This window comes from Callorhinus ursinus, unplaced genomic scaffold (assembly GCF_003265705.2).
Source record: "Callorhinus ursinus isolate GAN/ISIS: 27379988/994484 unplaced genomic scaffold, GSC_fseal_2.0 scaffold1, whole genome shotgun sequence".
Classification (NCBI taxonomy): Eukaryota; Metazoa; Chordata; class Mammalia; order Carnivora; family Otariidae; genus Callorhinus; species Callorhinus ursinus.
This window is the reverse complement of record NW_027397063.1, coordinates 73503918-73576006: the sequence shown is the minus strand read 5'-3', so window position 1 is coordinate 73576006 and position 72089 is coordinate 73503918. Positions and strand designations below refer to the sequence as shown.

At 39.3% G+C, this 72089-nt stretch overlaps 1 protein-coding gene across 11 annotated transcripts; it reads left to right on the top strand.

Moving 5' to 3' along the window:
- The first annotated feature begins 19171 nt into the window (after nt 1-19171).
- KLHL24 (kelch like family member 24) lies at nt 19172-61277 on the top strand. 11 transcript variants are annotated; one of them, XM_025877839.2, is made up of 10 exons: nt 19172-19294; nt 19784-19869; nt 23897-24027; nt 25575-25637; nt 32613-33589; nt 44660-44844; nt 45806-45924; nt 49285-49473; nt 51000-51188; nt 56254-61277. In XM_025877839.2, the coding sequence occupies exons 5-10, from the start codon at nt 32670-32672 to the stop codon at nt 56452-56454; spliced, it is 1803 nt and encodes a 600-aa protein (XP_025733624.1). In that variant the 5' UTR covers nt 19172-19294; nt 19784-19869; nt 23897-24027; nt 25575-25637; nt 32613-32669; the 3' UTR covers nt 56455-61277. The 11 variants fall into 11 exon arrangements, with proteins under 11 accessions (XP_025733624.1, XP_073752672.1, XP_025733618.1 ...); XM_025877853.2 differs by having other exon boundaries at nt 19176-19469; nt 23897-24023; XM_025877821.2 differs by having other exon boundaries at nt 19176-19469.
- Nucleotides 61278-72089: the final 10812 nt, after the last annotated feature.

Sequence of the window (72089 nt, the reverse complement as noted above, 5' to 3'; positions counted from 1 at the left end):
TCTCCTTCTGCGCATCCCCCCTGCTCATGAGCGTGCTCTTTCTCTCTCAAATAAATAAGATCTTAAAAGAAAGAAAGAGAAATACTTTCTAAGGGTGCCTGGCTGGCTCAGTTGGTAGAGCATGTGAGTCTTGATCTTGGGGTCGTGAGTTTGAGTGTTGGGTGTAGAAATAACTTAAAAAAATAAAGCACTAAAAAAAGACTTTCTAAAGGTAATAAAACCAAAGCTGAGACCTAAAGGATGAGTAGGAGTTAGCCAGAAGGATAGGAAGAGTAATAAAATGTTTTAAGCCAGCACTTCTCAGAATGTGTTTCCAGACCAGCAGCGGCATCAACTGAGAACTTGTTAGAAACACTAAGTTCCCAGACATACAGAATCAGAAATTCTAGGTACCGGGTCCACCAACATTTGTCTTAACAAATCCTCCAGGCGATTCTGGTACCTGGTAAAGTTTGAGAGTCACTGTTCTAGGCCAAGGAACAAAATGTACAAAGGCCTGGAAAATATGTGTCCTTCTTGTCACACAAGTCAAACGCCAGTTATAAGAATGTGATTCCAGTGCCTCATCTGAGATGGTAAGTCCAGGCCCAACCTAGTCCCTTCATAACAGAAAAAAGAATGGGGAAGGACTACTGTTTGTTAAATACATCATGTATACCAGGTCCTACACTTCACATTGTTTCTTTTGTCTAATTCTCACTACATCCCTATTATTGTGCCCATTTCACAGATATGGAACCTGAGGTTCAGACACATCAAAGAACTTCTGTCCAACATCACTCAGCTAGTTAAGTGCCAGAACTGGGACTTGACTCCAGAACCCGAAGAATTTTCTACAGCCCACTACTTCCAGGGAAAAGAATTTAATTTTAAGAGATTAGGACAAGATCTTGCCCTATCTTGTTTGGGCTCTTGCCCAAACAGTACCAGCTAGGGTGGAGGAGGGAAATTCCAGTCTCTTCTTATGTTCCCATCTCTCAGACTCCCTACTCCACAGAAAGGAGATGACCAATAGGCAAGAGCAAGGAAGCCAAGGGGGGCCTGGCTGGCTCAATTGGAGGAGCATGCGACTTTTGATCTTGGAGTCATGAGCTCAGGATCAAGAGTCTCACACTCCACTGACTGAGCCAGCCAGGTGTCCCTCACACACAGTATTTTTGTGACCACAAGAATAATCATGATATATTATTAAGGAAAAAAAGTGGTATAAAAATTTATATATACAGTGTGATTCCAATCATGTTAACATGCTTAATAAAAATACTAGAAAGAGGGGCACCTGGGTGGCTTAGTCAATTAAGCATCCAACTCTTGATTTTTGGCTCAGGTAATGATCTCAGTGTCCTGAGATGGAGCCCCCATGTTGGGCTCCGCACTCAGCAGGGAGTCTGCTTGAGATTCTCTCTCCTTCTCCCTCCCCCTCACTCTCCCATGTATGCACACTCTCTCCCTCTCTCTCAAATCTTTAAAAAGAAAGATTAGAAAGAAATGTACCAAAATGTTAAAATAGCTTCTCCCTCATCTAATATGACAATCTTGTTATAATAATCATGTCCACTCCACAGATGCAGAGGCAGAGTGATTGCCTCTGAAGAATGGACTTGTGGTTGGCTTATTCCAGTTCTTTACCACTTCTTTCTATATTTTCTCTAATTCCACCCCTTGTACCTATCCCAAGAGGTAGGAGGCTGGGTCTGAAGGAAAAATCCAAAGATGGTCCCTGAGGTTCAAATGAATCCCCTCTGCCCAATGACACAGCCTGTCATCTGTCATGAACCTCTAAGGAAGTGAATGGAGGTGGGCATTTGGCTTCCCTGAGACGTCTAGTCCCTAGAAGGTCTAGAAAGACCATCTTGTGGGTGCAGTTGTCCATAAAGTTTAGTCTAATTTCATTTTTAAAACTTAAAAACCTGAGCCATCCCTGATTAACTAAAATTAACTCAATTTCATTTTTTAAAAACCCCATCTAAGGCTATAGGGCTGTGACAACCTCTCCGGGAAATTTGAAAAATTCCTGATGCCATCTCTGTCCCCCCAGCCTCCATTTCTGCCTTACCCACTCCCCTGGTTCAGAATCTCTTTGTAAACCAGAGAACCTGACTTCCCTCTGATTGTTTACTGATCTGGTACCTCTTCAGGCCCCAAGCTTGCCCGGATCCTGTTTGAGCCTGTTGGTGACCCAGCCCTTGGCTTCCACTATGCTCCCGACTCCCTGCTCCCTGCCCCTGCTGGCCACCAACCGAGCCAGCACCCTTGCAGCAGCTCTTCGTCATGTCTTCAGCACACTTTTATAGACACAACATTTGTTAGCGAAGGTAGCGATCCAGAGAAGTCAGATTTTATTTCTGGTGGTGACATCAGCAGCGTTAGAGTAGCTCCTGGCTATAGTTAACAACAGAAACTAGCTCAGACAATTCGACTGCTCTCTATTTTTGCTATTTCTCTTTGTCTGTACTTGCTGCTGCCTCTCTTTTTCCACCAAGCTTTGCTGTTACCATTAAATTTGTCTCATATAGAAGTTCTCTGGAAAAAAAAAGTTCTCTAATTCTGAACGGAGTCAGATCCATCAAACAGACCTGAAACACTTCAGCTGCCAATGGTTCTTTTAATAAAATTTCGGTGCTCATGAAATAAGCAGAGGGAAATGTCTCCAGCAGCACTGTCCAGATCCCTGTTCTGCAGTGCTTTAAAATTCTACCTCTCTCGGCTACAACGTCAGCCTAACCTTACACTACTGGGCAAATTTCATTCCTGGGCAATTTGAGGCACCTGGACCAATAATTCAGCCCCCTGTATCCTAGTGTGGTGGCCGGTTCTATTCTGAATCTGCTAAAAGAATGGGAATGGCTTGTAACTAAGCCCCTGTCTTGAAACCTCAGGTGACCTTGATCTCCTGTCTGGGTCTCCAAGGCAAAGCCAGCCTGGCATCCCAGGAACATGAAGGCAGTTCTTCTGTAGGAGAGCCTGTCCTCCTCAGCTATCTCAGGTGCAGTGATGGGTGCTGTTATGAAATGTTGTGAGCAGAGGTGAAAGGACGCAACCTGGCCTCTTGGCTCAGCTCTGGCCCAAGGCCAAAAGGATGGACTTTGGGTACTCACCAAGAGGTGTCAGCCAGACTGCAGCAAGAAGGAAACCTTAGAAGTTGATCCCAAGCCACCAGCTGCTGGTACTCTGCCCTTTTCCTGTCAGACTCTGAGATGGCTCCTAAATTAGGTTGGGGTTAGTCTACAAAGGACATCTAAGACGACACTTGGGAGGGATGGGATCAATCAAAGCCAGACTTTCTTTCCCTGTGTTATAGTCTGGGTTTCCCAGAAAAAAAGAACCAGTGGGACATGATAGGTAGATAGATAGATGATAGAGAGATAGATCATAAAGAATCAACTCACACAATTATGGAAGCTGAGAAGCCCCAATATTTGCACTTGGCAAGTTGGAGACCCAGGAGAGCCAATGGTATAGTTCCAGTCTGAGTCTGACCCAATGGCAGGAGAAGACCAATATTCCAGCTCAAAGACAATCAGACCGAAAGGGAATTTTCTCTTACTTCATCTTTTGTTCTATTTAGGCCTTCAACCGATTGGATGAAGCCCACCCCCACTGGAGGGGGCACTCTGCTTTACTCAGTATACAGACTGAAGTGTTAATCTCATTCGGTAACACCCTCACAGACACTTCCAGAAATAATGTTTGACCAAATATCTGAGCACCCCATGGCCCAATCCAATTGACACTTTAACAATCAGACCTTCACTGGGCCTCAGTTTCCTCAATTTTACAATGAGGAGATTGGTTATGGTGATGTTCAATCTTATTTCTGGTTCTGTGAACTTACCAGAAGACCTAGCCCATTCCGTAATCAGACAGGATAATAATATTACCTAAAGGTATGCATTGTAAAAAGCAAATTATATAATATGTATGAAAATGTAAAATGGGGCGCCTGGGTGGCTCAGTCGTTGGGCATCTGCCTTCGGCTCAGGTCATGATCCCAGGGTCCTGGGATCAAGCCCTGCATTGGGCTCTCTGCTCTGCAGGAAGCCTGCTTCTCCCTCTCCCACTCCCCTTGCTTGTGTTCCCTCTCTCGCTGTGTGTCTCTCTGTCAAATAAATAAAATCTTAAAAAAAAAAAGAAAGTGTAAAGTAGTGACATTATTATTAGTTATTGAGATTATTGAAGTGCTCTATAAGTTTATAAAATTATTGTTGGTACTAATTATCATAATTATCATGCCCTCTCCCTGGCTGTTAACCACTATACCCTACAGTTAGTGCCACTCTTCCAGTCGGTTACATCTTACAGCCCTACTGTCACCCTCTGCTGTCACAGTATCTCAGCCACCATTATCTTAGTCATTGTCAACTTTAGTACACTGTCTGAAAATGCAGGGGAACAGTGGCCCAAAGGTGAGAGTCCCGTGAGAACCCAATAAGGCAGGTGATGGGGATATGGTCTTAGATTGGCTGGTTTACATATGAAAGATACTCTCCTAGGGGAGTTGTTTGCTATCTATAGGGATCTGTAGGAATTTGCTAACCATGGAGTGGACAGCACCTTCTAGTAGGCAAGGCCCCACAAAGCTCAAAATAGAAAGACTAAATATACACCTCAATATTTAATACATACCCTAGGAGGTATTGATTTTTACTATCATAGTTAATCCCACTGAAACTGAGTTCACAGTTAAGAGAAATCGTTTCTCTCTCTATCCTTCATTTGTTCAGTCAACAGGTATCTAGTAAGTACTTACTATGTACTAGATATTATGTTAAGTCCTGGGTACAAAGGAGAAAAACAGTCCTTTTCTTTAAGTGGAGTAACATAATGAAAATGTTAAAATGCTTGTGATAAATGTTATGATAAAAGGAAGTCTAATGTTCCATAATAGGAGAGGCACCAAACACAGCCTGAAAAGGACGAGATTCCTCAATGCCATCTCCCCTCCCCCCACACTATAAAGTTGGGGGGCTCAATCTCAGAGCCTGTGGGAAAAGAACTGAATACATTCCCCTTGCCTTCTCTCAAGAGCTCCTCCAATAAGGTCCTTTTGAATAAAATTTTTCAGGAAAATTATTTTCGCTTTCCATTTCTGAGCACTAAGCATAGGGAAATCATGCAGTAGAAGCAAAAAATCTATATGCAGAAAGATGTCCATCGCAGAGTTACCAAAATTGGAGGAAAAAGAAAACCTAGATGCAATAAAAGTATCCAAAACTAGTGGAGTAGTTGAACAAAATGTAGCACATCTAGCAATGCACATTATGAAGCACGATAACTGTAATGATTCAGAAGGAGCACAGACTCTGGAGTCAGATTTTCTAAGCTTTATTCTTTGGGCAAAGTACTTACTGTTCCTGAGTCTCAGGGGCACCTGGGTGGCTAAATCAGTTAAGCATCTGATTCATGATTTAGGCTCAGGTCATGATCTCAGGGTGGTTAGATGGGGCTCCGCGCTCAACAGGGCGTCTGCTTGAGATTCTCTGTTCCTCTCCCTTTATCCCTCCCCCCACCTAAAATAAATAAATATTTTTTTAAAAAGGTAGTTAGTGTACCTGAGTCTCAGTTTTCCCATTTAAAAAAAATGCAGTTAGCTAATTGGGGTGCCTGGGTGATTCAGTCAGTTGAGCATCTGGCTCCTGATTTCCACTCAGGTCATGATCTCAGGGTCATGGGATTGAGCCCCATGTTGGGACCCGTTCTCAGTGGGGAGTCTGCTTGAGATTCTTTCCCTCTCCCTCTGCCCTTCCCCCCTGCTCATGGGTTCTCTCTCTCTCTAAAATCTAAATTTAAAAAATGGGGTTAGCTAATAATAGTTGTTATCTCACAGTGCCATTGTGGAGGTTAAATAAGCTACTCCAGGTAAAGCACTTAAGGAACACCTGGAGTAGTGCTCAGAAAATGTTGCCGTTACTGTTATCATTATTAATGTGAAGTTAATTGGGTGCACTTAATAAAGGGGCGCCTGGGTGGCTCAGCCGTTAAGAATCTGCCTTCGGCTCAGGTCATGATCCCAGAGTCCTGGGATCGAGCCCCGCATCAAGCTTCTTGCTCGGCGGGAAGCCTGCTTCTCCCTCTCCCACTCCCCTTGCTTGTGTTCCTGCTCCCGCTGACTCTGTCAAATAAATAAAAAATAAATAAAAATAAATAATAAAGCATCGAAAATGTTCCCAGTACAGTTTTAAGTGAAAAAATATATATAAAATAGTACGTAGGGGCGCCTGGGTGGCTCAGTCTTTAAGCGTCTGCCTCTGGCTCAGGTCATGATCCTAGGCTCCTGGGATCGAGCCCCGCATCGGGCTCCCTGCTCAGCGGGAAGCCTGCTTCTCCCTCTCCCACTCCGCTTGCTTGTGTTCCTGCTCTTGCTCTCTCTCTCTCTGTCAAATAAAGAAATAAAATCTTAAAAAAAAATAGTACATAAATTCTGAGCCTATGAAAAATACATATGAAATAGTTCTATTGATAGCATGACATTATGAATTGTATTTTAATGAAAGATTTATTTTAATCTTATTGCAAATTTTTCTCTTACTAGAAAAGGAAAGGGAGAAATATAAAAATAAAATTTAAGGGGAGCCTGGGTGGCTCAGTCGTTAAGCTTCCGCTTTCGGCTCAGGTCATGGTCCCAGGGTGCTGGGATCAAGCCCCACTTCGGGCTCCCTGCTCGGTGGGAGGCCTGCTTCTCCCTCTCCCACTCCCCCTGCTTGTTTTCCTCCTCTCGCTGTATCTCTGTCAAATAAATAGCGACTGCCTTCGGCTCAGGTCATGATCCTGGAGTTCCGGGATCGAGTCCCGCATCGGGCTCCCTGCTCGGCGGGGAGTCTGCTTGTCCCTCTGACCCTCTTCCCTCTCGTGCTCTCTATCTCTCATTCTCTCTCTCTCAAGTAAATAAATAAAAATCTTTTTAAAGAATCTTTTTTTTAACGAGCTTGTTTCCTTTGTTTTTTAAAGATTTTATTTATTTATTTGAGAGAGAGAGAATGAGAGATAGAGAGCACGAGAGGGAAGAGGGTCAGAGGGACAAGCAGACTCCCCGCCGAGCAGGGAGCCCGATGCGGGACTCGATCCCGGAACTCCAGGATCATGACCTGAGCCGAAGGCAGTCCCTTAACCAACTGAGCCACCCAGGTGCCCTAAAAAAAGCTTTTATAAATAAATAAATACATACATACATACATACATACATACATACATACATACATAATAAAATTTAAAATGTGACGATGGGGCGCCTAGGTGGCTCAGTCAGTTAAGCATCTGACTCTTGATTTCCAATACGGTCATAATCTCAGGCTTTTCAGATCAAGCCCTGTGGGGTGCTTAGCACCCAGCACACAGTTTGCTTCAAATTCTCTCTCCCTCTCCCTCTCTCCCTCTACCCCAACCCCCCACTTCCCTGTGTGCACATGCAAAAGCACTCTCTCTCTAATAAATAAATACATACATACATAAAATATTTTTTAAAATTCTCTAAAAAAGTCAAAAATAAATTTTCCCTGGGTTTCATGTCTGCAGAGTTGATGAGCCTCTATGACCTTCAGTTTGGGGAGAGACATCTTTCTTTTAGCGTATAAAACTCCAATTGATCTCAATATTTAGTAATAACATACAGATGAAAGCTAATTCCAAGATATAGGTCAGCATGATTGGGACTGCCAAGAAGTAGATTGAAACAGATCAGAAAGAAGAAAATAGCCACATATTAAATGTTAATATATGAGTTTCTTTTGTGTAATATTAATTCAAACATGGAAAAAAATGTATAAATAGCTACAGATATATTAATATAAACATAAAGAAGTAAATGATTGGAAATATATTGCTAAGAGTAGGTATCTTTGGGCTGGAAGATCACAGATAATACCCAATTTCTTCTTTGTCCTTTCTAAAGTTGCCTACTTGGCATGTAATACTTTTAAGTTGGGGGAAAGGGAACTTTAAAAACTATTCATTTCTTCTTTTTATAGCAAGACACTCTTAATGAGGATGTAAGAGGGAGAATGCAAGCCACTAATATCATAAATTCCCTAATGCATGTGATTGTTTACTCTAAAAGTCCCCCAGTTGGGCGCCTGGGTGGCTCAGATGGTTAAGCATCTGCCTTCGGCTCAGGTCATGAACCCGAGGTCCTGGGATCGAGTCCCGCATCGAGCTCCCTTCTCCTTGGGAGCCTGCTTCTCCCTCTGCTTCTCTCTCTCTCTCTCTCCCTCTGTCTCTCATGAATAAATAAATAAAATCTAAAAAAAAAAAAAACTCCCCCAGTTGGGAGCTAAAACTAATAAGAGCTGGGGGCTGAATTTGGTGAGCGGGGGGGCTGTTACAACGGGTCCCACAAGAAAGGCTATGAGCGGGGCAAACTGGGATTCAGCACAGGAGCAGGGTGACTGAGAGAGAGGGCAGGTTGGCTCAGGGCTCCTCATTAGGAGTGGGGACTGTACAGGGAGGCGGTGCTCAGCCAGGAATGCATCTTGGAGAGGCTTTGTGGAGGTCACTGCTTCACGAGTGGGAGCTGTTTTAAAGCTTCAGTGGAGGAGCCAAGTTCAGTGTAATCCTCCCCAGTCTCATTAGCCTGCCAACCAGGTTTCCACCCCCAGACCTGCAACCTGATTTCTGGTCATGTGTAGCCTTTTATATCCATCCAATTTCTTCCCACAGAATTTTTTGTACTCCCAGGTATGTCCTGATGTGGGTGCTTCTTGAACTAAAAGAACTTTTCCAATGAAGTCTTTCAATAAAAAATATGCAGGCTTCCTATACTTCCAAAACTAGACCAGGCCTTTGGAAACACTTTAGCCAAATGCCCTCATGTGCTCAAGGTACTATGCTCCTTTTAGACCACTAGGACCTGAAGGGTTTAGGTGATTTATCCAGGGTGACTGAGTAAGCTATGGCAGCCACCCCCCCACCCCCACCCCCCCGCTCAGGATCCCTCTTTTTTCTCTGTTGTTTTTGTTTTTGTTTTCCCCATTACTCCATGTTGTTCCTTGTTAAACAGGAAGAATCTTCCTTTGCTAGGATATATCAACACAACATTAGCTCCTGTCATATTGGTACTTATCATTATATCTTGACAAATAATACTTGGGACTATGTCCTGACTGAATAACAGTTACCATTTATTGAGTCCTATGTGTTCCTTTTATAAGCTGTCATTTAATTCCCATAATAAAAAGGTATTATTAGAACGTATTTTCAGACAAATCATCAAAGCAGTTAAATAAACCATCCACCATCATCCTGTTAGTGGTAGCAGAGTCAGGATCTGAACCCAGTCCATCTGAATCCAAAATTACCATCTTAACACTCCATAAAAACACCCTGGTTGAGGGGGGGCCTGGGTGGCACAATCACTTAAGCACCTGACTCTTGATTTCATCTCAGGGTCATGAGAATCAATATCTCAGGGTCATGAGCTCGAGCCCTGCGTTAGGCTCTGCACTCAGCAAGAAGTCTGCTTGAAATTCTCTCTCTCTCTCCCTCTCCCTCTGGCCCTCCCTACCACTCTCTCTCTCTCTCTAAAGTAAATAAATAAATAAATAAAAACCCTGGGGGGGGTGTGTGAATGTGTGTGTGTGTGTGTGTATACATGTTATATAAATATACATATAATGAAATATTATTCAGCCTCAAAAAAGAAGGAAATCTTGCCATTTGCAACACCATGGATGAATCTGCAGGACATTATGCTAAGTGACATAAGCCAGACACAGAAAGACAAATATTGCATGATCTCACTTATATATGGAATCTAAAAAAGTTGAAGCCATAGAAGCTGAGAACAGAATGGTGATTGTCAGCGGCTGGGGGACCAAGAAAACTAGAAGATTTTGACCAAAGTACAAAGTTTTGGTTATGCAAAATGAATAAGTTCTGAGATCTAATGTACAACAATGTGACTATAGTTAGCAGTATTTTATTGTATTCCTGAAATTTGTTAAGAGGGGAGCTCGTAAGTGTTCTCACCACGTTAAAAAAAAGGAAGAAAACAGTGGGGCGCCTGGCTGGCTTAGTTTCGTAGAGCATGCGACTCTTGATCTCAGGATTGTTAAGTTCAACTCCCACATTGAGCATAAAGATTACTTAAAAATAAAATCTTTAGGGATGCCTGTGTGGCTCAGTCAGTTAAGCATCTGCTTTCTGCTCAGGTCATGATCCCAGCATCCTGGGATAGAGTCCCGCATTGGGCTCCTTGCTCGGTGGGGAACCTGCTTCTCCCTCTGCCTGCCCTCCCCCTGTTTGTGCTCTTTCTCTCTCTCTATCTCTCTCTGACAAAAAAATAAATAAAATCTTTGAAAAAAAATGGGAACTATATGATATGATAGATATGTTAATTTGCTTGATTGTGGTAATCATTTATATATATATAAATGATACATATATATATATCGACAATACTTAGCATTATGTCCTTACTCTCTCTCTCTGTGTGTATATATATATATAATTGTCAACTATATCGCAGTAGAAATTTTACAATAAATAAATAAAAATACTTTGACTATACAAAAAAAAAAATACCCTGGTGTGGCTGTCCTTTCAAGGAGCTGGTTCTTTATTAAGGTGAATTCATCGTGGGGCACCTGGGTGGCTCAGTCGTTAAGCGTCTGCCTTCAGCTCACATCATGATCCCAGGGTCCTGGGATCGAGCCCCGCATCGAGCTCCCTGCTCTGCGGGAAGCCTGCTTCTCCCTCTCCCACTCCTTCTGCTTGTGTTCCCTCTCTCTGTCTCTTCTCTGTCAAATAAATAAATAAAATCCTTAAAAAAAAGAAAAAAGGAACTCAGGGTAAAATTTTTGTGAGAACTGTAAAGGAGAAATCTTAGATATTCCCTGTGTTTTACTTTATTTTCCATTATTACGGCAGTCTTCATAAGTTTTATATTATGAAACATCTACTCTGACACTTGAATTAATAAATAAAAAGCAAGGTGCCCTCCAATTCCTTACTAGTCTTCAGGACAAAGATCATTCAGAGTTCATCCTGAAAAGCATCTAAATTTAGAGATTTGCTGCTGGAGCAAAACTTTCATGTACCAGTAATAGAACCAGGCTGGCTATCCAAAGTATGTCAGACATGTGCTTGCGATGCTGTCACAAGCAGGGTCAAGAGTGTCTGTCCCTACGCACCGGTGACCTAGGAGGCCTGCTGTTTCTAGGCCAGTCACAAAGAGATCTGAGGCTGGAAGCAAAGGAGTTTGCACAATAGTGAGTACATTTGTCAGGCAAGGGTTTTTAAAAACATTTTTGTTTAATTTTAAAAGTGTATATATGCACATAGTGTTATTGTTTTTGTCTTAATGTCAAAAGCTTACTGAAAAAGACATAGGTCTCCCTCAACCCCTGACTACTAGCCCCTTGATCTGCAACTCAGAAGCAATCACAACTGAAGCTCAATTATGTGGCCTTTGAGTGTGGATATTTTAAGAGCAGAAGAAAACTGCTTTCCGACATCCGGTAGTCAGTCTTTCTTTTTTAATCTTACAAATGCCCACTGGCAAAGACAAAAGAACGTTAGAGGACAGGACCCTGTTGAGTATTCAGAAAGCCCGCTTTGCCTTGTTTTTCAAATACAGATAACAGAGGTTATAAGTTCTATTACTCTTCCTTTGTTTCCTTCTTTACCCCTCCTATTCTGGAGCAAAGGACAAAGCATAGAGGACATAGCTAGAAATGGTGGGGGAGGGGACAATAAACACAACAGTAACAGCTGTGGTTGTTATGGAGCACCTACTATATTCCAGGCACTATAATATATTTTTTGCTTTTCTCATTGCATCTTCATAACAATTCTATGAGGTAGGTGTTTTTATCCTCATTTTTACAGACAAGAAAACTGGGAAAGGTTAAGTAATTTACTCGAGGATCTATAGCTACTAAGAAACAAAGCTAAATTTTGAAAGATTTTTTTTTTTTTTGACACACACAGAGAGAGAGACAGCGAGAGAGGGAACACGAGCAGGGGGAGTGGGAGAGGGAGAAGCAGGCTCTCCTCTGAGCAGGGAGCCCGATGCGGGGCTCGATCCTGGGTCCCTGGGATCATGACCTGAGCTGAAGGCAGAGGCTTAACGACTGAGCCACCCAGGCGCCCCAACAAAGCTAAATTTTGAACATAGACTCTTCAACTCTGAAACCGCACTGGAAACAGATTTTCGGTCTTCGTAGGGAGACAGCGGACATGACTGGCAGAGTGCTGAACTTGCCTAAGGAGTGAAAAAAGACCTAGCACAGATTAGGGTGGTCCCTGGCCTATCAGTGTATGGGAACTGCTCTGAGATCTCTTTAGAGCTTTGGGGAGGTTACACTGTTCAAAAGGAGTGCATTAGAGGATCTGATGAGCACAGCATCAAGTGAGCTTACTAAAGTGAGAATTCTCAGGCTGGAGATTAGTGTGCCAGTCTCAACAGAAACAATTTCTTAAGAAACTGGATGGGGTCTTTCAAGAACAGGAGAAGTCTTCTGCAGATATTCTTGGACAGGTCCTGACCTTTCATACCTGCTGAAGAATTCCTGGGAGGGCTGCCCATCAGGCAGAAGGGAACCACAGATGGACAAGACACTCTCCAAAACTGCAGTCATTTGGAAGGAGAGCAGTGCCAGGGACAGCAGAGAAAGATCAAGTTGAATTATATATGCCCTTAAATGTCACAGGACAGCAAGAAACTGGAGATGGAGTAAAAGTCCCCTGGGGCCAGCAGCAGGAATTCTATATGGGCTCACAAGCATCTGTGAGACAGATTGCTGAGCAGAGCTAAGAGTGGGAAAAGAGTCATTTTTTTAACTGGCCTAAGTCTGGGACCAGATGCCATGAACAAGAGGAGACACTTTTCTTTTCTTTTTTTTTTTTTAAGATTTTATTTATTTGACAGTGAGAGAGGGAACACAAGCAGGGGGAAGTGGGAGAGGGAGAAGCAGGTTTCCGGCCAAGCAGAGAGCCCGATGCGGGGCTCAATCCCAGGACCCTGGGATCATGACCTGAGCCGAAGGCAGACGCTTAACGACTGAGCCACCCAGGCGCCCCGAGAAGACACTTCTCATATGTGTTCATACCTGAGAGGGGTTTGTAGCAAGTCATGTGAAAAGGTGCTAGGGGTGCTATGGAGAATCAGGTCTACCTAGGGCAGTCAGGGCAGGAGTAACGTATGACAAAACATTTCCAGAATGTCAGATCTCTTCATGGAGAGGGGGAGAGGCAGAGAGAGAATCTTAAGCAGGCTGCACGCCCAGCATGGAGCCTGACATGGGGCTCAATCTCGTGACCCTGAGATCATGACCTGAGCCAAAATCAAGAGTCGGACGCTTAACAGACTGAACCACCCAGGTGCCCCGAGGTTTCTTCTGAGACCAAAGAAACCACCTGAATTCTCACTACTGGGGAACTAATTAAGGAAACAGAAAGGGAGGTGAAATCAGATGTCCTCGGGGCAGAAGAATGAAGAGCAGAGCAGGGTTTGGCATCACAGAGCAGGAAGGGTGCAAGTATGCTTCAGCCATCTGATGTCAGAGCCCGGGACTCATGGTGATGACCAGTCACCCTTATCTGCACGTACTGTAGCAAGTTTGGTAACAAACAGGATCCTGAAACCATCAAGGCACCGATTACTAACATCTCATTGACCTCAACCTGTGATAGTTCCAAGAAAAAAGCAAGGATTTCCACCCTACCCTACCAGCAACAGATGGGTTTGTTTCAATTGTGAGGAAAGATACCTTGTGGCAGGCAAGAAAAAGCTCATGAGGAAAAAGCTCAGGGAAGAGGAGAGGGAGCTTACCTTCCAGGTGGCAAAGTTACCTCTTTTCCCAGATCCCCAAATGGAAATTTTTCCAGCTATAACTTCTCTTGTTGAATCCTAATGCTACTATGTTTGACCTTAAGCTTTAATTGGCCCAGTCTGGGTTGGGATAGGAGTGGGACCTCACCAGGGTAACTGAAAACTTTCCCGGTAACTATACAGCGAGGGAGAGTCAGAACTCTGCATTCAAAGGGCTTCAGAGATGAATCACATCTCACCTCACCAGCAAAGAAGGGAGGGAAGGGGTGGACCTCAAGACTGGAGAGACTCGGGTGCCAAGAGCAAATAGTGTACTGTGTTTACTCTCCCCTTCACTCAACACTCTGAGGTGGTATTGTGTAATAGACTTGCTGAGATGTTAAATTGTCTGTGGAGGAAGATGAGGTGGGGGTGGGGTGGGCAGAGATCATTTGTTATTTATGCTATTTTCTGTCTTCTTTTTATATTTTTAAATTTTATTTATTTAAGTAATCTCTACACCCAACATGGGGCTTGAACTCACAACCCCGAGATCAAGTGTCGCACGCTCCTCCAACTGAGCCAGCCAGGTGCCCTGCTATTCTCTGTCTTCTGAAGAATGGAACACTCTTGTTTGAAAGATGATGAGCATGTGGGGTGCCTGGGTGGCTAAGTTGGTTAGTAGTCCGACTCTTGATTTTGGCTCAGGTCATGATCTCAGGGTTGTGGGATCAAGCCCCGAGTGGGGATCTGTGCTCAGGCAGTCTGCTTGTCCCTCTTCCCTCTGCTCCTCCCCCTACTTGCTCTCTCACTCTCTATCTCTAAAATAAATAAAATCTTTTTTAAAAATTAAAAAGAAAGATGATGAGTGTGAAAATGCAAATTGCAGAAAAAGAGATGGGTGTGTCCTGGAGGAAGGTGGCAGAGATTATGGAAAGAGAAGAAGCCCAAGTTTGTGGCTGAAGAGAGGCCCAGAGAAAGAGCGTCTGGTGGGCAAAGAGGAGTAGCTGGTACCAACAGAGAAGCTGAGATGAGGGAGCAGAAATGTTTGAAGGGATTTGTTATGTAGTTCTGCAGTGTGGAATGCCGTATGATTCTCATTGTGAAACCTTCAGTAAAATCTCCATTCATCAGTGCTTTGTAACTGGGATTTGTTGCAGGGGAAATCAAATGACCCCTGCATTCCAGGACTGGGTATGAACACAGTGTGAGTGTCACATTCTAAAAGACCTGAGAGGGGCACCTGGGTGGCTCAGTTGGTTAAGCGGCTGCCTTCAGCTCAGGTCATGATCTCAGGGTCCTGGGATCGAGCCCCTCGTGAGGCTCCCTGCTCAGCGGGGAGTCTGCTTCTCCCTCTGCCCTGCTCGTGCTCTCTCTCTCTCTCTCTAATAAATACAATCTTTAAAAAATAAATAGGGTGCCTGGGTGGCTCAGTCATTAAGTGTCTGCCAAACCCTGGGATTGAGCCCCGCATCAGGCTCCCTGCCGAGCTTCTCCCTCTCCCACTCCCCCTGCTTGTGTTTCCTCTCTTACTGTCTCTCTCTGTCAAATAAATAAATAAAATCTGAAAGAAAGAAAGAAAGAAAGAAAGAAAGAAAGAAAGAAAGAAAGAAAAAAGAAAGAAAGAACAAACCTGAGCGAGATGCCCAGCCTCACAGCAAGTCAGGGAGAGAGGAAAGAATCAGAGGAAGCCCCATAGGAGAGGTGGCACAAGAGATGAGCCTTACCCAATGACCAACATTTCTACTGCAATAGTGCAGGGGGACTAAGTGTGAGAGGCCAAGAGGGGAGGCAAAAAGGTCTGAAAGTGTTCCATTGATGATTTACTATGTCCTGACTGTTGTCTGCATGAAGAAGGGGAGTAGGCTGGAGAGGGAAAAAAAAGAATGGCTGGAAGAACTATGGATGATGGGCCACCTTCAAACGTTTAAGGCTGTCATGGATGCGTTGGAGAGCAAAACACAGCCTGGCATGGGGTATTTGCAAGAATAGAATATGGCACAATTTGTTATATCCCTGAAAGGAGAGGAAATAGGTCTGAAGACCCTCTGATCTCCCTACTCCAAGTAGCTGCCTCCTTCAAATGACTAAGCCAACCTGGATTGTAAACACTGCAGAAAATAAATCATGTTACAACTTAATCACCCTCAACTTCAGTAGATTCCCCCTGGACTCAACAGCTGTTTCTATTCCAGTCCTAGCTGAGGAAAAGGCTGCCACCCAGCCATGCTCACTGATTTGTGGGGTAGGTCTAACTCCCAGGGCCCTCCACTAATGCTGAAACTACCTATATTCTGGCTGCCTGAGGAGCTCCCACACCCACCAGGAGGCCTCTGCCTGTCTTCAGGGCTGCCTGTTCTGTGGATCCCCTCAATCTCCTCCACTCTCAGAACTGTGATTGATCACCCCATCTGCCCCAAGAGAGTCTGAGGACCTCCTCATGTAGATCCAAGTGGATCCTAGGGCATATGGTGGCAATTTTTTTTTTCACTCCCGTCCCCATAACCTCAAGAAGTAGAGATCATTCCATCAGTTAACAGATAAATATTGAACACCTACAAGGGATGCTATGATACAAAATTAATTAGACATGGTCCCTGGGGCGCCTGGCTGGCTCAGCTGGTGGAGCGTGTGACTTGGGGTTGTGAGTTCAAGCCCCACATTGGGTGTAGAGATTACTTAAAAATAAAATCTTAAAAAAGAAAAACAAAGGACATGATCCCTGACCTCAGGGATCTCAGTTGAGAGAGACATGTAAATAAACATGGACAATTAGTGTGATAACTGCTGAGAAGGAGGTAAGGAAGTGCTGCTGTGGGAAGACTGAGGGGAGATCCTTAGTCCAGAGGGCAATGAGGAGGAAAGGAGAGTTTCCCAGGATTCTTGGAAGGAAAAGCAGGAGTTAGCCAGTGATTAGGATGAAGGAATGGAGGTAGTATAAGAGGCATAGGGAATAGGTATGGAAGGGAATGGCCTGGAGAGCAAGTCCTTTGGGCAACAGTGGGTAGTTCACTGAAGCTTGGCGTTCAGGCTGCACAGGTAGACCCCAGGGTGCATCAAGAAGAATCTTGTGGGGCGCCTGGGTGGCTCAGTCGGTGAAGTGTCTGCCTTCGGCTCAGGTCATGATCCCAGGGTCCTGGGATCGAGCCCCGCATCAGGCTCCCTCTCATCCCTGTTCCTGCTCTCTGTCACTATCTCTGTCACTATCTCTGTCTTGCAAGTAAATATATAAAAAATCTTTTATTTATTTATTTATTTATTTAACAGAGGTAGAGAGACAGCACAAGTAGGCAGAGCGGCAGACGGAAGGAGAGGGAGAAGCAGGCTCCCCACGGAGTAGGGAGCCCAATGTGGGACTCAATCCCAGGACTCTGGGATCATGACCCGAGCCGAAGGCAGCCGCTTAACTGACTGAGCCACCCAGGCGCCCCAATAAATAAAAAATCTTAAAAAAATTTTTTTCTTAAAAAAAAAAGAAGGATCTTGTATGCATTCCCAGGAAGTTGAGACTTTATGAAGGCAGTGAGGACCATGGCTTCATACTCTAGGAAAAAAAAAAACAACATACAAGAAAGGAACCTGTATACTATTTGACTCAGCACTGAATAATAAATACAGTCTTAATAACATAAACATTAAATAATGATTTAACTAGAAATTATAATATTGGAAGGATGGGGGACAGGGATAACAGCTTTCTTAATAGGAAATAACCATGTTATGTGAAAAAATATATATAAATAACCAGAATCACTCAAATAATTGTGGTTTGCTTCTGGAGAATCAGGAGTGGGGAAGGATGGGAGATGAGACTGCTTTTCACCACTAGCCTTGTTTTTTTTTTTCAAGGTTTTATTTATTTGACAGACAGAAAGAGAGAGCACAAGCAGGGGAAGCGGCAGGCAGAGGGAGAGGGAGAAGCAGGCCCCGCCGCAGTGCAGGGAGCCCAACGTGGGGCTCAATCCCAGGACCCTGGGATGATGACCTGAGCTGAAGGCAGACACTTAACCGACTGAGCCACCCAGGCACGCTCACTACTAGCCTTGTAATATGTAACTTTGTAAATAAGCTTTTTAGAAAGATAATTAAAATTATATATTATGTTAATATAACTTATTAATTTAATATTAATATTTCTATATAATTATTAATTATATAATTATATAATTAATATTAATAAAATATTAATATAAATAAAAACTTTTTTTAGTATTTATATGTGAACCTCATCTTCATCACTCAATAACTGAGCGACCAGGGGACAATTCTTTATCCTTTCTGTAGCTGAGTTTCTTCATCTGTAACATGGGAGAACAACACCTATTTTGCAGGGTTATTATGAGGACTACATATGTAAAGTGCTTAGCACTAAGTTTGGAGCTTAATAAATAATATTACTATTATTCAATATTTATTAAATACTTAATATAAAAACTTAATAAATGGCAGGCACTTTTTTTTAAGTTTTATTTATTTATTTTAAGTAATCTCTACACCCAAAGTGAGGGTTCAACTCACCACCCTGACATCAAGAGTCACCTGCTTTTCCGACTGAGCCAGCCAGGCACCCCTGAGCTCTTTTGTTTATAATAAGAGATGGAAAAGAGGCCTAAAAAGCATATTTTAAAGTCCTGAACACATGCTTTCTTTATTATTTCCACCACTGGTCACTGGAACACGTTCCATTATTTAACAAGAGCATGGCTGTATTCATAAAGTATAGAAGAGAGAGAAGTTATAATTCCAATATCAGAAGCAAAAAACTAGTTAAATGTTTCAAAATCAGGAGGTATACTCATCCTTGAAAAAAACATTTGCAGAAACAAAGAAACAGAATAATGTGCTTTGAGGAATCTATCTGCCTGGGAAAACAGGGCTTTGCGATAACGTTCCACTTGGATGTACGTTTAAAATTAAAAGGTAACCTAGGATTTGATATGACTGACATGAACAGATTTGCAGAGAAAGGCGGTTTCCCTGGGCTGTCTACAGACCAGAGTTCTAGTGCCTTTCATCCCTCAGGCCCTCAAATTTCCCGATTGTGTATCAAGGGGTCAAATAAAAAGATCTCTATGTCCTCGGCCCACTCTCTAAGGTTCTGAGAATTCTTGGTAACGTGCTTTTGCCTCGGGACGTGGCAATAAACATACGACTCAGGTTTCTCACTAAGGCTCCTAACATGGGTGGATTTCCCTAACCCGTCTCTAACTAAAAGTGTTTCCGAATCAGCAACCCCTGGATTGAGTCTCCTCACACTCCGCACCGACACCCGCCCTATACTGGGAAACCCAAGTGGCCCCGGCGGGCGCCCCCGAAGTGGCAACTACATATCCCAGGGTGCCCCAGGATGGGGGGCGCTCACTCGGATTGGCCAGGGGTCGCTGACGCTCAGTGTTTTGGCCCGGACGGTCACATGTTTCCTTTGTTGTGAGCTGCCGCAAACACTGGTGGCTGGAAGGAGACGCCGGCGCTGCAGAGAGTCCTGCGCTGCCGGCCGCTAAGGGAAGGCAGGGGCTGCGGCTGCTGGCCGTTTCCAGCCTTCGCCGAGAGGTACCCGGGCATGACAGCTCTGGAACTAGCCGAGAGGCGAGGAACCGGCTAGAACTGGGGGCGGAGGGTCGACTGAGGTCGCCACCATGGGGGTGTCTGCAGGAGGGAAGCCAGCGTCGGCCGACTCGGAGCCAGACGTGGGGTCTGAGGAGAGATTGCGGCTGGGACTTGCACGGTCTCTGTCTGGGGCGCGGGGTCTCCAGGGCACCCTGGGTGGGGGGGGAAATGTCTTCAGTGCCGGCACGGTAACGGCAGTCCTGAAGGGAGGGCACCCCTGCCTCCTGGCACTACCGCCCCGGAACCGCGGCGTTGCTGGCGCGGCCCGCCGTGGGCGGGTTGGGAGGAGTATGGCCGCCGGGATTGGGGGTAGCAGGTGCGGGTCGCTCCGCTGTCCCAGGGGCAGGGGCAGCTGGCGGATGGGGCTGGGCAGATGGGCCCCGCATGTTGCCGATGGGCTTTGAACCGGGCGCTGCTCTTTTTTAATCGAAGGAAGCACTGAGAATGCGAAGGTCTCAAGTCGTGTCGTTTGGTGGGGGCAGCCGTTGGTCCTGTTGGGGAGGACTGACGGGGTCAAGGTGGGTCTCAGGGCATCGGGCCAGAGAAGCCCCATTAAAGCGGTTGCGAAATGTGCTAGGCACCGTCACCTGACCGTTACTCCCGCCCCCACCCCCCGAGAGCCTTTGTTTACCACGGATGGCGGCTGAGCCAGCGCCGGGAACCCGGCCCTAGAGCGACCGTCCCCGGGGAGTCGGGGCGGGCGGGGGCGCAGGATTTCAGCCGGCCGAGTCTCCGCCTAACCTCCCCACCTTCCTACCAGTCCAGGACGAGGTTTCTTAATTTAGTTCCTAATGTCCCCGCCCCCAAGTTCTGGACACTCAGGGCGCAAACTGTTACCACAGCTGGGATTGGGCGCCTGCGGCGGACTGCAGGCGGGACGACTGGGCAAGTTCCGAGTGTTTATTGGCGGGTGTCTAGTCGCTATGCCCAAGCGGTTGTCCCCCGCCCCCTTGAAGGTGATCTGGAGGACGCGCGGGAGCGCGCGCTCTCGCCTCTGGCGCTGCTGTGGCCCGACTGGAGCTAGAAGCGCGCGTTCCCGCGCGGAAGGACTGGAGCTCGAGGCCGAGCCGCCCTGCTGTCACTCGGTGACCGCCGCAGCTTCTGCCAGAGCCTTAGGCAGTTCTGGGACAGCAGCGGAAGGCCCTCTTTTCGAAGACCGGAAAATTAACCCCCTTTAACTAGTGTCGCTTTATTACCGAGATGGTGGAAGGAAGTCCTCTTACGAAATTGCCCTTGCTGGTTCTGTAAACAAGATTTAAGTAGCGAAATAAGGACCTTAACGCTATATTTTAGGATGCCTCACTCACCCCTGAGGCAGTGACTATTCACAATTGATTTTAGGATTAATCACTTGGTTTCAAGCAGCTTTTTCTCAAGCAGCTTTTTAAGAATTACGCCTTAGTATTTGCAGCTATAGCCTTTTAGGTCCACCAGCTGAGTTTGATTTTTATTAGGAGTGTAAAATAGATTTAAAATCTGCCTCGTGTCGACGAAGATTAAAATTAGAATTCTACTTTTTTAAAAAAGTAACGTAAGGGTATTTTCCTAAAAGTTAAGAGTCTTCTATACCCCGGTTTAGATGAATTGTTTTCCTTGTTTAGAGGACGGTGACACACATATATTAATCCCCGTGGTAATTCAAAATTTGAGTGAATTTCAAATGTGTTGTTTTAAAATTGTAAATTAAGAGGACATTAGTAAGATCTCCCAAGAAAATCATTGTAGCTGTAATGTGTTGAAGATAAAATTTGCCTAATTTCATGAGTTAATAGCGTACTTGGGCTTTATCAGATTTTCTTTTCCTGTAAATTTGTAGGAATTCACCCAAGACCTAATGCATATTTGTAGAAGGTAGATGGAGTTCCCTGCGTGAAGCACGAACTGAATATGAACAGTTCTCATTTGTTATGCATTCTTAATATATTTTTGATATTTGAGTGGAGATGACTACACCAGAAGGGCAGCTTCTGTGATCCCAAACTGTCTCATCACTTGTGCATTGAGGGCATTTAACATATTTAAATAAGTACAAACTGCAAACCTCTAACCTTTTTTTTAAAATCAACAGTCAAAAGCCTGCTTATCTAGACAGAGCCTGCAACTTAGTCTCAGAACAGGAAAAAAATATTTTGAGTTAAGGTTATAAGTTTTAAATTAAACTTCCCTAGCTTTTGTTCAAGTTGCTAAAACCTTAATGCTGTTTAAAAAAAAAAAAACTTTAACTTGTTTTTCTGCCATTAAAACCCAAAAGTCAAGCCTGTGAAAAATAAATACTGTTACATAAATGACAGCAGTTATTTTTGTATATACTTTTACCTAGAAATTTGAGATCCTTTTTCAATAAATATTTAGGTATGGACTGTATGCTGAAAAATGTAAATAAAATAGCCTTATAAGTATATCCATCTAACTACATGAAAAATACATTTTGTATGATTCTAATTGTGTGACTAAAACAAAATGTGGCCATCTGACAACTGTTGACGTTTTAAAACATTTATTCTTTCTACTAAAAACACAATAGCTAAACTTTTAATTGATGAATTTGTCACTCTGCCTAAATTCATCATCCAAGGGCTTATAATTTTTCAGCGTTTGGCACATCTTAAAGTCTACTAATTGATGTTTAAAAGTGATTAGGCCTGGGGCGCCTGGGTGGCTCAGTTGGTTAAGTGTCTGACTCTTGATTTCAACTCAGGTCTCTATCTTGGGGTTGTAAGTTCAAGCCCTGCATTAGACTCCATGCTGAGCGTGGAGCCTACTTAAAAAAAAAAGTGGTTAGGCTTTACTCTTTACTCAATAGTTTCTAAAAGTTATTTCTGTAAATAATTTGTGTCACCGCGGGCGCCTGGGTGGCTCAGATGGTTAAGCGTCTGCCTTCGGCTCAGGTCGTGATCCCAGGTTCCTGGGATCGAGTCCCGCATCGGGCTCCCTGCTCCTTGGGAGCCTGCTTCTCCCTCTGCTTCTCTCTCTCTCTCTCTCTCTCCCTCTGTCTCTCATGAATGAATAAATAAAATCTTTAAAAAAAAAATTTGTGTCACCGCTAGGTAAATAAAAATCACTGACAAAGATATTTTTATACATAGAGAAGTCATCTGAAATACTAGATCTCAAACTTGTTCGAGTGGCAGAGCAGCGGGTAGTGTCCTTGCAGATTTAATTTTATTTTAATAAAGAACATGCATTAAATACTTCAATATGTTAGCAGGGTAAAACCAAATGACCTTAAGTTTACACGTTAAGTCTAGTGAAAAGCGTGAGTAGGCTTAATAGGCAGCTTGATTGCAGGTGTGATGCTTGATAACATTTTTTTTCCTTCGTGGGTAGGGGAATATTAGTAACCAAAAGTTTTAAGGCAAGGGAGAGAAACACTGAATGGAGATATTTGATTTTTTTGTTCTATGATTTAAGTTGTTTAGTTATAGAACCATATTGTTAAGTCTGACACATTGTTTAGGCACTGCTAAATTTTTCACCATTAGACACTTTTTTTTTTCTCTTGTTAATCACAGTCAGAATGTATTGACCATTTGAATTCTAGTCAACAAGGGATAATCATTAGTTGCTATAATCCTAGGCAAAGAAATTTAAGTGTCAGTTGGTTTCTGTTGTCTGATGGTGGGTAAATATGTTCTTGGTGGTTCCATTAAGAAAATTAAAATGTTGAAAATAACATCTTGTTTATTTACTATTTCTTAAATTATTTTTCATTTAGCTATGTAAAATAAACTCTTCTTCCTCCCCTCAAAAGAAAAGAACAGAACATCTTGAAGACTGGACTTTAAATACTGCATTTGTAAAACTTGGTTCAGGAACCACTCACTGCTCCCAGAGTAAAGCTTTAAATTGAAATTTTTAAGAGTGTAAATTTATAGTTTTTAAAAAGTCATTAAATAGAATGTTTCAAATAAATTAGCTTTTGAGAAAATAAGGTGAAAATATTTAAAATGTATAAAAACTGCATGGTTTTATGTAGTACCATGTTAAGTATAATTTTCTAGTCATTTTTAAATAATGGACTTACTGTGTTGTACTTTTCTGGCTTTCCTTCTTTTGCTTTACTTTATATAGCTTTATATATCTTTAAAGATAAACCTCTTCTTGGGGTGCCTGGGTGGCTCAGTCGTTGAGCATCTGCCTTCGGCTCAGGTCATGATCCCAGGGTCCTGGGATCAAGCCCCACATCAGGCTCCATGCTCAGCGGGGAGCCCGCTTTTCCCTCTCCCGCTCCCCCTGCTTGTGTTCCCTCTCTCACTGTGTCTCTCTCTGTCAAATAAATAAATAAAATCTTAAAAAAAAAAAAAAGATAAACCTCTTCTTGGTTAGTCTTCTGGTTGTCTCTGCTATGTTTTCTGCACTCAAAGTTAAATTTGAGAAAATGGAATAGTATAGAGCATGGTATGTGGCGGGTCACTGTCACAAGTTGTAGGAATCACAATAGTGAAAATGTTGGTTTCCTTTGCTATTTGGTATTTATTAGTCTTTAAGCTTCTCCTTAATCCACACTATCTTTAAGACTGATGGTAATTTCTTTATTTTATATAGGATTCCTGCATTCTAAAGGAAAATTAAGCTTGGTTGCAGTACAGCTACATTCTAGATCAATTTTGATATTATAACTCCTTTGGACTTTGTACACTGACCTCCTCTGTCCCTTGCCCTTACCTATTAGGTTGGTAAGTATTACCTTAAAACTCAAAATGCCCTAGTGAATTGCCTTGCCCTCCTGCTCCTCAAGGTAATAGTTCTAGACCAGGTCAGTCATGAGAAAATCTATTCCAATCTTTGTTTTCGCAAAACATTAAAAATTTGAATCTATTTTAGTAGCAGTTCTGGAGTTTTTTTTTTTTTAAGTTTATCTATTTATTTATTTAAGTAAACTCTGTACCCAGTGTGGGTCTCGAACTCACAACCCAGAGATTGAGTCACATGTTATTGACTGAGCCAACCAGGCACCCCAATCCTGTAGAGTCTTGAATTGCATCTGAATCCAGTATTTGTGACCCCAGCACCAGACAGAAAAATAAACATTTCTTTAGTTGACCTGGATACCTACATTGGCTCAGGATTTTATTGTCCACTGGGAAAAAACACTTACTTAGCTAGGATTAACAATCTCCTAATTTGACCAAGTTGAAATATTCTTTACCAAGGGTACACACAAGTTAGACTTACTTCTGGGAGTAAAGAAACATTCAAAATAACTTCTATTTCACAATTGTAGCAAAATCAGGGCATAGAGATATGTGTTTGTGTACCTATATAGGAAAAAATCAGTAGTCCATATCTTGGTTTTCACAATCAACTTTTTTTATTTGCCTTAACTTGTTAAGACATTATGAGTTCTGTTTGTAGATGTTTGGGCCAGGCACCAGAATTGCTTATGTTTAATTACCATTGCCATTCCGTGCACAGTTCAAGGTTCTGGTATTTTCTCTTAAGCATTCCTCTCCTTCCCATCCACCAAAAGAAAAAAAAAAGAATTGTGCTGGATTAGTTGGTTTCCACAGGTACTAAGTTTATAAGGTTTAACAAAGCAGAAAAAATAATATATATTATATGCATATATATATGCATATGCATATATATATGCATATATATGCATTAAAATGCATATATAATAATGTATTTATATATTCTAAAATAATTATTTGAGATTATGGATAATCTAGATAACTAAGGATTAAAAACTAATTTTTTTCTTGAATTACTAAGACATTTTCTGATTTTCTCAAATTGATTCCATAGTTTTATAATACATAATGACTAAACTGTCAATTTTTGTAGTATTGCTAGACCAACTCAGAATTATTTAATGGTCCCAAACTCAGATGAGACCTCAATTACCAGACACTCTTCAAATATCCATTGCAGAATTATCACAGGATATATATTTTGTCATCTCAGTTCCACCAATTAGCTTGCTGTTGACAATAATCTTTGTTTACTCATCTTTTAGAAAACTTTACTCCAAGATAATATTGTCAAGTAAGGAAGTTGACAAATAAGGAAACTAATTTGTATGTAGAAGAGCATAAAGTTATTAATTTGCTTTAAGGAATTGTTATTCAGTAATGATTTCCTATGCAAAAGTAAACTTTTAAAACTGCAAAAGTCAGAAACTGAAGTCTAAAAACTTCTTTCAACATATTCGTAAATAACGCTAACTATGCATTAAGTGATTAGTATCTGATAATATATTGCTGTTCTCCATTTACTTTAGGTGTGGAAATTAAAACAACACAAATATTTTGACTGGGGATTTGATCAAGCAAATGCTAAAAAGGTATTATATTTATAGTATTTATAAAGTATCTAAGGGGTGCCTGGGTGGCACAGTTGGTTAAGTGTCTGACCTGTGGTTTTGGCTCAGGTCATGATCTCAGGGTCATTGAGATCGAGCCCTGTGTCAGGCTCTGCATTCAGTGCAGAGTCTGCTTGGGATTCTCTCTCCCTCTCCCTCTACCCCTCCCACTTGTGGGCTCTCTCGCTCTCTCTCAAATACATAAATCTTTAAAAAAAAAAAAAACGCAACTAAACATTGTTATTAGAGAATCTAAACCATTTTCCTTTCTTTAACCAGGGATTACTTAAGCCAATCAGAGTAATGAACAGTTCTATCCTCAAGGTCATAAAAGAAAACAATGTCATAGTCATTTTTTTTTAAGATTTTATTTATTTGACAGAGAGATACACAGTGAGAGAGGGAACACAAGCAGGGGGGAGTGGGAGAGGGAGAAGCAGGTTTCCTGCTGAGCAGGGAGCCTGATGCTGGGCTGGATACTAGGACCCCAGGATCATGACCTGAGCCGAAGGCAGACACTTAACACCTGAGCCACCCAGGTACCCCGTCATGGTCATTTCTGTTACCAAATAAAGTATCCGCTCTTTTCACTTCCTCCCTCATATCCTCAGTCCCTCTTCTACATTTTTCTCTAGCCTTAGAGATACTAAAATAAGTTATCTCTCCTCATTTTTCTGAGACATAGGCCAAAAACAATTTTAAATCTACCTAGCAATCAGGAACTAGGTCTACAACATGCATGAGTTCTGCAGTTGGAAATAAACCCTAGAGTACCTTTAACCAGAAGAATCTTTGTGTTAAGAAAAATCCTTTCAAGTGAGGGTATCGCTTCAGGAATTAAGGTCCTGAAGAAATGAGGGAGGGAAAGAAAGATACTAGCTTTTCTAGACAAATCATGCAACTGGCAGTCAGTTGCTGACATGACAATCTCATCACCCTTGCACTTGCTATCTTTATCTAGATAAAACTTTGTCATTGTATTTCTTCGGAACAAACATTTTCCCCTCTTATTTTGTCTAGAGATGCTTACTTAGTTGCTTACTTTTTCCTGAAGGGAATGATGATGCTTTGATACTTGCTAAGTTTTTAGAAGAATTCTATCTGTAATTTATGTTTTGTTTGCTTGATTGTGTATGAATTTGTTTATTATAAATCTTGAACCTATATTAGATACTGTACTCTGAGATGTTAAACTTTATATTTTTAACCATTACTAGTTAAAATACTTCATTTGTGTAAAATGGGAGAACAAAAGCTAATAAATTACATCTGGAAGCCCAAAAGATGCACTTTGAAATGCATCTCCTATTCCTAAGACCCTCCTGTGTGAATTATTTACCCTGTCATCAATAGGCAGAATTTACATTTTGTGTTGCGGAGATTGGTTAAAGGGCAAGTTCTCAGAAAGTCTAGGGAAAGTGAGGATGTACAAAAGCCAGGCCAAAGCTGCTTGGAAAGAAATAGCCCAGATCTATGAGATAGCCTATCTACATACAAAGCAGTAAACAGGTATCTTGTTGCTGTTGAATACTTTGTAATAGCAGGTGATTTTATAGCTGTTCTAATCCAGGATTTTCAGTTTTACACTGGCAAAAGCAGTGGAAGACCGCTTGTTAGTCAACATTCAAGGAACCAGCTATGAGAGTAAGAGGCAGAAAATTACATAAGACAAACCCTTAACTCCTATAAAGGTTTTATCAGCCTTATATTAATACATAACTTGCTCAATCTGCTATCTCCAAATTTATCAGATAGAGATACCAGATAACAAATACCAGACACAGTAAAATTATTGGATACAGAAAGCAGAGTATCTTTTCATTTGTTTTCTTTCTTGTCCCTTTTAGCCAAAAGGGAAATTCTTAGTTTTTGCAGTATGTTATTTTATTTTTCATTTTGTTTGTATTCTGTTGCATTGTTTTGCATTCATTTAAACACTGAGAAGGGGCACCTGGGTGGCTTAGTCAGTTGGACATGTGACTCTTGATTTTGTCTGGATTGTGATCTGAGGGTTGTGAGATTGCGCCCTACGTCTGGCTCTGTGCTCAGCGCAGTCTACTTGGGATTCTCTCTCTTCCTTGCCTTCTACCCCTCCCCTGGCTTATGAGCCCCCCCAAAATAAGTGAATAAATAAAAAATCTTTAAACACTGAGAGAACAAAAACGTAGAACAGAAAAGGCATAAAGTTGAAGATTTTTGTTGTCAGTAATGCCAGTAATCACACCACTAGTCAAAAACAATAATCTGTGAATTTTTTGGAACCTGAAATGCAGTAAGAAATTAAGTAAGCTGATTTGAAGATAAATTCTTGTTTTGAAAGCTGACTTGTGACTGATTCAACCATAATTTGAATTTAGCTTGGTAAAGCATTAAAATAAGTTATATTCCATATCATATTTGTTTATGTTTATCATAATTGAGTGGTTATCACTTGTGATATTACATGCTTTGAACTTTTTTCAGTTTCAACAACAAAAAATTGGCATTCAGGCACAGTAGTGATCTCTCATCTATGGGAGATAGGTTTCTGTGTATTAAACCATTATTGAGATAACTTCAGATTAAAAGTGTATTTGAGATATGTGCTACTGCACATGTATGGGAGCTTGCAATTTAAAAGTGATGATATGTACTATAAGTGAATTTTTAAATTTTAACCCATGTATATGTGCATGTATTTGTGGATGGCACACAAATGTGTGGGCAGCCATAATCCAAGAAGTTGAATGACCTGTAGTAAGGCAAACATGAACTCTCTAGTCAGGAAAATCTCAAAAGAGATGGGAAGAAACATCTCCCTTTTTTTTAGTTTGTGATGATACATAATAAAACTAATAGTAAAATATTTTAAACCCATGCAATTTTATTCATTTAGGTATTAAAATTAATAAAAGAACATTTTTATTCTCATGCAGATCTGTTACTTAAAACCTCCAAAACATAATTAGATTACAGTTCAAAATCTGACTTTCTTGGACCATAACATATGTGTAGACAAATATTCCCTCAAATTTAAGAAAAGCTCATTTTACTGACTAAATATCCAATAATTGACATTGCTCCTAAAACCAGTTATTCATAAGCATTCTCTTAGGTTTATTTTTACTTGTGTGTTTATTTAAATAGGCCTTCTACATGAGTTTCCACTGCTGTCTAACAGTTTCATTATATTATAAACTTTGTTATACATTTAAAAAATAAATGACATATATATTTGAATACTTAAAATTTTCTGTTTGTTTTCTTAAACTTAGAAGTGAGGGTAAAGTTTATCCCTGTCAGTCTTTCACTTACGTTGTAAATAGTTCCTGCCTATTTAGAAAAATCTGTCTTGGGGCACCTGGGTGGCTCAGTCGTTAAGCGTCTGCCTTTGGCTCAGGTCATGCTCGCAGGGTCCTGGGATCCAGCCCCGCATCGGGCTCCCTGCTTGGTGGGAAGCCTGCTTTCCTCTCCCACTCCCCTGCTTGTGTTCCCTCTCTCGCTGTCTCTCTCTGTGTGTCAAATAAATAAATAAAATCTTTAAAAAAAGAAAAAAAGAAAAATCTCTCTTAATCCTTTACATAAAGTCCTAAGGCTGTAAACAATTTTCTTGTTAATTGTAGTAACAACTTCATAAGGTTGTTGGGAGGTTTAAATTAATTCTGTATGAAGAATTTAGAAAGTTGGAGCACCTGGGTTGGGCATCCAACTCTTGGTTTCGGCTGGGGTTGTAATTTCATGGGTCGTCGAATCAAGCCTGGTGTTGGGCTCTGCACTGAGGGAAGTCTACTTGAGGATTCTCTCTCTCTGTCCCTCCCCCCTCAAATAAATAAATAAATCTTTTTATTGTTTTAAATATTTACTTAATTTATTTGAGAAGGAGAGAGCAGGGGAGGGGCAGAGGGAGAGGGAAAGAATCTCAAGCAGACTGTCTGCTGAGCGCAGAGCCCCTTGTGGGGCTGGATCTCATGACCCTGAGATCATGACCTGAGCCGAAATCAAGAGTCGGTTGCTTAACCAACTGAGCCATCCAGGCACCCCAATAAATAAGTCTTTTAAAAAGAGAGAGAGAATTTAGAAAGTGCCAGGCACATGGCAAGCAGTTTTTAAAAAAGAAGATTAGTGTTGTTCTGTTTTGTTTTTTAATATGTATAAGGAAATACAACCCCCATGGTATCGTATCGTCAAAGCAGTTAATACACAATGAGTACACAGATTTGGCACTTAATAGTCCTACAGCCTTACTTGGTAGATTTCCAAGAACTTCCTCAGTTTTTGTTAGAATTCTTAGAGGGAACCAAAATGACCCTTCTTCGGTCATTTTAGGACTTTTTAAATTCACACAATCCACATGAACACAGCAGGAATTTCCCTCTTAGCATACTGCCTCTGAATCCCCACTCGGTGATCCTAAATGAAAAAAGTATTTGTTTTACTTGCATCTTTATTCCATTTGACTAATAAAATTGCTTGAATTTTTTTCTGACTTTACCTGCAAAATTAAGAGATGAAGAGAGGAATGGAAGAGAAAGGATTTTGTACATGCAAACATTTAGGTGTCCTTAAATGTGATTACAACCAGGTACTTTTCCCTAACAATTAGAATAGCCTGCTGTACATCTGTCTAGGGAAAATCCTAACCCCTGGACTTCAGAAAGATTAAGTGCTAATTTATATGAAGAGGTAAAAAACATTTAATAGAAACTTAAGTGGGAACTGTAGTATCTATACCACTGTGGCATCATATCACATATACTACCTTCCTATTTATCTTCTTGTGAATATGCTTTGTCTCAACTATATTAAAAAAAAAAAACCTCAACAGCAACATCCAGTAATATCTTACATCTCTGAAAACCATAGGCTGAGCACAGTATCCTGACAGTGGTAGGCACACAATAAATATTTGTTGATGATAGAAATGGAAGTGACAAAATTAAATACACTCAGTGAGGGAATTGAAAATTGGAAGTATCTAGTGAATATTGTAACTAGGGTATCTGGGTCATTAGAGTGATGAGAAAAGAAGGAAAATATAAGAATAAATCAGGGGGCACCTGGGTGGCTCAGTCATTAAGCGTCTGCCTTCAGCTCAGGTCATGATCCCAGGGTCCTGGGAATGAGCCCCTCATTGGGCTTCCTGCTCAGTGGGGACTCTGTCCCTCTCCCTCTCCCCCTCCCCCCCCCGCTTGTGCGCATGCACTCTCTCTTTCTCAAATAAAATCTTAAAAAAAATAATCAGAATATGAAAGAATGTAATAGAACGAGTTGCTTCTTGGTTTTGATAGTTCATATTTTCTAGCTTACTATGTCACATAAGGATTCTAAAAATGGGGTACAGTTTAATGTGTGATGGGTATACAAAATACAGGGTTTTTTTAAAGGATTTATTTTTAGAGACACAGTGCGAGTGTGGGCACACATGAGCAGGGGAGGGGCAGGAAGAGAGAATCTTTCAAGCAGACTCCCTGCTGAGCATGGAGCCTGCCCTGGCTCAATCTCAAGACCCATGAGATCATGATCTGAACTGAAACCAGGAGTCAGTGGCTTAACTCACAGGAGCCCCACAAAACACAGTTCTAAATTAAGATTAACTCTCAAGTGTCCATTTTATTTGTGGCTTGTGAATGTAGGACAGCATTTCATTTGGGGGGTTATCTTTGATGTTCTTAAGCATTCTTTAGGCTTAGTTAGGCCTGGATGTCTGACTGTTGAAATATTTCAGAAAGAAGCAGGGACCTTTAGAAGGAATTGTGTAAAAGATTATGAGAGAATGGGAATAGTTGAGAGTTATTCTCAGTGCTCTTAAGCCAGTTACAGTTACATTTTGGATCACATATTAATTTATGGAGATGTGAAAAGAGAGTAGCTGTGGAAGAACCACCTTAAAAATCAAAACTTAAAGAGAATTGATAGCCATAACCCAGTGCGTCAATCCATTAGTTTACCTATTCATATTCATTTCTGAGAGAAGTTTGGGGATGTTTCTTATTAGCAAAAGGGAGAAGGGCATGGATAGATGTGTTTAAAGATCTGAAAACAAAATACTACATATTTATAGTGGAAATTGGGTGAAATAGAGGAAAACAAAAGATAAATAAATCACTTAACATTTTGGCATATATGCCTCCTTTTTTCTATCCCTAAGATACACTGATACATAATTTTTTCTGTTTTGAGCATATGTTTTACGATCCGCTTTTCACTTACTATCTGACTAATACTTCCCTGTGTCATTAAATAGTCTACATAATTTTAAATGGCTGCATAGACTAAGATGCAATATGGTTTAACTCATCTTCTATTGTAGGGCATTTAGATTGTTTTAAGTATTTTCTATTAATAGAGCATAGAACATCTCTGTAGATAAATCTTTCCACATACTCCAGATTATTTCCTTAGGATAGATTGCTAGAAATGGACTTGCTGGTCGAACAATACACATTTTTTTTTTAAGTAATCTCTGTACCCAACATGGGGCTCGAATTTACAACTACAAGATCAAGAGTTGCATCCTGTACTGACTGAGCCAGCCAGGTGCCCCAACACACATATTTTTAAAGGCTGCTGATACATATAACTGAATTCCTCTCTCATAATATTATATTAAGGTAATAAACATTTATATTAGGAATCTGAATATAGTCAAATTCTTGGTCTTACAGCATTCAGACTTAACTCTACAGTCAGTAGATAAAACCCAGTTGTGTAAAAGGGGAGACAGAGGTTATTAGTAATTCAAAAAGTATATAATATCTTTGGGGGGGGTGGGCTTAAGGAGTACTATGGCAGATTGTATCCATAATGCAAATTTTTATTTATCAATTCTTATTAAAATGAGATAGTACTCTCTACTCCGCATAAGATATATTAAGTATATGTATTTGTTGTAATGTTTACATCAAAATGAGACTATGTAGTTTGAGTGCTGAATTTTTTATATATTGAAATGTTTTCCTTTTTTTTTTCTACTTTTAGCCACATAAAGAAGATCCTTAACATTTCTCAACAATTATATAGTCAACTGATGTAACAATGGTACTAATATTGGGACGAAGACTAAACAGAGAGGATCTTGGGGTGCGTGATTCCCCAGCAACTAAGCGTAAAGTTTTTGAAATGGACCCTAAATCTTTGACAGGCCATGAGTTTTTTGACTTCTCCTCAGGATCATCCCATGCTGAAAACATACTCCAGATATTCAATGAATTCCGAGACAGCCGCTTATTCACAGACGTCATCATTTGTGTGGAAGGCAAAGAATTTCCTTGCCATAGAGCTGTTCTCTCAGCCTGTAGTAGCTACTTCAGAGCTATGTTTTGTAATGACCACAGAGAAAGCCGAGAAATGTTGGTTGAGATCAATGGTATTTTAGCTGAAGCTATGGAATGTTTTTTGCAGTATGTTTATACTGGAAAGGTAAAGATCACTACAGAAAATGTACAATATCTCTTTGAAACATCAAGCCTCTTTCAGATTAGTGTTCTCCGTGATGCTTGTGCCAAGTTCTTAGAGGAGCAACTTGATCCTTGTAACTGCTTAGGAATCCAGCGCTTTGCTGATACCCATTCTCTCAAAACACTCTTCACAAAATGCAAGAATTTTGCATTACAGACTTTTGAAGATGTGTCACAGCATGAAGAATTTCTTGAGCTTGACAAAGATGAACTTATTGATTATATTTGTAGTGATGAACTTGTTATTGGTAAAGAGGAGATGGTTTTTGAAGCCGTCATGCGTTGGGTCTATCGTGCTGTTGATTTGAGAAGACCACTGTTACATGAGCTCCTGACACATGTGAGACTCCCTCTGTTGCATCCCAACTACTTTGTCCAAACAGTTGAGGTGGACCAATTGATCCAGAATTCTCCTGAGTGTTACCAGCTTTTGCATGAAGCAAGACGGTACCACATACTTGGGAATGAAATGATGTCCCCAAGGACTAGGCCACGCAGGTGAGAAAACTGTTTATAAATGAACTACAACATAATTAACAAAAGTTTTTATTTTTTAAATATTTTTAAACCTCCTGAGTGAAATCTCAGTGTAGTCATTTATATATATTGTCTACATGTGGCTTTCCATAATTTAAGATTTGTTTTGGATTATGTAAATCATTAAAATGTCTCTCCCCCTCAAAAAAAAGTTTTTTTAAAGTCTTTGCCAGTGAACACTAGATTCAGCAGTATCATTCTTTGTTATTCGGAGCTATGAAAGGGTATTGCAAAGGGTCTTTGCAACTGTGAACATCTCAACATATTTCTGCTTATTTCTCTTAATCTTTTCTCTTAATCTCTCATCATTCCACTTTTCTTTCCAAAGAGTCTTTGGATATAAAGTAGACTAAAGACTTTGGTAGTCTCGCAGGTGCCTGGGTGTCTCAGTTGGTTAGGCAACTGCCTTAGTCTCAGGTCATGATCCCAGGGTCCTAGGATCGAGTCCCACATCGGGCTCCCCCTGCTCTGCAGGAAGCCTGCTTCTCCCTGTGCCTCTGCCTGCCACTCCCCCTGCTTGTGCTCTCTCTCTCTCTTTCTCTCTCTCTCTGTCAAATGAATAAATAAAATCTTAAAAAAAAAAAAAAAAGACTTTGGTAGACTCTCTTGTACTGCCTCTACATATAAAAAACAATTGGCAGGGGTGCCCAATTGGTTCAGTTGGTTAAGTGTCTGACTCTTGATTTCAGCTCAGGTCATGAATTCAGGGTCATGAGATCAAGCCCTGCATTGGGCTCTGCACTCAGTGGGAGTCTGCTTGAGATTCTCTCTCTCTCAAATAAATAAATAAATCTTCAAAAAAAAAAAAACAATTGGCAAATTCACAGACTTCCTTTTTTCCTAGCAGGCAACTTAAAATATAAAGGTGAAGTAAGTAAGCTGGTATATATTGAGTGGATTCTTTTTTTTTTTTTAAGGTTTTTTTTTTTTTTTAAGATTTTATTTATTTGACAGAGAGAGACAGCGAGAGCAGGAACACAAGCAGGGGGAGTGGGAGAGGGAGAAGCAGGCTTCCTGCTGAGCAGGGAGCCCGATGCAGGGCTTGATCCCAGGACCCTAGGATCATGACCTGAGCTGAAGGCAGACGCTTAATGACTGAGCCACCCAGGTGCCCCTATTGAATGGATTCTTGATGTAAAACCCAGGTTTCAGATCTCTTCTCATTGTCACAGTAATTTAATGTCATTTTTTTCTGATTATAAAAATTGTATCATCATTAGAGAGAATTTGGAAGATATATTTAGAGGTAGGAATTCAATTCAGTATTAGACTTCTTCTTCTTACAGTGTATTATTTCAATAAAACATACAGATTTTAATTTATAAGCTATAGGAAAATAATATCCATGTCTTAATAATTGAAGGAATAATATTAAAGGTACTATACTGTGAATAAGCAAGAAATGGCTATTGTGAGAAATATAGTAAAGAATCTTGCAGGGCGCCTGGGTGGCTCAGTCAGTTAAGCATCTGCCTTCTGCTCAGGTCATGATCCCAGGGTCCTGGGATTGAGTACCACATCAGGCTCCTTGCTCATCAGGGAGCCTGCTTCTCCCTCTGCTGCTTCCCCTGCTTGTGTTCTTTCTCTCACTGTGTCTTTCTGACAAATGAATAAATAAAATCTTTTTAAAAAAATCTAATATTTTTCTAACAAAGCTAATTTTTTTAAATTGTGGTTAAAAAACATATAGCATAAATTTATCACCTTAACCAGTTTTAATAATTGTACCACTCAGTAGTGTTAAATATATTCACATTGTTGTGAAACTGGTATTTACTTTTATTTTCTCATATCATCTCCACTTTTCCTATAAATTTACTAGAGCGTAGCTCTCAAACCAAAATTTTAGCTTTCATTTTGATTATTATTGTTTTGGGATATGATTAAAATTCAGCATATGATGAGATAGCATGTCTTTAAAATCCACACTAGTTTGAACATCACAAGATTTAATCTGTTTCCTCATATGTAAAGAATGATGATAAATAGTACCTATCTCACAGGTTCTGCCATTGAAACTATTAAATGCAATAATCCTTAAGGTACTCATCATTGAAAGTGGTGCAGAGAAGTACTTAAAAATTATTAGCTATTATTTATAGAGTGTAGTGTAGGTTTGACCCACTTAAGAGAACTCCCAGGAGTGCCTGGTTGGCGTGGTTGGTTAAGAGTTCAGTCCTTGGTTTCGGCTCAGGTCCTATCTCAGGGTCTTGAGATCAAGCCCCGAATGGGGCTCCTCTCTTAGCTCAGAGTTTGCTTAAGACTCTCTTTCCCTCCGGCTCCTGGGTGGCTCAGTTGGTTAAGCGACTGCCTTCGGCTCAGGTCATGATCCTGGAGTCCCGGGATCGAGCCCCATGTTGGGCTCCCTGCTCAGCGGGGAGTCTGCTTCTCCCTCTGACCCTCTTCCCTCTTGTGCTCTCTGTCTCTCATTCTCTCTTTCTCAAATAAATAAAATCTATAAAAAAAAAAGACTCTCTCTCCCTCTCCCTCTGCCCCCCCACTTGTGCACTCACATGTGCACACACGTGTGCACTCTCAAATAAATAAATCTTTAAAGAAAACTCCCAGTACTTGACAGTCTGAACTTTTTATAAATTGGATACAATATTGGGTAATTATTATTATAAAAAATTAATACTTCTTTGTATTTAGGGTTAGAGTACATTTTTTTCTTCAAAGTCAACTGAATTTAGTGAAAAGTAATAATTGCTTTGTAAGAAAGAAGTATATTTGACTCTCAGTTTTTTAACAAGGGACAAAAAACATAGAATTTTGTTATATAAATATACTAATTTTTTAAGTTGTTATTTTTTTTAAGGACTACTAAGAAACAGGGGCTGAGCTTAAAAATGTGAAAGACCAAGGTTCTTAAATGTATTGATTAAGAATGCTGAACAGCAGGTGCTTGAGTGGCTCAGTCAGTTAAGCTCTGCCTTCAGCTCAGGTCATGATCTCAGGGTCCTGGGATTGAGCCCCGCATCAGGCTCCCTGCTCAGCGGGGGGAGTCTGCTTCTCCCTCTGCCCCTTACCCCTGCTTGCTTGCTCTCTCTTGCACTCTCTCAAATAAGTAAATAAAATCTTAAAAAGAATGTTGAACAGCTTTGGGACTGTTCAGAACTTTTCTGGATACATAGTATCCCTCTAAGGGGAAAATTGTGTATTTTTTCAAACAGACTCCCCTTACAGCAGACAGAATGGCTTTGGGTCAAATAGGGCTAATAATAACTTTCCAGCATATATCTCCTATATACGCATAGGATTAGAATTAGGGACCAGGGGATGTATGTTGTAAAATCAAATAAGTTATTTGTTATTAACATTATAAAAATATGACCTAAATGAAATCAGATTGCAGTCTAAAGGTAATTAGGCATAGATAATTTTCCAATTCACTTAATTATTTAATTTGTAAAAATGTATTTTACATCCAGTTTTTAAGGGAATCAATCCATTTCATACAGTGAAACACATCTATATATAAGATTTCAATGTCATCTTTCTTTAGGAGGCAAGTAGGAAAAAAACGAACTATAGTTATATCGAGTTTATGGACTATTGTAAATATGATAGAAGATACTTATTTTATGTAGCCATTGTCTAAGGAGCATAAAGAGAATTCCTTATTTTATAACTCTGCCACCACCTCCCGCTCCTTCTGTTCCTTCACTTACCTGTTACTGCATATTAATACAAATCACTAGGAATTTCATTCTCTGAACAATGTGTATCGTCTGTCAGGTTCTCATCTTTCTGAGGAACTCCAAACTTCTTTGAAAGAGGAGTGATGTCTCCACTTCAACTACAGTTCACTCCTCTGACTTCCCCTCCAGTCACTAGACTAAAACTCCTCTCAGTCAGGTCATCACTGACCTTCTATTTGTTATTTGTTAGCCTCTTTTCAGTCTTTATTCACCTTGATTTCTCTTTAGGATTTGACTTTATCCAGTTGCTTTACTTTTTCTTGAAATTCCTCCATTAGCTTCTGGAACACCTTTTTCCTCACAGTCCTCTTCTCCAGCTGCTCTTTTTCCCTTTGATGGTTCTATATCTGGCCTTTGAAATATTGATAATCCCCTGGGTTCACAGCTCTCTGTCTTGCCTTACATCACATCTTCCTAGATGATCTCATCTACCCTCTTGATTTTAATTACCATACATGCTATTGACTAGCAAACCTATAACTCCAGCCCAGACTTTTCTCTTTCATTTATTCACCCATTCATTCAGCCAATTTTTAAAAAAAATTATTTATTTGTTTGCTTATTTTTACCTCAGGATGCATCTTTAAAACAATAACATAGGCTAAATAACACCCCACTTGAAGTTAATATTTTTTTCATATTAACTAATACCCAGTCCGTATTCATATTTCCCCAATCTTTTCCAAACTGTTCTTTAATGGACCTTGATCCAATCCAGTACCGCTCATTGCATCTGGTTATTCCCATGAAGTCTCTTATTCCAGAACAGTTTCTTTTTCATGATTTTGTTGATGGGCAAGTTGTCCAGAAAATATTCCACCTTCTGTATTAGGTTGCTTCCTTATGCTGTCACTTAGCTGAATTTAGCTATGTTTTCTGGAAACTGGAAGTTAGTTCAACAAGCTTCCGCTTGATGGAGACAAGTTAAATATTTTTGGCTAGAGTTCATCCTAGGTAATGTGTATATTGTATTGCATTACTTTAGGAGACACAGCATATCTGGTGGTCCCACCATTAGTGATGCAAAGATTAACTCGGATTAAGGTGATAACAGTCTGTTTCCACCACTGTTCAGTTAGGTTATAGTCCTCACATCAGCCAGGATTTCTTCATGGTTTATCCTGTGGCGAGTGTTCTCCAGAGTTCAGTCCATACTGAATATTCTACCTATATATACCCACATGTCTCTTAAATAAGAAAGAAAACTCCAACGTACATTGTATTAAAAACAAAGGATGATAACGGTTACCTAAAAAGAGGATAAGGACCAATCTAAGAGCACAGAAGCTTTGGTAATCTGCACTACCAGTTGTAAACCCTCAGGAGAAAAAACAGTAGAGACCAATCATGGGAGTAAAGCTTAGGAATAGTTGTCTTTTTATTAACATATATGATGCAACCTGAAGTCTCTGTACTACTACATAATGACTACTTTTTAATAAATGACAAGTGCAAGTATCATGATGTCTTCAGAGTACTGGCTTCAGAATCAGGTCTGGACTGGGATTTGGCTCTATACAAATAGTTAATACCATGACCTTAGGCAAAACATTTTAACTTTTCTATCAATTTTCTCATCTGTAAAATAAGCATAATACCACCTCGTAAGATTGTGAGGATTGGAAATAGATACGAAAAGTACATAACCTAGTATTATACACAAAAATGCACAGTAAAGATTTTTGCTGGTTTCATGAAGAAAATAATCAAAATACATTGTAAATTTGCGCTCTGCTTTTACAGAATAGGAAATGTGCTTTGAAAGACAGATATGCTTGATATCAAATAGTTTAAGAATAGTTTGTTCATGTCTATGGAAAAAATTGATGCTCTTTGCCACATTCCATTGAGCAATAGAGATAGCTAAGATTTAATAAGCTTGTCATTTTGAGGTTTGAATTAGTTAATTAAGTACTTTTCTAAAAACTTTCTACTACCTCTTGTCTAACAATCAGTTATTATATAATGAAAATTATGTCCATAATGAAGACAAAGTTCAAATTCCTAATGGAAACCAATGAAAACATGAAGATTATGATTAAGATTTTTTTAAAAGATTTTATTTATTTATTTGACAGAGAGAGAGAGCACAAGCAGGGGGAGCAGCAGGTAGAGGGAGAAGCAGGCTCCCCGCCAAGCAGGGAGCCTGAGGTGGGGCTCGATCCTAGGACCCTGGGATCATGACCTGAGCCAAAGGCAACGTTTAACCGACTGAGCCACCCAGGCGCCCCTGATTAAGATTTTTCTTTTTAAGAAATAGTATTTTAAAATTCAGTGTTCTGAATTTTTCTTCCAGTTCCTCTTAAGAATGATAGTCTACTATATTAGATGCATAGTTTACCTCTTTTCCGCATTAGTTCATTTTTAATTTTTTTAAATGGTTTCTTTTTTTAAGATTTTATTTATTTGTCAGAGAGAGAAAGAGAGAGCACAAGCAGGGGAGCAGCAGGGTGAGGGAGAAGCAGGCCCCCACTGAACAGAGAGCCCAATGTGGGGCTCCATCCCAGGACCCTGGGATCATGACCTGAGCCGAAGGCAGACGCTTAACCGACTGAGCCACCCAGGTGCCCCTCATTTTTATTTTTAACTCAAACATTTTTCATGAAAGTATACATGTAAGTCTCCCTCCACCTGATCCTTTATAGATCAGTTCTCCCCAAAGGATACTACTGTTAACCAGTTTTTTGAACTCTTTAAAAATATTCTTTGTGTATGTATATATTCTAGGTATATGTATATATGCACACATACTTCCCTGCTTTTTTTTATACACTCAGTTCTGTGCCTTGTTTTTATCATTTATAAGTATCTTGGAGGTTATTCCACATCGGCACATATAGATCTTTAAGCCAGTCTGTTCAGCATATTCTTTTACTATGAACAAATCACTAAGCGGGAAGCCAACGTTTTCAAAGGTTGTTTGGCAAGCATGGGATCCAAACAAAGGGAGTTAGTAGATCTTTAGAACAGGAGTCCTATCAGCTAGTATAGCTTGAGGAAATCTCACCCACCATAAAAATATTCTTACCAAAGAACCAGTAATGTTCAAGTTAGCTAAGCTAAGATTCTCTTTCCCTTGGACAAGAATTTGAGTGGACACAGGAGATGTTTGCCTCTGTGATTATTTACTTTTTCATTCATTTACTTTTTGCTTCTATGATAAACCAGTCCCTCTTTTGATACATAGTTCTTTCTTTAGATATATTAATACACTGAGTTTAGTAACTATCATACCTTACAGACTAGAGAGCCAGGTGGTCTCTTCAGGGCTTCAAGTCTCATATCTCTATTTTAGTTAATTATTTTGTTTGATAGCTCAGTTTTCAGGTATTTTTGAGTCTTGGAATGGTGAATAGATTATATTACTAACATCATTCCCTTCTTTCTTCCAATTCCCTACTATATGTAAACATTGCCTTTCCTATTGTGCTTTTTAAATACATTCAGTTATTCTTCCCAGTAGCCATTAACCATTCCCAGTGACTCCTTTTATTGGTGAGAATTAGTTTGACCTATCTCTGGCATATTTGGCATTAATAATAAGTAGGTCTGTTATTTCAGCCAACAAGTTCTGTATTTTGCGTTTTGAGATTCTTTTTTTTTTTTTTAAGATTTTTTTTAAATTTGGGGAGCCTGGGTGGCTCAGTCGTTATGTGTCTGCCTTCAGCTCAGGTCGTGATCACAGGGTCCTGGGATCAAGTGCCTCATCGTGCTCCCTGCTCAGCAGGAAGCCTGCTTCTCCTTCTCCCACTCCCCCTGCTTGTGTTCCCTCTCCCACTCTGTCTCTGTGTCAAATAAATAAATAAAATCTGTTAAAAAATTTTTTTTAATTTATTTATTTGAGAGAGGGAGCACGAGCAGGGGGAGGGGCAGAGGAGAGAATTATTTTATCTTTCACATAAATCAAAGAATGTAATCTTTTAATTTGATCTTTTCTTAAATTCATGATAAAAGAGGGTGATGATTTTTAAAAAAAAACAATATTTGCCATAGTAAAAAAAAGGATAATTTAGTTGTCATACTTTCCCAGGAACAAATGGTAAGATTTAATACTAAAACAGCAAATATTTGTTATTTAATCACAGCAGAATCAGGATTTTCACTTTAAAGCATTAATAAAATAATGTTCACTCTAAAAAATAGGTTGAATGGGGTATCCAGACTTTTATTCATCCTGTGCTATCATCTTGACTGCCTTTTTGTTCCAGTTACCATTATCAGCTGTAGTAACTTACTTCCGTTAAGGCAGTCATCTCCCTGCCTTAGATAAAAATTTTTCCAAGCTCAAGAAATAAAAAATAACTTTTTTAAAAAAGATTTATTTTAGAGAGAGAGCCCTCACACAAGCAGGAAGAGGGGGAGAGGGAGAGAAACTCAAGCAGACTCCCCACTGAGCTGGGAGCACGATGCCAGGCTTGATCCCACAACCCTGAGATCATGACCTGAGCCAAGACCAGGAGTCCAGCCATTTAACTGCCTGAACCACCCAGGCGTCCCTAAAAATAACTTCTCCTGGATTAACAGTCTCTAATGAGAACACCAGACTTGTCTCTAATTAAGTTAAGAGCCATTTGGTTGTAAATAAGACCTTCAGTACAGGTAAAACTACTAGTTTGTTGATCCTTTCAGATAAAAACACATTTCCATAGACACTGAAATGATCCTTTATTTAGTGGGACTAATTGTTTTAGCCATTAGTTTTTGGTGCTATTTTCTCTTCTTACTACAAGGTACAAAAAGAGACAATATATGTTTATTAGGCTAAGAAGTCTTGAAAAAAGCAAGCAAATTTAAGCAAAGAGAAACTGTAAAATAAATCATATTTGGGGACACCTGAGTGGCTTAGTTGGTTAAGTGTCTGACTCTTGATTTTGGCTTAGGTCATGATCTCAGGGTTTTGAGACTGAACCCCACGTTGAGCCCCATGCAGGGTGTGGATCCTGCTTAAGATTCTCTCTCTCCCTCTGACCCCCCCACCGTGATGCCACTTCTGCTCTCTCTCTGTCTCTTAAAAAAAAATAAAAAATAGGGGAGTCTGGGTGGCTCAGTCGATAAGCGTCTGCCTTCAGCTCAGGTCATGATCCCAGCGTCTTGGGTTCGAGCCCCACATCAGGCTCCCTGCTCTGCGGGAAGCCTGTTTCTCCCTCTCCCATTCCCCCTGCTTGTGTTTCCTCTCTCACTGTGTGTCTCTCTGTCAAATAAATAAATAAAATCTTTAAATAAATAAATAAAATGTTATAAGGAAAGTGTATAAAAGACAATTCTATAATATATAGTAGTTACCTTGATTTTATATTAAAATAATTGGGGGTCATTGAACCCCAGTGACAGTATTTAGCAACTTTTGTTTTGATCAATCAATAAGTAAGGAAAATCACATGGATTTGTTTTAGAGGTATTTTAAGTGTAATTTTAGGAAATGATACTTTTATGGAAAGAAGGATAAGTTAATAGTTATACCAAGTGTCTGGTGTTATTCTCTATTTATTTTAATAGTTTCATTTTAGAATTATTTGGAAAATAGTGTTGATAATATTTCAGTCCTTCTGGTAATGTCTTACTATATACTAGATTAGGGTTATATGATTTGCTGGGTTCCTAAAAGTAATTTTTATTACATCTATGAACAGGATTCTTTTCTACAATATATTTTTCTGATTTTATAATGGAAAAATATACCTGGCATGGAACAGGTGAATGATTATTAGTTGAAAAAGCTATGAGTAAATGTAGCTAAAAACAGTATCTCTGTTAAAGTGACATACCAGTATTGCTTAATTTTGTTTTTTTTTCTAGTGTAATTGTGAAACTCATACTGACTAAAACTACAAATCAGTGTTCTGATGTGGTCTTTTTTCCTTCCACATTTAAGTTAAGAGGGATTGTTAGCATTTTGCTTCATGAGATCAGAATTGTAACAACCATAAAATGTAGTTACAGGACCTTTTTCATTTCAGTTATATTTGTGAAAAAATATAAAAGCCAAATAATTTTAAAATTCCAAACTTTCTACTGAGCCTTATGAGTAACAACAAAGAACTTGAATAAGCTTTTAGTTTTTCCTGTGTCTATCTTAAATTTAAACTATAAAATAAAAGAAGTCCATGATTAATAAACCTTAGGATTCTCTTAGTGCTCTAAATGTTGTTTTTTTCCACTCTAAAAATAGTCCATGTTCATTATCATTTTGAAAATTTGTGTTGATAGAAAGAAGGAAGCCACAGTATCCAGAGATAACCATCATTAGCACTTGGTATATTCTTTCCAGACACATTTTTTACATAGTATTGATCAGACCTTCTGTACAATTTTTTGTCTTGCTTTTTTTCCTTTAACATTCTGTGTTATAAACTCTGTTAACACTTTAAGGACTGCTTGGTGCTTTGATTTGGGTTACTTTAATGTACTTAACTTTAAAAAATTATTTTAAAAAGTATATTCCGAACAAATACATACACTCCTTTAAAGGGTACTTAGATTAGGGCGCCTGGGTGGCTCAGTTGGTTAAGCGACTGCCTTCGGCTCAGGTCATGATCCTGGAGTCCCGGGATCGAGTCCCACATCGGGCTTCCTGCTCAGCAGGGAGTCTGCTTCTCCTTCTGACCCTCTTCCCTCTCGTGCTCTCTGGCTCTCATTCTCTCTCTCTCAAATAAATAAATAAAAAATCTTTAAAAAAAAAAAAAAAAAAGGGTACTTAGATTATACTATGAATTAGTTTTTTTAGAACTAGCAATATGGGGTGCTTGGGTGGCTCAGTCGGTAAGTGTCTGACTTCAGTTCAGATCATGATCCCGGGGTCTTGGGGTCAAGCCCCTGCATTGGGCTCCCCGCTCAGCAGGAGTCTGCTTGTCCCTCCCCCTCTGCCCGTCCTCCTGCTCTTGCTCTCTTTCTCTTAAATAAATAAATAAAATGTTAAAAAAAAAAAAAACTAGCAATCTGATGAAAAATCACTATATTCCTACATTATCTTACCTTAGTATGGCTATACATATCTGAATTACTGCAAAACTGCATTTAAGTCATCCTTACTATTCCCAGGATTCCAGTTGAGTTAGGTAGGATCTTTGGACTGCTTTACAATTTTTAGGGCAAAACTCAAAGAAAAAAAATACCCATAGAAATTTTCTGTGGAAAATGATGTCACTAAATCCCTTGCAAATGCTCTCAAAGTCATTGGCAGCCTGTACTATTTGGCACATGCTCAGAGAATAAACTTAACTGTTTACTTTATAATAATGTTCTACTTTCTTTATGTTAATGGTATGTTTTTAGAGTTTTCAACAATCTTGAGTATTTTATCATTTATACATTCTTATAATAATTGTTTTAGGTCAACTGGCTATTCTGAGGTGATAGTTGTCGTTGGAGGCTGTGAACGGGTTGGAGGATTTAATCTTCCATACACTGAGTGCTATGATCCTGTGACAGGAGAATGGAAGTCTTTGGCTAAGCTTCCAGAATTTACCAAATCAGAGTATGCAGTCTGTGCTCTAAGGAATGACATTCTTGTTTCAGGTAATTAGAGAATTATTACAGTAGCTACTTTTAATTTGAACACAGCTTGGCTGTTTTAAACAATAGTAGTGTCTCAGAAGAAAATATGAAAGTGAATATACCCACTTTCAGCAGAAAGTATTTGTTATACAACAAATAAAACTGAGAATGACTTTTTGCTCTTAAAAGCAGGCTCAAGATGATCCAGAATGATTTATAAAAGATCCACCAGAAAAATGCCTTTAATTGTCAAATTTTAAATGCTCTCAAGTGCATATAGGATATGGTATAATTTTTAAAACTTTTACCTGTTAGCTTTGTTTTAAGGAACACAGTGAAGTATGCAAAGTGCAAATTACTCATAGAATTAATTAAGCATCTCTGATCCACCCAGGTTTTCTGAAATTCTCCCCAAAGTTTATAAAATAGGATTTTCCTTAAAATTCTTAATTTGAACTTCTTTTATGTGATGTTACATCTAAAATCTGAGACAATAAAATGACAGACTTATACAAAGTATAACTACATTATCAATGGTTTTGAGTCTGTTATTTGGTTAATAATTTTACCAGCTTTGGAGTTACGCTATTACTACATGTTGAACAATATAACAACACATACTTTATTTTGTACAATGGTATGCTTTTTGAAAAAATGGGTGATTTTTAAAAATCTTTTTAAAATAATTCTGTTGTTTGGGTGCTTCTGATGTCTCATTCAAATCAATAGTCTTATACATTTGTAAAATTCATATTCTGCATTTTATTATTTGGGGCCTATAATTCTCAAGATCACAGTTGGCAAAGTTTAAATCTGCTCTGTAGAACTGTTTCCATTAAGCTTTAAGAGGGTCCTTGTTTCATTTATTGAACTGAATTCACAAATTCTTGGGGTGAATAATTCCCATGTTATATCTATGCCTTAAGCATAAATCCCTTGGTGATACACATATTATTGTGTGTACATTGTTTTGCATTTAAAGGTGGAAGAATCAATGGCCGTGATGTGTGGATTTATAACTCACAGCTAAATATTTGGATCAGAGTTGCTTCTCTAAATAAAGGCAGATGGCGTCACAAAATGGCTGTCCTCCTTGGTAAAGTAAGAGAAACCACTTTTTATTACTATTGCTGGCACATTTCCAAAATAAATACCACAGTTGAATCCTTCACCTCACTCTCTGGGTATTTTGGATTCAAATTGTATTTCCTTCTATTTCTAACCTCAATAGATAAACTGAAGGTATAAACAATTTGACACTGTACTTTTGAATGGATACTTTGTTCTCCCAATTTGGAATTTGTGGCAGTGCAGCACATTTCTCTTTTCATGCTCCATTGGAGTCTGAATGCCTAAGAAGCATTGGAAAATAAAGGAGTTACATCAAGTACAAAAACAGGCCAATGTCTAATCCAAGCAATCGTTTTCCCTTTATTGACTTTGGCAATCAGGCAGAGATATATTTATCTAGACTGATGTTATTTTTTTTCTTTATGCAAGTTAGGGACAAAACAAATTTAAAATAGTGTTAAAATAAATTCACCAATGTATTTTAAAGAATATTGATTATTGACTGCAGCTAATAAATATTTAAAAATATATAATTTGGGGGGCGCCTGAGTGGCTCAGTTGGTTAAGCATCCGACTCTTCATCTCAGCTCAAGTCTTCATCCTCAGGGTTCAAGCCCCGTGTTGGGCTCCATGCTGGTTGTGGAGCCTACTTTAAAAAAATAAGTAAATAAATGTATGTTGGTTCTGAACCATTCTCTGTCCTTGGGAACCTGAGAAACACTTGTGGACTAGTGGTTTTCAAACTTTTTAAAAGCAGCCACACCTTCTTTTTTAAAGTTAAAAAAGTTAAATCTAATATAAAAAGCCATTACATAGAACAGATAAAAATACAGCAGTATGCCAAGGGCTCTTTAGCTTTTCTTTGCCTCCATCTCTCTTAGCTCCTTCAAAGCTACCATAAATTAATGAGCAGTCTGAATAAAAGCAGCATACTTGCTTGCACATGTATTTCTGACTGGTTCCCTGATACTCCCTTCTAAAAAGATTGTTGCCTCTTGGGCCCTCGCGGAGACATTTTAGAGCAACCAATGAGAAAACAGAACTGCTCTAATAGAAACAGAGATGGTGCAGGAACCCTTCCCAATCAGCCTCTCATCAGCCCTTGTCTGTTTCCCCATAGAGGCTTCTTGAAATTTCTATACCACAGAATATTAGAGTTTCTCAAAGCACAGTTTTGAAAGCTACTGTTAATTCCTAAGGATATTGATCTATTGTGCTGCTGCTGTCGACAAGGTCAATGAAATAATGAGGACCTTGGGATAGATGTAATGGAAATAAAATACTAATTCTAAAAAAAAAATTAAAATAAAATACTAATTCTATTTCGATATTTTCCAAAATCACTAGTTTGTCAGTAATTACTATGTTATATATAGTTTTGGTAGCCATGCTTCAAGAATGATAAAATATTACTGAAAGGGACAGCTAAAATATTCAAGGGGTTGGAAAGAGAAGAGAGCTGACTTAAAAAAATTGTAATTATTTAGCCTGGAAGTACAAAGGCAAATGCATATGACTTATGTCTCAAATATCATGTATGGATTGGTGAACACAAATTTATTTGACAAATGTTAGTATACTTGGCTTGAAGTTACTTAAAACTTAGAAGCAGTAAATCAAGACATGAAAGGAATCTTTCCTACCTTACATAGCAAGTACTCACATCATGGAAACTGTTACCCTAAAAAAATTACAATATAAACTGAATTCAAACCTATAAAAGTATTTAAATTTATAAATGGTCTCTATTTAAAAAACCTGGGTAAGATGATTTGGAATAGAGAATCTGAGAGTAGGAAGGAATCGTAGAGAAAATTTCGTGTAACTTTTTCAATTTATAAAGAAACCTAATTCAAAGAGATCAGTCACTTGCCCAAGGTTACACAGAAAGTGATAAAGCTGGGGCAAAGCAAAGTTCAGGATTTTCTTAATCTAGAGTCCTTTCATCTTGGTGCCGGCAACATATATTTTTAATTTATGCATGCAGGAGAATGGTAAAAAGTTTAATCCTCAAAATTATGTGATAGGTACTATTACTGTGTACATTTTTATTGAGGAAACAAAGACTGACTCTCAGAGGGTAAGTAAACTGCCCGAGGTTTACATTTCATAGCAATGCTAAATATTGAACCCTGCCTCTCCTGACTTCGAAGCCATGCCCTTAATTGCTACATTGTGTCACAGTTTCCATACACTCTTCCAGCTGGGTGACCTTGAGTAAGTTACTTAACCGCTCTGAACTTCATAGTGTTGGGAGAACAAACCCACCAAGAGATCATTTTAACATAATATGAGAAGTGCAACATTGAAATACAAAATAGCATTGGCTGCTCTAGAAATTTGGAGGAGTACAGAAAGATAAATTGTGGACAGACTTGAATATGAAGTTTGGCCTTGACCACTTAGGCATCTGTCGTTGAACTATTAAGAAGAGTTGATGAAGTATTTTAGGAAGATGAATCTGTGGTTGAGGGAGCACAAGAGTGGAGACCAGGAGATTAATTGAGAAGTCTAAAATGGTATGGATCCTGAAGTAGGATAGTGGCAATGGGAAACAAAAGGAAGGGACAGATGTGAGATGCCATGAAAGAAGACTCAGTGGGACTTAATGGTTACTTAGATATGGAGGGAAGAATTGATAATGACTGTCGATTAAAGGAATTGTGGATGTTAAACTGAAAAACGTCTTTTAAGTTAAAAGTTTCTTGTGTGTCTCATGATTCTTAACGGGTTATCGGCATATAGGTCATTTAATAAATGGCTTGTTGATTAGTTCAGCTGTCACATAAAGATACTAATTTGCCTTCCTCATATTTGTGGAAGCCCTTTGAAATATACAGTATAGAGTTCATTATGTGTCAGGTACTTTGCTAATAAGCACAGTAGATACTAAAAGGAACAACAAAATAGGCACTGCCCTCAGTGATCTTACAGTCTAGTATTCCTTATCTAATATTTTAGTTTTATAGCTTTATTACTTCATAATAGTCAAACATTTTCATCATCCATGAGTGTGAGCATTAAAGAATCATGTAATTCTCAGTGTAAGCAGTATCATTCTTAAAGGTGTGAAGATTCGTTCTTGGGGGTGAAAAAATTGTACTCTTTCATATATAAAACACACAGATATACATACAGTACATAAACAGATACACAGTATATCTGTGGTATTAAAACTTCATTGGAGGGTGCTATTATGAAAAAAAATGTCTAAAAAGTCTCCTTGGTGGTGAGAGGGTGCTAATAAAAGTCTCTAAAACTAAGCTAAATTTATTGCAATTATAGTTATCAAGGGCTTTTTAAAGAGGACAGATCCCTTAACTCCTTAGCCAACTAGTTAAAAATTCAGACTTTTGACAATTAGGATTTTTCCATGTATTTTGCATATAGGTATATGTTGTTGGAGGCTATGATGGACAAAACAGACTTAGCAGCGTAGAATGTTATGATTCCTTTTCAAATCGATGGACTGAAGTTGCTCCCCTTAAGGAAGCAGTGAGTTCTCCTGCCGTGACTAGCTGTGTAGGCAAATTGTTTGTGATTGGTGGAGGACCTGATGATAATACTTGTTCTGATAAGGTAAGCCATGTTCTCTTATAAAAATTACCAATGATGTATATGGGAAGAAGAATACACAAAGCTTATCAAATAGATAGCAAGGTCCCTTAGTGTGAGGGAACCTTTTAAAAATTGTCTAGTACTTAATACTTTGGGGGGAAAACACTGAGTTTCAAGTTACTGAAGTGAACTCCTAATATATCTAACAATTTCTGTAAAAAGCGTTATCTAATCTTTTTTAAATGAAACTAATCTCAGCATTGGAATATTATACTAAATAAATTGTTTTAAACCTTTTACTGCTATAGTCTATAGAATCAAAAAATTACTGACAACACAGTTGGGAAGTGAATTAGCAGAGGGTAAGATACAGTAACTACACTGCTTCCAAGTGGGTCATCTTCTGCATACTTTAAAAGTATTTTTTAGAACAAAAAAGAGGAAAGGAAACCTCTGTAATGTCAATAGAGGGCAGCTCAAAGTTGCTACAGTTCATCGAATTCCTGGGGCAAAACATTTCCTTCCTGACATCGCAGAAAATACTGTTATGCTGGAATTGTCTGATGCCTAACCTGTTTAGCAATTGTTAACTGAATTTTGTCAATCAATTATTTTTTTAAAGATTTTATTTATTTGAGAGAGAGAGAGAGAGAGAGAACATAGGGAGGAGCATAGGGAGAGGTATAAGCAGATTCTGCGCTGAGCACAGAGCCTGATGTGGGGCTCCATCTTACAACCCTGAGATCATGACCTGAGCTGAAACCAAGAGTTAGACACCTAACCGAATGAGCCACCCAGGTGCCCAATCAATTATTTAATTAAACTTTAATGTGGTCAAATGTTACATTTTTAGAATTCAGAATTTGTGATAATTCAAAGTATACTAAATTGAAGTTTACTTGTGTTCTTTTGAAGAAAGGACTTCCTAAAAGCATAGAGAAATTGTATTCAGATTGAGGTATTGTTATCCTATTTGACACAATTTTTTAAAAATCTAGACTGTTGGGGCATCTGGGTGGTTCAGTCGGTTGAGTGTCCGACTCTTGATTTCAGCTCAGGTCATGATCTCAGGGTCTTGAAATCAAGCTGCACATTGGGCTCCATGCTCAGCAGGGAGTCTGCTTGAGATTCTCTCTCTCTCCCTCTCCCTCTGTTTCTGCCTCTCCCCCCACTAATGTGCATTCTCTCCTCTCTCTCTCTAAAATAAACAAATCTTAAAAAAAAAAATCTAGACTGTTAGTTTAATGAAAGTAAGTAAAGAAAACTTATCATGGTAGTGTAGTATCCATTCATCCTGGAAACAACCTGTGTTTGTTACTCTATTCTGTTTGATAGTAATAAATTTGCATTTCTTTTGAGAATTTTATAAATCAGACATTTCCCTGTCAAGCTAACCTTTCTTAATTCTGTGAATTAATGTGAATTAATTAATGTAGTTAATGGGATTTAATTTTTAATCATGTTTCTATGTATTAGTAGACTTTTTTATTAAGTAAATTTGCATTTTTGTTTATAAATTTCAATAAAATATTTCTGTGTATTACTAGGTTCAATCTTATGATCCAGAAACCAATTCTTGGCTACTTCGTGCAGCTATCCCAATTGCCAAGAGGTGTATAACAGCCGTATCCTTAAACAACTTGATATATGTTGCTGGTGGACTGACCAAGGCAATATATTGTTATGATCCAGTTGAAGATTACTGGATGCATGTACAGAATACATTCAGCCGACAGGTAATGACATAAAACAGGTCCAAAAGAAAAATCAATCTAGGAGGGTCCAAATACGTGGCCATTATAAATGTACTGTAATTTCACTGTTAATATATTTCATGTATGCTTGAATTATTTCATAATTTTTAAAACCACATAAAGCATGTAGTATGCCTGTTTTGAACTCATTTCAGGGAATTGTTTTATTGAAATAACTTATTTTGTACCATCCCATGGTGAAGCAGCCGTTGCACTTGGGCTGGTAGTTTTTTTTCCCTTGACCACTTAGAATCTACTCCTGTCCTTATCCCTATCTCTTACATATTTTGAAAGAGAAGAAATGCTCCCAAACTGGTTTTCTTTCCTTCTGTGGTTTTAATTATAAAAGAAATGGCTGGGCTCAGGTTTCCCTCATCCATGTACACTACCTATACCCCTACTCCACCTCCACCCCCTGCCTCCCAAAAAGCCTTCTCTCAGCCTTTGATTCATGACTCTGCCCTCCCTCCAACCACCAAAATGCTTGACGGTTCTAATGCTGGAAATCTGGATCTACCTATATACTACTCTAGAGTAATACTCAGAGGTCATTACAAGTAATCTCCTCAGTCTCACCCATATTCTCTTATTTTTTCTATCCAACCCTTAAATATGAGCATTCCTTGAGTCTCTTTCCCCTACCCGCTTCCTAGTTTATTCTCTGTTCCTGAGTGGTCACATTTATTGCCCAGTACTGATGACTTCAAATCTTTATCTTCATTAAAGCCTCTCTCTTGTGCCCCAGACTCAAATTTCCAACTGCCTATTTGGTATTTTTTATGATGTCCTAAGAGTTCAAACTTAAAACAGAATTCACCTTCTTCCCCAAGCCTACTTTTTGTGTTTCCAAACAACCCTAGTGAATGGAAAAACTGTTTCTTCCTTACTAACACTCACAACACTTCTGGCACCAGATACTAGATTTATTCCAACCAATTCTCCATCTCTAGCTGAATGTCTTACAGTTCAATTCAGTTCTGACACTATCTACCTGGAGTTAGCATCAGATTCCACAAGTTGAGGGCTCAGTTCAAGACTGCCACTGCTCTAGATGCCAAACGCTAGTTCCAGCTTGTCGCCAGTACTTTTGACTGGCTATAAATTAACATTCCCTTGGGGCGCCTGGGTGGCTCAGTTGGTTAAGCGACTGCCTTCGGCTCAGGTCATGATCCTGGAGTCCCGGGATCGAGTCCCACATCGGGCTTCCTGCTCAGCAGAGAGTCTGCTTCTCCCTCTGACCCTCTTCCCTCTCGTGCTCTCTGTCTCTCATTCTCTCTCTCTCAAATAAATAAATAAATAAAATCTTTAAAAAAAAATAAAAAATAAAAAAAAAATAAAATAAATAAAGTGTAATGCATTTTTGCCAAGAAGTACTGTTCATTCAGAACTTGGCTATACTATAGAAAATGATAAAAATTTAGGAAGATAATTTTCAGCATCTATCATAATGCAGGGCATACAGTGAATATGTTTCTAACTACATGATTGAGATAAAACTAAGAATAAACAACAGGACAAACATGGCACATTTTTTCTAATTAATGAATAACACGACTTTGAAAATTTCAAAGAAAAAACATTTAGCTCAGAAGTATATTAAATCACGGGGTGCCTGGGTGGCTGTCTTTAAGCATCTCCCTTCAGCTCAGGTCATGATCCCAGGGTCATGAACCTGGGATCGAGCCCTGCATTGGTCTCCCTGCTCAGCAGGAAGCCTGCTTCTCCCTCTCTCACTCACCCTGCTTATGTTCCCTCTCTTGCTGTCTTTCTCTCTGTCGAATAAATAAAAAAATCTTTTTTTTAAAAAACTATATTAAGTCTGTTATGACAAAGAGAAATCATTGAAGTCCAAATCAAATATTCTACGTCAAATCTCTTGAAACAAAAAACACTGAGATTTCTGGGATTATCTTTTCTCCTCAGTTCATTCTTACTACCAGTACCTCTAAGTATATCTTTGTAGGGGTGCCTGGGAGGCTCAGTCGGTTAAGCGTCTGCCTTCAGCTCAGGTCATAATCCCAGGGTTCTGGGATCAAGCCCTGTGTGGGGCTTCCTGCTCAGCAGAGAGCCTGCTTCTCCCTCTCCCTCTGTTGCTCCCGCTGCTTGTACTGTCCCTCTCTCTCTCTGTCAAATAAATAAATAAATTCTTTTTAAAAATCTTTATATCTTTGTAAATGTTATTGATTGGTAATTTTTGAACTGTGTTTGCCTACCATTTAATGCTAATCAGTGAAAAAGGAAAAATCAACTGTAATTTCATATTAGACAGTTGAGTCAAACTTTTTTTATTTTTATTTTTTTTAAAGATTTTATTTATTTGACAGAGATACAGCGAGAGAGGGAACACAAGCAGGGGGAGTGGGAGAGGGAGAAGCAGGCTTCCCACCGAGCAGGGAGCCCGATGTGGGACTCGATCCCAGGATCCTGGGATCATGACCTGAGCTGAAGGCAGATGTTTAACGACTGAGCCACCCAGGCACCCCTGAGTCAAACTTTTTTTAAATGTTTAGAATATTAAGTGGCAAAAACGCTGAAAAAATGAGCTCTTTGTTTTGCAGATCTAATGGACCTAATGCAGCCTTTTTCTCTTTCTGTCCCTTACCATTTCCACGCCTCTTGACTCTGCATAATTCCTAAAAGCCACAACTTGCTATTTTAAACATATTTTGCTTTTTAACTCTTGTCAGGAACATCCTTTGAAAAATTGTGGAATTTTTTTTTAGGTCCATGATGAAGTTTTTTCAGTCCCTCTTCATTAGCCCAGGTATTTAAAATATCATTAAAGTTTAGAATAATAAATGAAAAAATCTGACTCTAAGTTGGAATTTTAACATTTAAGCATTAAGCATTGTAAAAAATAATAAGGGGAGGGTTTTTTTTTTTAATATTAGGATCATGTTTCACTCCAGTCTTGAAAAATAACATTAAAACTTCATGTACTGAGGCACCTGCCTGGCTCAGTCAGGAGAGGAAGCAACTCTTGATCTCCGGGTTGTGAATTCAAGCCTCAGGTTGGGTGTAGAGATTACTTAAATAAAATCTTAAAAATAAATAAATAAAACTTCATGAATTAAAATATTTTTCTCTCTTTTTAAGACTTTATTTGACACAGAGAGAGAGAGCATACAAGCAGAGGGAACAGCAGAGGGAGAGGGAGAAGCAGGCTCTCTGCTGAGCAGGGAGCCAGACATGGGGCTTGATCCCAGAACCCTGGGATCATGACCTGAGCTGAAGGCAGATGCTTACCGACTGAGCCACTGAGGTGCCCCAATAAATTATTTTTCTTAAGAGCTGTCATTACTCTTGAGATTCTAATAGAGTGAAATAAGTTACTATATCTGATACAAGTAATTTCCTGATCTGAAGGAATAACTGATTTCAAGATTGCTTGCTTCATTTATTTCTGAGCATTATTACCTGAAATGACATTGTTTTTTGTTTTTGTTTTTTAAGATTTTATTTATTTATTTGACAGAGAGAGACACAGCTAGAGAGGGAACACAAGCAGGGGGAGTGGGAAAGGGAGAAGCAGCCTTCCTGCGGAGCAGGGAGCCCGATGCAGGACTCGATCCCAGGACCCTGGGATCATGACCTGAGCCGAAGGCAGATGCTTAACTACTGAGCCACCCAGGCGCCCCTACCTGAAATGACTTGTAATAAGATCCTGTAATTACATAGTTTAAGAATCACCATTAAAGTGACTGTAAGGTTCAATACTATAGGCTAGGTTCTATCTGAAAACTGAGGATGATATTGTTTTTTATTGTATTCAGAACTTTTAGAATTTATAGAAAGAGCTCACTGTGTTTTAGATGAAAAATGTTGTAGTTTGGCACATAATTGGTACAATTCATGGGTGACATTCTAGATAAAAGTTTGTCGTTCATTAATGATAATGGACCAGGTTATTCTGGGTATGTGTAAACTCTAATATAGGTATTTTTAAGTACTCACGAATTCTTTTAGACCGGAAGATATTATCTTCTATTATATAAGTCTACCAAGATTTAATTTCTTCTATAAGAGCAAAACTTAGGGGCGCCTAGATGGCTCAGTCCGTTAAGCCTCTGCCTTCAGCTCAGGTCCTGATCTCAGGGTCCTGGAATCAAGCCCCACTTCAGGTTCCCTGCTCAGCCAGGAGTCTGCTTCTCCCTCTGCCTCTGCTCCCCTCCACCTGCTCATGCTTTCTCTCTTTCAAATAAATAAATAAAATCTTAAAAAAAAGCAAAACTTACATACACAGCAAATCTTGTCAAGTAAAAATGTTTATTGTACTGATTGGTAGAACCTATCTTGTTAGTTATATACAAATAGGATGATAGTAATATGTAATAACTTTCTGAATTAAAGTAATTGAAAAATTAAAGTAATGTAAATAGAATATTTGACCTACAGCATAACCAGATCTATGAAATAGGGAGACAATTTTAGTGTAATTTCTTTCTTGGAAGAATCACTCTCATCCTTGCAAGAATATTTGTTTTTTATAGTAATTATGTTATTGAGAGAAAAGAGTAAAATTCAGCTATGAATCCCATTATGTACAAAGTTAAAATATTATTTGGGGAGTTTCTGTATCCCAGCCAAGCCCCTATAACAGTGCTTTGTTAATTTGTTTATAAGTCTTTCTCTCATTCATTCATTCAACTTGTGGATAATCTCACATAATGATTAATATTCCTACTCCTTGCTCATGTAATAGCCACTTGCTGTAATAAAGGACCTCCCTGTAATAGGAGAAGCAAGCCACACTCTCTGAAAATATTTTTGTTCAACTACTGTTAAGTTAAAACCCTTCTCTCAGTCCACTATCCCCACTTCACCTCCCACATCTTGGCCCCAATCATAACATATATTTTATTTTAACATTTCATTCATGCAAAATTATCTAGAACTCACACATAGAGCAGGAGTTAGGCAAAAGGGAGCTTATTTCATGACTTCTTTGTTTGTTAAAGCATGTCTTATTTTACTTTTCAGTTTGCTACCAAATCCCTTACCTTTAAGAGTTAATTTTTTTTTTTTTTTAATGTATTTGGTTCAACAGGAAAACTGCGGTATGTCTGTGTGTAATGGTAAAATATATATCCTGGGTGGAAGACGGGAAAATGGAGAAGCCACAGACACTATTCTCTGTTATGATCCTGCAACAAGTATCATCACAGGGGTGGCTGCAATGCCCAGGCCAGTGTCCTATCACGGCTGTGTGACCATACATAGATACAATGAAAAATGCTTTAAGCTCTAAAGCCAGGATACCTCACCCAAGAAGCCACACTGATCCAAGATGAGAGGTTCTAAGAACTCCAGAGTGGGAACTTGGCATATCTCCTTTGTGCCATGTACACAAAAAAGTAAAAATAATAATTGTGGTGCCTTTTCCCCGAAATATCAATCTTTCAAACTGTAATAAAGCCTTTCCTGTAATTGGAAAAAAAAATTTGTTGTTGAAAGTAATAGTGGTTATTGCTTGGGTTTTGAGAGTGTACCTTTGTAAGTACTTGTAAGAAACTCATGTGGAGTAGGAAATAATGTCTGCCTGTGTAACTTTCAGGAATTTGTGAATGGTTTCTCCATTTATATATGCTTATCTGTAAGCCTGTATATTCCTTATTTTGTCATACATGTATAGAAAATTGCATGACTTAGGCTTCATTTAGGTTGACTCACATAATGCTTAGAATGCTTACAAAGGGAGGAAGTCAGTTTAAAAAATCTTTTTCACTAAAAATATATCCAAACTGATTAATTTTATTGAAGGTTTTTTTCAGTAATTGATAAAAATGTAATGACAACAATTTGAGTATCATAAAATACTGAATTATCATGACTTCTTAGAATTGCTTATATTAAACATATTTTTGGAAGAACATTGGGTAGGAGATAGAAAAGCAAGTGCCCCTAAAATGCAGATTAAAATTATAGGTTAATTCCTAAGAAAAAATTATGTAAGACTGTTGAAGGGAAAAACGACCCACTGTGGCTCTCAAAGTACTTATGTATCATCTCTAAATCCTCTAAGGAAGCACCTTTTCTTGAACCTGGCAAGAGAGTTGAAATCCATTTTGTGATACTATTTTGTGTAAGACAAGGACAGGTCTCCTCCCTAGCCCAGCAGGGTTTGACTTCATTAGTATGGTGCTTTGGGTGAGGACCTCTTTCCTGGCTATCCTCCTTTCCTGTGAACAGGTAAAAATCCTGGAGTCTCCACTCTTGAGTTGCCTTTAAAGGATAAAGCAGGGATCACCTATCAGTGGGTCCGTTTTTCTTTTAAAATTAGCTATCCAAAAAAACTAACAGTGGTATTTGCAGTCTTTTAAGATAAATCTTTCAGTTGGTACCAATTGCGGAAAATCTGGTCAACATTCTCAAGCTTCTCTACAACAAATTGCCTTTGTCTAGATTTTTCAACTCCAGTTTATAAGCTTACTAGTTTTCAAAGAGGAATGTAAAATTTTTTCTAAGGCAAATGGAATGGCAGGAACTGTAGTATAAGTGATTACTGTTATTCTTGGGTGAAAGATATAATTTACAACATTTTAGGGATATTCCAGGGATGTACCAGGTAGCCTGCTGGGTTTCAACTGCCCAGGCACTACTGTTGTCTCACGTAATTATATACTCCTTGTCACAGGAGAGATGATGCAAATGTGTGATTATAGTGCCACCAGATTTCTATTAAAACCAAGTTAGTAATAAAAAAACCTAACATAGATAAACCATTTTGTTTTCTCATCTTAGAAGGATACAGAGATTCCTAAAAACTATGTGGCATCAGTGCCAACTTAGCTGGAATCTGAATTCTGAGGAAAACTCTAAAGATCTTATAAATGTTTAGGGAATTAAATTTTTCAAATCATAATTTGGAAATGATATGTACCTTTTTCTGATAATTGTCAGAGCAATTCAGGAAATAATTTTCTATCATTTTAGTTGAAAGACCATTGTAAATACAATTGGGATACTTGTTTTAATTCTAAAGTAAACATCTGCAATATACCTTTTGTAGATAATGGAACCTGTTTAGTTCAGAGATTCTTTGCGGTAGATGAGATAATGTATGAGAAAAGTGTTTTGTAAATGCTGAGGATTATACAAATGACACTTGTTATTTTTATGTGTATTTGTAAGATCATGCCCATCCATAAATACAGACACTTCACACACAAACCTTCTCAAGATCACTTGTATTGTAGTACTTTTGTCTATTGTAAAAGTATTAAGTATTTACTTGTATTTCTTTATACATTTATTTTTAATATCCATGTGTTTATTGTACTAAATTTGAAATGAAATCCTATAAAACAATTTGTTTAAACATAGACCTCATGCCAATATTGTTTAATTTTTTTCTACATAATTTAAAACTACATAAATTAAGTAAGCCACCAAAAACTTAGCTTGAATCCTATGAAATTAACAATTTTTGAAATTACTCAACTGATATTTTAATACCCCTTAACTATTTATCTTCCTTTACTGATTGTTGATAAGTAATGGTGTTAGCGTTGATAAAAGAATTTTAGGGTATAATTAGTATACCAAAAGGGATTCATCAACCAAATTGTGTCAGATTATATTCATACTGTCATCACATAGTTGACAGATTTCCTTTTGATAGGAGATGCTCATATAAGCCTTTGGGTTAGTATGTATGTATATACATGTATAGATAGATAGTATGGTCATGTACACACATATATACAAACACCAAGAATTTGATCAGTTTGTGATGATCGGAAAACACATAAAGTAAGAATTGGTTGACTTAATTAAATTCATTTCCGGAAAATTTTTTTTTATTTGGACATTTCTATAATACTCTTTTACATTTGAAAGTACATGATGGGGGGCACCTGGCTGGCTCAGCCAGTAGAGCATGCGACTCTTGATCTTGGGGTCATGAGTTTGAGCCCCACATTGGGTATAGTGATTTCTTAAAAAAAGTTTGAAAGTACATGAGTATTAGTATAATGAGTTGTATACAGTCAGAATCTATGTAATACATAAATTTTCACGAGATCAGAAAACAAATTGGAGGTAGAGACAAGTTTGCTAAACCCATCTGTGATACCTCGGTGGGAAAAGGAATTCAAGTGTATGTTTTGTGGATTAACAGGAAAGTATAGTTGTTTTTTGTTCATGAACGTGTATTTTCCTATTGATGAATGAGTTATAAAGTGGTCTGATTTTTACAACAGTAGACCTTCGTTTTCAAATTTAATCTTCCCACTGACTACTGCACAGGTATGAAATAGTAGCTTATTGAATCTTCAGTAACCTTTTGTTTCCCTAGATGACTGAAATATATTTACTCCATTTAAACCAGGTGGTAAGAAAAAAATGGTGTAAATACTCAGGGAGGGTATTCACTTGTCATTTTTGCCTATTTGGGGTGTTTAAAGTGCCATAACTCTATAAACTTCAGTTCATGATCCTAGAGTAAATTTAATTTGGTAAATGGGCTTCACACAGGCAGTGGTTGAACATTCATTCTTTTATATTTAGAAAGATGAAAATGTTTTGTGGACTGATACATTTTCTCTTAGTGAATACGAATTGTTTATGTCTCTCTACTGTCATATACCCTTTTGAAACTCAGGAAAGACAAAGGTTCAGTTATACTACTTTTGTCAATACGCAAACCAGGTGTGTATTGTTTTTTTTTTTTTCCTGTTGTCTGGATATGGCAATAGATTTTTTTAAAAAAAGAATTGCTGTGAGAACCCAAACATGAAAAGAGAGGGTTTGAATTGTTGTGTGTGCCTTTCGTGTCTTGAGATTTATATGTGGAAAAGACATCTCCAGAGTGTATTTTCAAAGAGAAGAGATAGCTATTTATATGGTGCCAAGTGATAAGATAATGTCTCTTAAAGGTTTCCTATGGAAGCCTTTATTTTACTAAACTCAAGACACCAGTGAACCTCAACATAATTTTGGCCTTATTAGAATTTCTTGTGCATTATATTGAAAGCCAGGTTTACATCACCTCACCCCATTATTCTTTTTAGTTAAATAAACAAATTCGCCATATCAGGTAACCAGAATGGGGGCAATTTGGTTGGCCTTTAAGTAGGTTTGACTAGGTAGCTCTACTTACTGTCACATCTAATGCTAGACATCAGAAACCACTTGAGCCAGAGTGTGAACTGATAATTCCAGAGACATTTTCAACTTACTTCAGACATTTTTTAATGTTTTTTATGAATGTGTTACATTTGTGTGATTGCCTTAGATATTAAATTTACTTAGTGCTAAAGATGATCATAATTTTTTTAAAACAGCAGTAGTCATAACTTATTTTATATATTGTTCCAAAGAAAAAGAATTTAATGTTTTCAAAATAACTGCATCTGAATTTATGTGCCTTAAGTTCTGTAGTGCTATTTCAACTTTTTTTCATACTAAGTGACGCTTACCTTAGATGAGTTTCATATTTGTTTCCTACCGAGTAAGTAAACTCCCCTTCTTAAATTTTTTAATAAGCACCATGTGGTTGCTTGGCAGAATGAGAATATTAAGAAATGTTGTTGAGTGTTTGGAGTTTTATTATATTTGAGGGTTTTGTTTGTTTTTGTTACCAAGGTGCTTTTTAAGATATTCAGACAAACATCTAACATTGATTAAACGTTTGAAAACATCATTTGCAATATCTACATCTAATGTCAGAAAAGTAAATGTACTTATTTTTGTTCCATCCTTATGTATTATTTTTTTCCTTCTATAGTCTTTTATATTTCCTGAAAAAGTTCTTACTCTTGCTTTCCCCATCATCCCTCCCCACCCCCAGTTTCTTTATTTAAATTATTGAGAATTTCTGGAGGTAGGACAACAATTATAGAGTTGAAAAAGAGCATAATATGCTTTACAACTTGTATAGACCTATGGCAGCCAAATGTCACTTGCTTTCCGTGAGAGGCTCCAAGAATCTTCACAGTGAAAAAAAATGCTTTGTCATTTGTTCTCAATTTGGTTGTAGCACAGTAATACTTATATGTCTTGTTTAGATATACTTTGTGCATAGTTTAATTTTTTTAAAGTTGTATCTAATAAAATGTCCTTTAACCATTATTATTTGACTATACAGTTGTATTAAATTTTGTTTACCAAAAACTTGTTGCTTTGTTTTATTTTAAATACATCCAAATGAGGGGTGCCTGGGTGGCTCAGTCGTTGGGTGTCTGCCTTTGGCTCGGGTCATGATCTTGGGATGGAGCCCCACATCGGGCTCCCTGCTCAGGGGGAAGCCTGCTTCTCCCTCTCCTACTCCCCCTGCTTGTGTCCCCCCTCTGTCTCTCTCTCTCTGTCAAATAAATACATAACATAAATACGTCCAAATGGTTGTGCAAAAAAAAGGGATGGAGGAAAATTCATATTAATATATGTGCATATTTACTGATATGTCCATAAAGTAACTAGAAGAATAAATAAACTAAAACATTGGTGTATATCAAGAAATACGGTGGCTGAGGAGCAAGTAAAAAGGAAACACCACTGCATACTCATATAATTGTATGTAATTATAAATATGCATATAATCAATGTTTTAGTCTGAACCACATGGAAGTGTTACCTATCCACAAAAAAAAATTTTAATTACCAGAAAGTTACCCATAACGTGTACTCTAGTGTTCTTTGATTTGACTCTCAAAAGTACCCCTGTAGTGATATTAAGAGTAAAGGACTTAAGAAATTTTCTTTCAGATGTCAAAGAGAGGGTATATTATTTACAGGAGGGGCAATGTCTGATTTTACATTAACAAAAGTAAAATTTTGAAAAGATACAAATACGTTATAGAAGCATGTGCAATGCTTAGCTTTTTATGCTTAGTTTTTAAATTGTGCCATAAAAATGGCAAGTTAGAGTGCTTCTTAAATAATAAATGTTAACAATTTTTCCTTTGACTCAATTCCTTTGTAGCCACACCTGGGAAGTGCATGGGCTTCATCAGAACTGATTCCAACCAGTGCTCTACCATAAAGCCATTTAACCCCTGAACCCTACTTTCCTTATTCTAGGAAAGGTCATGATCCCCACTTCACAGGCTTGTTGTAAGGAGATGAGCTAAGGGGACGTGTGTTAAAGGGTGAATAGTTCTGGCACAGAAGAGGAGAACATAAATGTTGACTCCTTGTCCATGCAGCTAGTTTAGGACAAAAATGCAATACGTGAAAGTAGGGAAGGAGTTGAAAAAATAAAAAGTATTTGTTAGCTTAAAATTGGAAAACCATGGACAATGGGTAAAGAATTTCAATTTTATCTTTAAAAAATCACCTGTACTCTTGAGGCAGCTGACTGGCTCACTTGGTAGAGCATGTGACTCTTGATCTCAGGGTTGTTGAGTCCAAGCCCCAAGTTAAACATAAAGAGCTTACTTTATTTTCTTTTTTTAAGATTTTATTTATTTGAGACAGCGCAAGCAGGGGGCGGTGGTGGGGGCAGAGAGGGAGAAGCAGCCTCCCCTGCTAAGCAGGGAGCATGACTCAGGGCTCAATCCCAGGACCCTGGGATCATGACCTGAGCTGAAGGCAGACGCTTAACCGACTGAGCCACTCAGGTGACCCAGGTAGAGCTTACTTTAAGGAAAAAAATCATCTGCACTCTTAATAGAATGAGGAAAAAAATGGGCTAAACCTGCCTTCTGCTTCTCTGATATTAACCATTAATGGAGATTTAGAAAATCAAAAGGCATGGTTTTCCTCCTAATTTTGTTGAGGCCTTTATTTTTTGTTTATATTATATAACGTTTTGACATATTGGGGGAACTTTGCTGGGAGAAACTGCCCTTCCTAAAACTAGCTAATTCCTGGAAACAGTAACCAACTTGTCAGTGAGCCGACCTTTCATATATAAACCAAACAATCTTTTGTCCATACCCCAGCCACCTCCTTTAACTCTCACACACCAAGCCAATATTTTCCCCACCCTGAATCACTCCAGGGCCAGGTACCAGACAACTATGAACAGCTCCTCTGTCCCGAAGCCTGCCAGCATTATTAAAACTAGCCAGTCTTAAACTGTATACCCTGTCCTGCCTTGATTTCCTCATGGAAACGCCAATAAAAGCTCTAGCATATGCTCTCCCCTCATTTCTTTTTTCTTTTTTAAGATTTTATTTATTTATTTGAGAGAGAGAGAGCGCATGAGAGGGGGGGAGGGTCAGAGGGAGAAGCAGACTCCCCACTGAGCAGGGAACCCGATGTGGGACTCGATCCCGGGACTCCAGGATCATGACCTGAGCCGAAGGCAGTCGCTTAACCAACTGAGCCACCCAGGCGCCCCCTCCTCTCATTTCTTTTTGCCTCCTGACAATGGTGCTTTCTCTGTGGCCCTGCATGACATGGAGGAACTATGAGTAACATTAAACTTTTATCTCAATGGCACTGACCTCTTTGTATTGTCACTCAGTCACCTTTATAAATTAAGACTCACAAAGCACAGAGGGACTTAATGTTTTAGTGGGTAAAAAAGCACCAATTCTGTTTTTTATGGCAATACAAGAGCCTGTTCAGAATAGACCTTAAAACAGGATTTTTGAGTCATAGTTTGATAAACATAATAATCAGTCCATATGTACTGCAACCAAAGCACTAAAGAGGAATCAGTCCAAAGGAGTCCAGGCTTTGAGTGCTGATACCCTTTTATTTAGAGAAAGTACAATAAAGCGAGGCATCTTGTCCAAATGGAAGAAGAAAAGGAGATTTTAAAAGATCACATTTAGGGGTGCCTGGGTGGTACAGTTGGTTAAGCCTCAACTTGGTTTCAGCTCAGGTCATGATCTCATGGATCATGGGATCGAGCCCCAAGTCAGGCTCCGCCGTCAGATTCTCTCCCTCTGCCCCTCCTCCCAGTCTCGCACACACTCTCTCTCTCAAAGGAAGGAAGGAAGGAAAAGGAAGGAAGAAAGATCAAATTTATTTGTTCACACACACTCTCCATCCTACTGGGATTTGGTGGATGATACCAAAGATGGTAGGGCTTTATAGGAATTCAGTGTCCACATGTGTACAACAGAAGAGGTAAAGCAAAAGAGAAAGCAAAAGCAACCCTCAGAAAGCTTTCTAGTATGGTATGGCAGCCATGGAAATGGGCCTGGCCAGCCGCCAACTACAGGGAGCATAACTGACCAAATAATGCCCCAGCTGCTGGCTTTGAAACCCATCTTGCATTTGCACTGAGGCCACGCATCCCACCAGCTGCTCCCAGCCAATGTCATGTGGCAGGGCTACTTAAGGCACATGTGTTCCCGAAAGATAGGTCTCCTTTTCGTTTCTTTTCTCTCCTTCTCCTTCTTTTCCTTCTTCTTCTTTTTCTCCTTCTCCTTCTCCTTCTTCTTTTTTTTAAAGAGGGATGGGGGTGATGGGCAGATGGAGAGAGAGAATCTTACGCAGGTTCCCTACTCAGCACGGAGCCCGACACGGGTCTTGATCTCACAACCCTGAGATCATGACCTGAGCGGAAATCAAGAGTCCAACACCTAACCAACTGAGCCACCCAGGTGCCCCGAGACAGGTCTCTCCTGATGGTGAATTTTGGCTCCATGCCTCCCATTCTACTTTGTCCAGCCCTCATTAGATTACATGGTAATGCAGGATGTTTCTACCCAACCTTCTTTCCCTCTTCCCTTCACTTGCTTTTAGCATCTAACGGCTCTCTCCCCATGTTTTCCCTCACAGAGCATTTCCTTGCATGTTTTCATTAAAATCTTTGCATATTTGATCTCATCTTCTCAGAGGACACAGGACTGATTTATGTAGAAAAAAGTCCCTGGGGAATCATTGCCCTAATGATAAAGTTAGCACTGTGGAACCACCCGCTAATCCTGGTTTTCTGAAAAGTCCTAGTTGTTACATTTAGACTAGGCTCGGTAGCAACGTAATGTGAAAATAGGTTTTATTTTATTTTTTTTTTAAAGATTTTGTTTGTTTGACAGAGAGAGAGACAGCGAGAGAGGGAACACAAGCAGGGGGAGTGGGAGAGGGAGAAGCAGGCTTCCCGCCCAGCAAGGAGCCCGATGCGGGACTCGATTCCAGGACCCTGAGATCATGACCCGAGCCGAAGGCAGACGCTTAACGACTGAGCCACCCAGGCGCCCCGTGAAAATAGGTTTTAAAATCATCTGTTTATAGGCACCTGGGTGGCTCACTCGTTAAGCGTCTGCCTTTGGCTCGGGTCATGATCCTGGGGTCCTGGAATCGAGCCCCGCATCAGGCTCCCTGCTCGGCGGGGAGCCTACTTCTCCCTCTCCCTCTGCTGCTTCCCCTGCTTGTGCTCTCTCTCACTCACTCTCTCTCAAATAAGTAAATAAAAAATATTAAAAAAAATAAAGTACTGTTTACAAATGCCAGCTTTAACATTTACTACCTATATGTCTTTGGGTAAGATATTTAACCTTTCTGAGTTTCAGTTTCCCCCCTTCCCACTTAGGCTTGGTTTGAGGATTAAATTAGAACGTAAAAGCACTCAGCACTGTACATGACAATGGTGCTTCATCAGGAATGGTAGTAATTAATAGCTTACAGATTTCATTCATTTATTTATTCATTTATTTGGCAAACGCTGGAGTCCTTGATGAGGATCAGGCAGAATATTTCCTACCAGCATTGTGTTAATGAATGTTACAGTCCCTGTTCTTAAGGTTTACAGATTGATAAGGGAAGCGGACATGTGAACAGATAAATTCTATGTAGTGTGATAGAGGAAGTTATAGGCATTCCAGTTACTGAGAACTGTGTAAATAGGAATAAAGAATCATCAATTTTCAGAGTAAAGAGATTTTATGGTCTCTTCTTTCCGATTGTGCCAAACACTGAACAAGGTGCCATGGGATTAATACATCAAATGAGATAGACCCTGTCCTCCAGAAGCTTTCTGTCAAGTGAGGAACTGCATAGCAATTAGGGAAGGACCGCTTGCTAAGACAAGGAAACATTGCACTAATGCCCTGGGTTTCTTTGGTTGTGGTTTTCTGGGGGGTTTTTTGGTTTTTAAGTAGGCTCCACACCCAATATGGGGCTTAAACTCATAACCCTGAGATCAAGAGTTGCATGCTCTACTGAATGAGCAAGCCAGGCGCCCCCTAATGCCCTGGTTTGTTGCATTTTTCACTTCTCATCTTGTGGCTTCCATACACCTACCATTCACCATGTTGTTGATAGCAAATTTGACATCTCACAGTCTTGCTCTTTTTTTTTTTAAGATTTTATTTATTCTTCAACAGAGAGAGAGAGAGAGACAGCGAGAGAGGGAACACAAGCAGGGGGAGTGGGAGAGGGAGAAGCAGGCTTCCCGCTGAGCAGGGAGCCCAACGCGGGACTCGATCCCAGGACCCTGGGATCATGACCTGAGCCGAAGGCAGACGCTTAACGACTGAGCCACCCAGGTGCCCTCACAGTCTTGCTCTTAATTTTGATTTCTACTATTATCCCGGGTCATTTTATCCACTTCTATGGCTCCAGTTATAACTGTATTTGAAGACTCCTAAATATAAATATTCAGTCAATATACTTGTATCCAAATGTCTTTCTTTTTTTTTTAATATTTTTTTTAAGTAAGCTCTACGCCCACCATGGGGCTTGAACTAACCACTCCAAGATCAAGAGTTGCATGCTCCACCAACTGCACCAAAAATGTGCCCCTGCTTGTATCCAAATGTCTTCTAGAAATTTCTGCCTTAGTCTTTAATATGGGACTACTAGCACCTGAAACTCTAGAATCTCTTTCTCCAAATATACTCACTTATCTTGTATTCTCTCTTCTGCAACAAATAGCAACAAAATCGCTTCTCAAAGGCAGAAATCCAGAAGTAATTTTTTTCTGTTATTCAATCCTGCATTCAAATATATATTGAGTATCTACCTTGTGCTTGGAACTCTTCCTCCTTGATATCTAAATCTGCCTATCTCTCTATCTGTCCCTCCATCTATCTATCTTTCCATTCTCCCACCCAATGTCTTAGTTCAGGCCTTCATCATCTCTTGTGTGGAAGAGACTCCCAAATGGTTTGCCTAAGATCTAAGCTGGCATGCGACTGAAACCAAATATGTCTGAATAAGGAATTTATTGGAAGGCAGTAAAGGCTCATAGAATTGATAAGAGAGCCAAGTATCAGACCTGGAAAACAGGCAGAAAAGAGCCATGAAGAAGGACACACAACAGTGATCTTTAAACGGAAATAATCTGAATGGAACATCCCTGCCGATCCACCATAACTGCTAATGAATTTATCTTTACCTCATTTACTCCTTGATTGAAATCCCTGGTGGAAGCAATCAATTGATTGACACTAGTTCATATACCTACTGGTTGCTAAGGGCCAGGGAGAGAGATCTGAATTCTTTAGGGAGAGGAAGGCTTTGCTTCTTGCCAAAATAAATACAATATGGAATTCCCCAAATCTTGGAGGGGAGGCAGGGGAGTGGAATGCTTCCGCGGATTTACCAATCTCTGTGCCTTGGCTTTCTTCTTCTGGAATACCTGACCTCCAGCTATCTCTCCCATTCTCTGAAAGAGCTTAGAATTCATTTCCTCAGGGGAAATCCCACGACCACTCTCTTCCCACCCCAGTCTGAGTTAGATGAGCTCTTGTGTATTCCCATTACCCCCTTTATATACCTCTGTCATGGTACTTTTCTGTTTATTTGACTCTTTACCTCCCTCTCCCAGGTTATGGACTCTTTAAATCAGGAACCATTTCTTATTTGATGAGATCCAAGGATCTAGCCAAGAATCCAGTCCAAGGGAAAGGACCAGCTGGACTAAGAAGCCTTAGTGGATAGTATCGGAAAGCCCCAGGTCACTGAAAAGTGAAAAGAGAGAGAAGAGAAGGTAGAGCGCCAGTGACAAATGACCTATTTTGCATATGCCTAGAACTGGAAAATCTCATCAATATATGTTAAATTATATTCCTAATGATTTCATAGCATCTTACATTAACAGTGACTTCCCCTGACTTTATCATTAGGTTTCGGGTTTCTGTCTAAATTTAGGTTTGGAGCAACCTTATCCTTGCTTCCAAGTCCAACTCAAATGCTGCCTCTTCTATAAAGCCTTTCCGATTTCGAAACGGATTTATTCTTCACTCCTTGAGGGCAAGGACCAAGTCTGTCTTATAAACCTAACTCTATTCCTAGGACTTGACAAAGTGCCTGGTACAGAGTAGGTAATGAATATTTATTTTATTGATAATTACTATGGGAAGCATGAGGGGTATGTCAAAAAACAAAGGAATAGGGAAGTTTTAAAGCCTCCAAAATTCTTTAGTGGTCCCTGGTTTGGTCTACAGCTATTGCCTCTCTTTTGTTATGCTAACTGGAAGTCTTAATTGATTGCTACCCAATCTTCTATTCCTGACTTATTCTGCTACTGATATCCCTACCCCCCCACCTATTAACCCTACCCCCACAGCTGCAATGATCCTGTTTTTATCAAAATGTTATAAATTACTCCCAGAATAGTGTTGTGAAGAGTTTTATGGACCCACACCCCAGCAAAACAACTGTAACTGGTAAAAATAATATAAAAGAAAAGAAAAGAAACCATTTAAAGTCTCTAGAAATTGCCCTAAGGGCATATAGTAAGTGAAGAAACATTTATTCAAGAAAATCTACTAAAATTTAGTAAGAACAGACAGAGTCTATAGCACTTTAGCCACTTCACATTCTTAACCTCACCCTCCCACCTAACTCGATGTGACAGAAGCTACACTCCAAGCCAGTATGATCAAGAAGGTGAGGCTCATCCCAGTTTTCAGTCAAGGATATTTCTTTGGGAAGGGCAGGCCATTAGCATTCCTCATCCCCCACATCTCCGTGTTTTTGCCTAGGCTAATTTCCAGGTGAGTATCACTGAGAGGTGACGACACCCTTCCTCCAGCTCCCCGCTTGTATGTTAGAGGTTCCACCCCAAAAAAGACAGACTGAGCAGACCAGAGGCTACCACCCCAACCCAGCACTCTGCTTGTAAAGCTGACTATTTTAAACAAGTGTGGGGAAGTTCAAGCCTAAGGGAGGTCTTGAAAATCATGGTGGTGGGCCATGAAGAAGATCCTGGTGGCTCCAAGAGACCAATGAACAACATCACAGGCAAGCTAGTTTATCAGTGAGAACTAGGGAAAGAAACCAGCTAAGAAGACCCTTCCTAGGATCAGAACAAACCTCAAAGACTGGGCTCAAAAATTAACCCTGCAAAGAAACCTGGCTGGCTCAATGGGAAGAGCATGTGACTCTTGATCTTGGGGTCATGAGTTTGAGCCCTATGTGTAGAGATTACTTAAATAAATAAAACTTAAAAAAGAAAATTAGCCCTGCAAAGGAGTAAAAATTAAATTGAACTTCATGAAAATTAAAAACTTCTGTGCTCCAAAGGATACTATCAAGAAACTGAAAAGACAATCCATAGAATTGGAGAATATATTTTCAAATCATATTATCTGATAAGGGATTTGTATCTAGAATATATAGTGTACTAGTTTCCTGGGACTGCCATAACAAAGTTCTATGAACTGAGTAGTTCCAACAACAAAAATGTATCGTGTCCCAGTTCTAGAGGCTAGAAGTCTGAGATCAAAGTGTCAGCAAGGTTGGTTTCTTCCGTGTGCTGTGAGGGAGAATATGTTCCGTGCTTCTCATCTAGCTTCTGGTGTTTTCTGGCAATCTCTGGTGTTTCTTAGCTTCTGCTATATCATCCTGATCTCTGCCCTCATCTTCATATGATGATCTACCTGTGTGCTTGTCTGTGTCCAGGTTTCCCCCCTTTCATAAGGATGCCAGTCATACTAGATTAGGGCCCACCTGAAGACCTCATTTTAACTTGGTTATATCTATAAAGACCCTAGCTCCATAAAGTCACATTCTGAGGCTTTGGGGATTAGGACTTCATACCTTTGGAGGGAAGGGAGGCCATAATTTAACTCATAACTTACAGAGAACACTTAGAATTAACACTAAAAATAAAGTAGGGGAGGGGAAGCTGGTTGACTCAGTCAGTACAGTGTGTGACTCTTGATCTTGGGGTCATGAGTTCAAACCCCACTTTGGGAGTAGAGTTTACTTAAAGTAGAATAAAATTAAGGGGCACCTGACGGACTCAGTCAGTAGAGCATGCAACTCTTGATTTCAGGGTCATGAGTTTGAGCCCCACATTGGGCATGGAGCCTACTTATTAAAAAATTAAATTAAAAAATAAAATAAAATAACCTAGTTCAAAAACGGACAAAAGATCTGAGTAGACATTTCCCCAAGGAAGATATACAAATGGCTAACAATCACATGAAAAGATGCTCAATATCATTCATTATCAGGGAAATGCACATCAAAACCACCATGACATAGCACTTCATACTCACTAGAATGACTATAATCAAAAAGATAAGTTCTTTTTAGTTTAAATAAATTGAATTTTTTAAAAAGGCAAATAATGACAAACATCGACAAGAATGTGGAAAAAATGGAATCCCCATATGGCTGCTGCTGAATATTTAAAATGATGTAGCTCCTTTAGAAAATAGTCTGGCAGGTCCTCAAAAACTTAAACACAGTTACCATATGACCCAGCAATTCCACTCCTAGGTATATAACCAGAGAACTGAAAACGTATGTCCACACAAGAACTTATACAGCAATGCTCATAACAGCATTATTTATAACAGCCAAAAGGTGGAAGCAACTCAAGTGTCTTATCAACTGATGAATGGACAAATAAAAAATATCATATCCATACAATGGAATTTTAGTCAGAAATAAAGAGAAGGGAAGCACTGATATATGCTACAGCATGGCTGAATTTCTAAAACATTAGACTAAGTGAAAGAAGCCAGTCACAAAAGGCTACCTATTGTGCCATTCCATTCCTGTGAAACATCCAGAATTGACAAATCTACAGATACAGAGGTAGGTTTGTGGTTGCCTGGAGTTGGGGTGCTGGGGGAAAACAGAGAGTGACTGCTGAAGGGCATGCAGTTTGTTTTGGGTGATGATACGTTTGAAAACTGATGGTGGTGATGGTTGCACAGTTCTGTGGATATATTAAAAACCACCAGATTGTGCACTTTAAATGGGTTAATTGTGTGGTGTTTGAATTATATCTCAATAAAGCTGTTAGATTTTTAAAATTCATGTAAACTCTTTCCTTCAAGAAGCTCATCCTACCCAAAGTTGCTATCAGAACTGGAGTTGACAGTGAGAAAGAACAAAGATTCTTCCTTGTTTTTATCCTTGAAGACTAGAGACTTTGCCAGAGCAGCATTTCCTTACATGGACAGGGAGCCAGATCTATGGATAGATAATTACAATGCTCTGTGTGAAAACCTGTCATAGAGAGACAATAGGTATAATATGGCAAGCACAGGTTTTTTTAAGCCAGATGGTCCTAGGTTTGAATCCCAGCTCTACTACTACCAACCTCTTACTTCCTCAATAAATTGTGGGCGATAATAATGAGCCATGGGACTCCTGAAGGGATCAAAGGAAATAATGTCATCAAACCATCCGTCACAATGCCTAGCATGAGGCCGTGCCCAGCAGAGCTTCTCACACTTCTTTTTGAGCATGAATCACCTGGGGATCCTGTTAAATTGCAGATTCTGATCCAATAGGTCTGGGGTGAAGCCTGAGAGTCCGCATTTCTAACACGCTCCTAGGTGATGTCTCTAGTATTAGTTGAGGACCACAGTTTAAGTAGCAAGACTATAAAGTACCCTATGTATGAAGTGCCAAGGAGTATAGAGGAGGAAGCAGTAAATTCATTTTTAAGAGAATGGAAGGTCAGAGCTGGACTTTCCTTGAAGAACTGGTAAGGGAGTTTGCCAGGAATGAGAAGAATGACATGCATTCCAGGCAGGGGGAAGAGAATGAGTCAAGACCTTGAGTTTCCATAGAAGTGGA

What these genes read in the sequence shown, in the direction of transcription:
- KLHL24 (XM_025877883.2), top strand. Translation starts at nt 32,670, where the DNA reads ATGGTACTAATATTGGGACGAAGACTAAACAGAGAGGATCTTGGGGTG. An exon ending in GAATGACATTCTTGTTTCAG is followed by an intron (nt 44,845 to 45,805) that starts GTAATTAGAGAA and finishes TTGCATTTAAAG; the next exon opens with GTGGAAGAATCAATGGCCGT. An exon ending in ATAATACTTGTTCTGATAAG is followed by an intron (nt 49,474 to 50,999) that starts GTAAGCCATGTT and finishes GTGTATTACTAG; the next exon opens with GTTCAATCTTATGATCCAGA.